General features: G+C 37.7%; 1 protein-coding gene across 6 annotated transcripts; it reads right to left on the bottom strand.

Annotated features, from left to right (window-relative positions):
- Positions 1 to 25,445: 25,445 nt before the first annotated feature.
- Positions 25,446 to 36,541, bottom strand: LOC114381491 (serine carboxypeptidase II-3-like). Of its 6 annotated transcripts, none has more exons than XR_003660060.1 (11): positions 32,283 to 32,433; positions 31,134 to 31,449; positions 30,987 to 31,045; positions 30,860 to 30,896; positions 30,360 to 30,758; positions 29,634 to 29,778; positions 29,382 to 29,498; positions 28,954 to 29,106; positions 28,142 to 28,255; positions 27,000 to 27,125; positions 26,382 to 26,862 (listed from the first exon to the last, which is right to left on the bottom strand). XR_003660060.1 is itself a non-coding variant. In XM_028340761.1 (8 exons), the coding sequence occupies exons 1-8, from the start codon at positions 36,539 to 36,541 to the stop codon at positions 25,913 to 25,915; spliced, it is 1,470 nt and encodes a 489-aa protein (XP_028196562.1). In that variant the 3' UTR covers positions 25,446 to 25,912. The 6 variants fall into 6 exon arrangements, 1 of the variants encoding a protein (XP_028196562.1); XR_003660062.1 differs by lacking the exon at positions 32,283 to 32,433 and having other exon boundaries at positions 30,360 to 30,511; positions 30,687 to 30,758; positions 31,134 to 31,517; XR_003660061.1 differs by lacking the exon at positions 32,283 to 32,433 and having other exon boundaries at positions 30,360 to 30,518; positions 30,687 to 30,758; positions 31,134 to 31,517.
- Positions 36,542 to 72,089: the final 35,548 nt, after the last annotated feature.

Below are 72,089 nucleotides of genomic sequence, written 5' to 3' on the forward strand. Positions count from 1 at the left end.
CAAAAAGCGGATTCAACATCGGTGTGTTAACATCGGTTGTTAAAAAAATCGATGTTAACATATGCGCGGTGGCATAATTGTAAATACCGTGTATACGTTAACATCGGTTTTGTGAAAAACCGATGTTAACAAAGTTCATTGACATCGGTTATTGGAGAACCGATGTTAACATTTATTATTTAACATCGGTTTTTAAATAACCGATGTTAACATATGTTTATTAACATCGGGTTTTTAGAAAATCGATGTTAACGTTTGATATGTTAACATCGGTTTTCTCTAGAAAACCGATGTTAACCTTAACATCGTTTTGTTAATATCGGTTTTTTTAAAAAACCGATGTTGAAGTTATATTTTAAAAAATATGGTGAGCCTTAAGAAACTAGCGCTCTGTCTTCTTCTCCATCTAAGCTTTCGCGCTCTCTTCTTCTTCTAATCTCCGTCTAGCGAAACCGTCCCTGTCTGCATCTGAGCATCGTGTTCGTCGCACTCGAGCATCATCACAAGTCTCTGCTTCTTCTCCTTCGCCACCATACCTAGGTATGTTTCGTCTCCTTCGCGTTGTCTTCTCCTTCTCTCTGTCTTCTTCTCCATCCATGCTTTCTTGCTCTCTTTGTTCTCCATCTACCTTGAAGCTGTATGTTCTCCATCTAACCATCATTTTGTCTAAGGTCGAGCATCGTGTTCGTCGCACTCTAGCATCGTCAGAAGTCTGTGCTTCTTCTCCTTCGCCACCTCACGTAGGTATGTTTGGTCTAATCCTGTATAAATATTTGATTGCATTCATGTATTGCACACTTAGTGAACTAAACATGGCTAGGGTATCTCATATTTAACTCGAGCATCGTGACAACTTTGTGCTTCTTCTCCTTAGTGAAGTTTCCCTTACCCTTATTGTGTTCTTCTAACAGTTTAAGAGTTAACGCCTATTATTGGAGTTTAACAGTTTCCCTTACCCTTATTGTGTTCTCGTAACAGTTTAAGAGTTAACGCCTATTATTGGAGTTTAACAGTTTCCCTTACCCTTATTGTGTTCTTGTAACAGTTTAAGAGTTAATGCCTCCTAGTTCCTAAAACCTTCCTTAAGATTAGAGGATCATTGGTTAAAATGAAGAGTAAAATCCTTGTCCATTGCTTTGATCCACGACCATAGTAGGAATAGGGCATCTTCTAACAGTTTGGTTCCATGAAAAGTTGTATCTTGGAACACCACCTTATTTCTATAGTGCCATATTGTCCAAGTTAAAGCAATCCACCAGCATTTCTAGGTTTTGGACCTGACTCCATCTGCTACCTCTATTCCATGTTGCAGAAAATGGTCCCTATGATTTTGTGGCATTATAGTGATAAGATTAACCCAGAACATTGATTCCCACCATAAAGGGAGGGTTTTGCTACAATTGAAGAACAAGTGTTCATCCCCCTCCTCCTTATTTCTGCATAAAGGACATAACATATCATCTATCGGTATTTGTCTCCTTCTAAGGTTTTGCTTTGTTGGTAATCTATCCCGAAGTAGCCTCCAAGTGAACACTGTTGTTTTTGTGGGTATTTTGAGTTTCCATATTGCCCCATAATCCTATTCCTGTCTTACCTCCATCAGCTCTCCCCATATCAAATCATATCCACTTTTTGTTGAGTAGTCTCCTGCAGCTTCAGGTTTCCAAATCCAAGTGTCCTACCTTAGGGGATGAAGTTGCTGCTGTGATATGTCCCCAAGAAAACTATCCGCCATTGCTATTTCAGAATCGAAAGTGCTAGGTGTCTTCTCCAATTAAGCTGCCATTCCCAGTTTGAGTGCTATTTCAAGAAAACTACCCATGCAATCATTATTTGGTTTGAGTGTCGTTTCATTTGTTTTGCTTATGCTCTTCTTTCCCAGTTTAGTTAGGATTCTTTTATCAGCTTGTTCTTTTAATCCAACACAATGTCAGTATTTTGGTCTAAAAGTTAAGATAGTTCCAATGATTGCTTTTTATGCATATTTTTGTTTGTGAAGTGATCCTAAGAATTTTTGTATGTAGCTTGTGTAGAAAATTGAAACAGGTAATTTGAAAATAGGATGCTTAAACTGGTTTAGGCTATAAGAAGCAAGTTTTAACCACTATGCTACACAAGCCAGTAGCATAGTTATGAAACCAGTAATTTGAGAACAAGATGCTAAACTGGTTTAGGCTACAACAAGCAAGTTTTAACCACTATGCAACATTTGCTTTTAACCAATGTAGTGTATATGGTCCTTAAGCACACGGGTTAGTAGATCAATGTTTAGGTCAATGTATATGAAATAACATCTTTTCTCTTTTTTGCTTGATCATTATTAATTCTGATGGCAATATCAATAGATACAAAGCCACAACTGATATAGAAGTGGCCCCTGCAGCAAAATATAGAAGTTTAGTTGCTGCCACAGCTGATATTCTCTGGATTCAAACTCTTCTCTTGGAACTTTCAGTCCCTCATTGTAGACCTAGGTAGGTTAATTATTCACCATGAAGTAAAAAGAGAGTATCATTTGTATATGAAGATAGATATATAACATAACAAGGCAGCTAGAGAGAGAGAAAAAATAGAGAAAAAGAATGATAGCAAGGGAGAAGTTCATTTATGTTCCAAATTTCAGTGACATGATTGATTCATTGATTAAATTCCAAGCAGCATGGCTAAAAGCTTTTGAGTTCTGCCCTTAATTGCTTTTTTATTCTTCTGTATTTTATACTTGTTTTTTCTATAGTTCATTTCATCATCATTGTAACTATAGCTACCCATTATAAAATAGCTTAGACAATCTAGGTCTGCTACTTCTGAACCTTTTATTTATCCTTAAAGTAGTTTAATTTTTTTTTATTTGTGTTCAACTAGTGAAGAGTGAAGACTGAAGTTGTTCTGTCAGACTCATTGATTTTCCTTTCATTTCGACGGAAGCCTAAGCAATACACTGCCACTGAATTGCCAGTAAGAAAAATTGGTCATGAAACACACACACACACACACACACACAAACCCTAATGACACACACACACACACACGTATGATAGAAACACACAGTCACACACTGATGACACACACACACACACACACACACACTCATCATACAAAGACACACACAAGTTTGATAACAAATTTGTTGAATTATACATGCAGAAATTTGTTCAGTTTTGACTTGTTAGCTGTGACAAGGTAGCTGGCCTCTTCATAAGGTACTTATCTAAGTTTAACTTAAATTCTACTGCAGTGGTGATGACCTACTAATATTAGTGAAAACAAATTTGCCTACTGTACCTTAGTTAATTTGTTCACAGTTGTAAAAAATGAATTGATTTTAACTTGAGTTATTTGTATTTTAAGTTTTCAAATATGCTTGCATGATTGTTTTTTTTTTTGCACTGCTAAAATCTGAAGATGGAAGTCTGTCTCCATTCCATTTAACCAACACCAAGTGTGGAATAGATACTACCTTATGCACCACTTTTTTAGGAATTTTGAAGAATGACAGTAGGTAGATAGGAAGGGCTGTTAGGAATATCCTGCCTCCCATAGAGAGACATCTCTGCTTCCATTTGGCTACCTTAGATTCAAACTTGCTGATGAGAGGCTGCCAAACATCCCAGCTTTTAGAGGTGGACCCTACTGGAATTCCAAGGTAAGAAAAAGGAAATTCCAGCTGGCCACAATTAAGGTAGCTAGCTGCTTCCCTGCACCAGTCCAAAGATTTACCCAAGCACCCAAATTGGCTTTTAGCATAGTTAATCTTGAGTCCTGAAACCAACTCGAAAATTCTGAGGATAGATTTCATGACTCTAACATTAGCTGTAGTTGTAGTTCCAAAAAATAGTGTATCATCTGCATACTGCAAGATGTTAATCTCCTTCTTTTGCCTCCCCACTTTATAGCTACTGAAAAGGTTTTTGGAGACAGTTGTCCTCATCAAACCAGTGAGTCCCTCAGCTGCTATATTAAATAGGAAAGGTGCAAGGGGATCTCCTTGCCTCAGTCCCCTCTCAGGCACAAATTCTCTAGTAGTGATGCCATTGATCAAAATTGATATATTTGCACTAGAAAGGCATCCATGGATCCATTTTCTCCATCTTTCACAAAATCCCATCCTCATCATCATATTGTTTAGGAATCCCCAAGAAACTGAGTCATAAGCTTTTTCAAAGTCAAGTTTCAAAATCATGCAGGGGTTATTTTTGAATTTAGCTTCAGCTAAGACCTCATTAGCTATCATTACACCATGGAGGATATGTCTGCCTTTGAGGAAAGCAATTTTCCTTTCATCAATTAAGTGAGGCAGCACAAGAGCCAGCCTATTAGCCAGGACTGATGGAAGCTTGCTTGTGGGGCTTCTATGGAGGCTGGATCTTTGAGCTTCAATGAGGTCCTTTAATGGTGATTTTCCACCATGGAGATGCAGCGGAAGACAAAGGAGAAGAGGTGAGAGGAGGCGCCATCCACTAGGGAATAATTCATGGAAGAAGGAGCTTCACCACCAAGATGAGCCTTGGATAAGAAGCTTAGAGAGGATGCTTCAATGGAGGAAAAGAAAGAGGGAGAGAAAGAGAGAGGGGGGAGCACGAAATTGAAGGAAGAAAAAGGGAGAGAAGTTGAACTTTGAGTTGTGTCTCACAAAACTCTCATTCATCAAAGTTACAACAAGTGTTACACATGCTTCTATTTATAGACTAGGTAGCTTCCTTGAGAAGCTTTCTTGAGAAAACTTCCTTGAGAAGCTTCTTTGAGAAAACTTCCTTGAGAAGCTAGAGCTTAGCTACACACACCCCTCTCATAACTAAGCTCACCTCCTTGAGAAGCTTCCTTCAGAAGATTCTTAAAGATGCTTGAGCTTAGCTACACATACCTCTCTAATAGCTAAGCTCACCTCCTTGAGATGAGAAGCTAGAGCTTAGCTACACACCCCCTATAATAGCTAAGCTCACCCCTATGACAAAAACATGAAAATACAAAAAAAAGTCCTTACTACAAAGACTACTCAAAATGCCCTGAAATACAAGGCTAAAACCCTATACTACTAGAATGGCCAAAATACAAGGCCCAGACGAAGGAAATACCTATTCTAATATTTACAAAGATAAGCGGGCTCATACTTAGCCCATGGGCTCGAAATCTACCCTAACGCTTACGAGAACCCTAGGGCCTTCCCTTGGATCTCTAGCCCAATCTACTTGGAGTTATCTACCCAATGCCCTTGCGGGGTAGGATTGCATCATTCCCTCCACCTTGGAAAGGATTTGACCTCAAATCCTGAGGTTCTTCATACTCTGGGCTCCTTCCCTCAACACCTGTAAAAAGAACAAAAACATATGTATTAGTGGTGTTTGGTATGTTGAAGTAAGGTAAGGTCTGAAAACCCATTTCCTGGGCATCTTCCCATGAAAGAACATGGTTTCTCACCAACTCAATGAGTGGTGCTACAAGTATAGAAAAATATGGGACAAACCTTTTGTAAAAGTTTGATAAGTCATGGAAACCCCAAATTTATCTTATACTTGGTGGAGTGGGCCACTCAGGAATGACCTTTATTCTCTTAGGGTTCATGGGAACCCCTTGATCACTATTTGAAAAATTAAGAAAAGTAACGCAATAAAACATACCTTTTTCTGTATTTTCATATTGATTATTCCTACCAAAAAGTATGACAAACCTAAGGTGTCCCATATGAGTACCTAAGTTTGTATTGAAACTAAAAATAAGAACAAACCTACCTAATGGGTCCCTATGTACACAAATCATGAAGATGTTGGGTGCATGAGTGATTTTACAAAAGAGTGTTGCACCACTCAAAACATTCATCAAACCACCTATTTTAAGGACTTGGTGCCTAATAATACCTATTTTGGGCACCAACAAAGCACAAGGATTTAAGCTCTTGTGAACCAAACCCTCATCCAACAACTTCTTTACTTGAGGAATAAACTCAAGCCCAAGAGGTGTGGCAATGCTAGCAAGTGCCTTTTTACAAAAGAGAAAATGTGGAGGTTGTCTAAGAGGGAAAGTTTCTTTAATGTTTGTCTTTATTGTAAAATGAGTTTCCTTCTTAGCTAAACTCTTGGAGGAGACACTTACCTCCTTACACTTCTCTTTAACCACTAATGGTTGTCCTTCTTCTTGGGGGTAGATTTCTTCACTAGATTCTTCCCCTTTTGCTTTTTCACTGTCACTAGAGGAAGGTGAAGTAGTAGCCTCATCTTGGCTTCTATAAATGTCTTGGCCCCTCATAATCATGGTTTTTGTGGTGGGGCATTGAGAAGTAATGTGTCCTCTTCCAAGACATTTAAAGCACTTTATAGAGCTAGGTTTCTCTTGCATACTAGCCTTAGGGGCTTGCTTTTCTATTGTCTTCCCCTTATCATCTTTGGGCTTAGAAGGTGTCACCCCTAAGATTCCTTGACCTTGTTCTTTCTTTGGATAAGAGTGAGAGCTATAAGATTTTGAAGTAGACTTGTTTTTAAGTTGTTGCTCTACCCTTATTTCCCAATCAAAGTTAGCCTCTGCATTGTCCTTCCCATGGAAGTATGAGAGGTTAATGTTAGCCTCTTGAGGCTTTCTTTCCTTTTCTCTTCTATGGGAGTGAGGTCTAAGATGTGACCTATGCCTTCCTTCATAATAGTCACGAAGTTCTTCACTTAGGCTCTTGCAAGAGTTATGACTACTATAGGAGGCATGTTTTTCTCTTTTCATTTCTTTTATTATTTTTCTTCTTTCTTCCTCTCTTATTTTCTTTCTTTCATCTTGACTTATTTCTTCCACTCTTTTTTTTCCTTTTTCTTTTCTCTCTTGTTTTTCTTTCCATAGCTTAAGGGAACTCAACTCATCTAAGATTCTAGATAAAGGGTCTTTATGACTAGTACCCTCGTCATTAACACTAGATGAATGATGACTCATGTTGGTTCCTAAGTTGTGGTTCTTTCTTGTTGGAGGTTTGAAAACAAAAAGGTAAAAGAAACTATGGTTGAAACTAGCCAAAATAAACACTAAAAGAGGTGTGAAAGATAAGGTAAAAAAAAAAAACTAATTGGTAAAAGGAAAGCTATCTAGGTGGTTTGACAATGGAAGGTAAAGGATATAAGCTATGAAAGTAAGCAAGAAATGTAAACTAGGCGAATCCTAAGAGTGTTTGGATGACCACATTCAAGGTTCCCAACAAAACACTCACTATCCTAAGGAAAAATTGCCTAAAATTATTACACACAAATGGAAGTTTGGTAACCTATTGGAGGCTCCCAACACACTTCCAATGAAAGGCCTTTTTGTTACAAAAGTTGAAAGCAATGAAGGTAAGTAAATTTCAAATTACAAAATTACAAAACGGTCCTCAATTTTGGTGGTTGTTCTCTCTTTGGTGATTCACTCAATTTGGAGTGCTTCTTAGTCCAATAGCTCTTAAGGTGGTGGGCACCTTTCTTCTTGACTCGAATTCTTCAAGGGATGGCACCAATCCTCCTTCCAATTCCCTATATGGCAACCCACAAACAAGGAAACAAAGAGACAAGCAATAACCAAAGACCAAAAAAAAATGAAATGAAAGCTAAACCAATGGATTTTTAACAAGACAATTTTTCAAGGATTATTCAACAATTAAAGCAATGAAAAGGACATAGAAGCAAGCTAGGACTGAAAGAGAAACTTAGAATGGCTCTAGAGTAGAGTAAAAAAAACTAAAAAAAAAAGACTCAAAAATCCTCTAGCTTTGGCACTTGTCTTCACACTAATTTTCAATTGAAATTTTGGAACTAAGATTGGTATAACATAGGCACCAATTATAGAATAAATTTTGAGCCAAAACAACAACCACACTTCCCTTTCATTTTTTTTCCTGGATACTGATTTTCCTGCCAACTTATGTGATTTTTCGTATTTTTTTCCTTTTATCCAAATCACTTGGTTCTTTTTTTATAACTTTTTTCCAGATGTTTAGCAAATTCAGTAAAAATTTCAGCTCAAAATTGGAATAACCAATTCTCAGTAATTTTTACAAGTTTGTATGTCCAAGCTGCCAGCACCAGCGATTTTATTTTAAGCATGGTATATTGATTGCCTTGGGCTTACTTTCAACCTTCATATGTATGTTGAACTCACTAGGATTGTTTAACACAGTTTTAGGAGTTCAATATTCACTTTGGATCAACATTTCAGCCAGCAATTCAATCACCAAAACTCAAATTCACAATAGACACAATCATAAGGAAACCTAAAAGTTCAAGAAAAGGTTCACAATCAAAGACTCTCTAAGAATTTTGCATGAACATGTTAAGGACTAATTAACATGAAAGATTTGACTCAAATCAAATAATAGGCTAAAATAATTTCATACACTCATGAACAAATGAGTTAGACAAAGAAACAAGAAAATAAAATTCAGCACAACATAAGAAATCTTATGTGACAAGTTTCATGACTAGACATGACTTCTATGACAAAACTACAATAGGTGAACAAGTCACTCTAGATTTTTGAGGTTTTCTTCTACTTTAATATTTTTGTAAGAATTTTATGGTTTAGGTTTCAGCCACAAAAAATAACAAGACAAAACTCAAAGGGACCTAAACTCAACACAATTCATGGTTCAAGAACAAGAACAAGAAATTTGAACCATAGAAAATCAAATCTAGCTTCTATAGCAAGTTTAATCGGTGGAAAATCTAAAGAATCATGTTTAAAACATTTATCACAAGACATGTGAGGAGATACATGGAGAAAAAAAATGAAGAAACAACAATGAAAGAGAAGGTAAAGCAAAAAAATTAATGGAGGTTTAAGGAGCACCTACTTGAAGCTCTTGTGCTCTGATTACCACTTGATGGAAGCTTGCTTGTAGGGCTTCTATGGAGGCTGGATCTTTGAGCTTCAATGAGGTCCTTTAATGGTGATTTTCCACCATGGAGATGCAGCGGAAGACAAAGGAGAAGAGGTGAGAGGAGGTGCCATCCACTAGGGAATAAGCCATGGAAGAAGGAGCTTCACCACCAAGATGAGCCTTAGATAAGAAGCTTAGAGAGGATGCTTCAATGGAGGAAAAGAAAGAGGGAGAGAAAGAGAGAGGGGGGAGCACGAAATTGAAGGAAGAAAAAGGGAGAGAAGTTGAACTTTGAGTTGTGTCTCACAAGACTCTCATTCATCAAAGTTACAACAAGTGTTACACATGCTTCTATTTATAGACTAGGTAACTTCCTTGAGAAGCTTTCTTGAGAAAACTTCCTTGAGAAGCTTCTTTGAGAAAACTTCCTTGAGAAGCTAGAGCTTAGCTACACACACCCCTCTCATAACTAAGCTCACCTCCTTGAGAAGCTTCCTTCAGAAGATTCTTAAAGATGCTTGAGCTTAGCTACACATACCTCTCTAATAGCTAAGCTCACCTCCTTGAGATGAGAAGCTAGAGCTTAGCTACACACCCCCTATAATAGCTAAGCTCACCCCTATGACAAAAAACATGAAAATACAAAAAAAAAGTCCTTACTACAAAGACTACTCAAAATGCCCCGAAATACAAGGCTAAAACCCTATACTACTAGAATGGCCAAAATACAAGGCCCAGACGAAGGAAATACCTATTCTAATATTTACAAAGATAAGCGGGCTCATACTTAGCCCATGGGCTCGAAATCTACCCTAAGGCTTATAAGAACCCTAGGGCCTTCCCTTGGATCTCTAGCCCAATCTACTTGGAGTTTTCTACCCAATGCCCTTGCGGGGTAGGATTGCATCAAGGACTTTGGACATTATTTTGTAGACACACCCTATGAGAGAGATGGGTCTATAGTCATTAAGAGATTGGGGGCTATTGGTTTTGGGGATGAGGGCTATGAAGGATGCATTACTTCCTTTGGGGAATCTGCCATTAATGAAGAATTCATCAAAGAATATGATAAAATCAGGTTTTAGAGTTTCCCAAAACTGTTTGATGAAATTGAAATTCAAACCATCCAGGCTAGAACTTTTTTCTCCCCCGCAAGCCCAAACTGCAGACTTGATTTCCAGCTCAGTGAGTCTATCAACAAGGCTTTCCTTCTGCCTTTGATCAAGGGAAGAGAACTGGATCCCTTCCAAGGTTGGTCTGCAAGGATTCTGCTCTGAGAATCTTTCTTTAAAGTGCTGAAGAACTGCAATATTGACACTGATGATTCTGTGGAAATTTCTGCATTAATGCAACTCCTTCACCATTCCAGCAATCGGGAGTGATTATAAAATAGAAAAACTAAGATGAATTTAATTTAAATTATTGCTTTGTTATCATTCTTAATGGATGTTCTAGCATTCATGAGTATTGACTTTGGTTTAATGGCTTCCATTTCTTACTATATTATTAAATCCTGCTCTGATATTGGATGACCATTGGTTGAAATGAATACCAAAATCTTCTCCAAATGTGTCAGCCATGTCCATGACCATTGGTTTTTTTTCAGGTTATCATAGACTACTTTTAATTGACATTGATGTTGAAGGTCGTTCGGGTTATAGCAACTCCGGGTACGTACGTAGGAACTAGCATGTATATACTGCTGTTTCATTTAAAATATTATATAGTGGTGTTTGCTTTAAAATGTTATATACTGGTGTTTGATGTAAAATGTTGCATACTGGTTTCAATGAATGAGGAATTGAGTCCCTTAGGAAATGAATTGATGTAAAAAAGCAGAAAACCTTCTGTAGTGCTTATTTTTCCACCCACATTTTTTTTATCAGCCAAGATAAATTATATTTATATATATTGTGAGTACCAGAGGTATAAAACAGTACATGAATTAGATTGAGTTGCCAGCAACATGGTTTCAAGCTCAGACTGAGATCAGTCTCGCAAGGAACCAAAGCTATGTTTTTTTTGGAAGGCAAATTGTATAATATATTATTGAGATAAGAAAAAACAGTACAAGTAGTACTGAATGAAAAGATAATACAAAGCACCTCTGGTGCTGCCTCCCAAAGATAAAACCCAAGCTAACCCATCAAAAAGTTCATATCCACATAGATTAAACAAAGTGATCCTTTATATTAGAGGACCAGTGATTAAAGCTAGTGTTGAATCCTTTCTCCCTAGTTTTTAGCCAAGACCAAGCTGAAAACATAGCCTCTTCCATGACTTTCGAAGAGTCGAATTGGTTTCCTTGAAAAATGAGGTTATTCCTGTGTTGCCAAATAGTATTAGTTAGAACCACCCATACCATCTGCTATGATTTACATTAACTCTGAATCCTTCACAAAATTGTGCTAAATGACTTGCTGGGACAAGTGGGAGTGGTCCTACAACCTGTAACCATGTCATGGATTCCTACCATAGGGGCAGTGTCCTTTGGCAATTAAAGAATAGGTGACCCACTTCCTCCTGTACTTGACCACATAAAGGGCAATCAGCATCTTGGGTAATGACATTTCTTCTTAGAAGGTTACCCTTAGTAGGTAATCTGTCCTTGAGGAGCCTCCAAGTGAAGGTTGCTGCCCTTGGGGGGATGTTCATCTTCCATATTAGTTTGAAAATTCTGACATCTGAGGTTGAGGCATTGATATTCAACATCATTCTATAAGCTGATCTGGTGGAATATACTCCTGTAGATTCAGCTTTCCACACCATAGTATCCTTCACATTTCTCTGAATAGAAATAGAAGTAATATCTTCCATAAAATTCACTGCCAAAACACTTTCGTGGTCAAAAAGATTCCTCCTCCAATTGAGATCCCATCTCCAACCATCTTCAGAAAAATTCCCCATCTGTGATATGATGTTGTGTTGTTGCCTGCTGATCAAAAATAGAGAATTATATTTCTGCTTTAGGGTGCAGTCTTCCCCTAACCATCTATCTGTCCAGAAATGAATTCTATCCCCCCCACCAGGCTTCTAAACCAAGTTTTGTTGAAAGAGGCTCTGACCAGAGTTATGATAAATCTTCCTCAAGTCCTTCCACCAGTGTGAGCAGCCCCTTCTATCTCTGCCCAACTGAAGCTCTTCCCAACCACCATATTTAGATTTAATGATCCTAGCCCATAACTGCTGCTGGTCAGAAGCTAAATCCCATATCCATTTACCCAACAAAGCTTCATTAAATTTAGATATTTCTTTAATCCCCAAACCACCTTCCTCCTTAGGTAAACATATAGTTTCCCATTTTACCCAGGGGATTTTCTTGTAATCCTTGTCTCCCCCCCACAGAAAATTTCTTTGCAGTGTTACCAATCTATGAGCTACCTTTTGAGGGATCTTGAAAAAGGAAAGCAAATATATTGGTAAAGCATTGAGCACCGAATTGATTAAAGTCACCTTCCCTGCCATGGAAATATTTTTTTGTGCCCACTTAGATAACTTGGATTCATATTTACTAATCAAAGGCTCCCACACCATGTTGCTTGAAGGTTTAGCCCCAATCGGAATTCCCAAATAACAGAAAGGGGTTTGCAGCTGCCTACATTTCATAATTTGTGCAGCATGATTTACCCAATTGACTCTACCTCCTATAATCCCAAACTGGCTTTTTGCATAATTAATCTTCAGACCTGAGGCCAATTCAAATCCCCTGAGCATAGCCTTCAAAACAATAACATTCTCCCACTCAGCCTCACCCACAAAAACTGTGTCATCCGCATACTGCAAAATATTAATGGGTTCCTTTTTCTTTCCAGCCATATAGCTTCTATATAAGTTCTTCTGAACTGCTTCCCTCATCAATCCTGTGATGCCTTCTCCAACTATATTAAAGAGTAAGGGGGCTAAAGGATCCCCTTGCCTCAAACCTCTAGTAGGAGCAAATTCCTTTGTAGGACTGTCATTGATAAGAATAGAAATGCTTGCTGACTTGAGACAGGCAGACATCCAGTGTCTCCATTTGTGGCAAAAACCCATTCTTTGCAGCATATAATCCAAAAAAACCCATGAGACTGAGTCATAGGCCTTTTCAAAATCCACCTTGAACACCATAGTTGGCCTTTTGCTTCTACAAGCTTCCTTAATCACCTCATTAAGGACTAGAACACCATGTAGGATGTGTCTGTTTTTTATGAAAGCTGTCTGCCTCTCATCAATAAGACCAGATATCACTTGTCTCAATCTATTTGCTAATAACTTAGCTATCACCTTGTACATACATCCAATCAAGGAGATGGGTCCGTAGTCATCAAATGACTGGGGATGTTTAGTTTTGGGAATGAGAGCTATGAAGGAAGCATTACTGCCTCTAGGGAAACTGCCATGTACATGGAATTCATCAACAAATCTTCTGAAGTCAGCTTTCAGCATATCCCAAAATTCTTTAATGAATTTGAAGTTGAAACCATCAGGTCCAGGACATTTGTCCCCATCACAACTCCATACTGCTTCTTTGATCTCCAAATCTGAAAAAGGAACAACCAAAGACTCCCTCTGCTCCTGGTTTAGTGAAGAGAAATGCACTCCATCAAGAGTGGGTCTACAAAGCTGCTGCTAAGAAAATCTGTTAAGGAAAAAATTCACAACTTCCTTCTTAACTTCATTGGGGTTCTGGATCCATTCACCCTGAATGAGAATTCCATGAAGACCATTATAATGTCTTCTGAAATTGATGACTTTATGGAAATAAGCCGAATTTCGGTCCCCTTCCTTTAGCCATTTAGCTCTAGATTTTTGCCTTAATAAAGATTCATAAGTTGTTGAAACCTCCCACAATTCTTGTTGTAATTCTCTCTTAGCTTTTATCTCATCCTCGGATAGATTTCTAGTAGATGCTAAATCCTCCACTTCATTGAGCTCCTTCTGAATTTTGTGGATCCCCTTATCATTTATGAACCCATAGTCTTTACTCCACTGCCTGATGGCCCCTTTCAAATATTTGAGCTTATTTTTTAGCACAACTCCCCCCCATCCCCCCTGCTGGGCAGTGTTCCAAGCCTCCCTCACTGCTCTGTATTACAAAGACCTACAACACCCACTGTCTATGGTTTCTACCCCCCTGAAAAGACAGATCCCGATGCTATGTTAGACGACCAATAGCTGTAGGTGAAGGCAAAGTCCTTGTCAAAGTTCTTCAGCCATGTCCATAGTGTAAAAATAGCATCCTCCATTAACTTGTTACCATCAAAAGTTTGATTAGAGAAGATGATTTTATTCCGGTGCTGCCACACTGTCCATGTGAGGGCCAGCCACCAACTTCTCCATCGGTTAAGACGAATTCTACTAGGCAAACAGAACGCGTGCTAGGAAAAGTGCTGCCATGGTTTCTGCGGAAAAGCTCCATGAATGTTGACCCATGTCATAGATTCCCATAATAATGGAAGTATTCTATCACATGTCAAAAATACCGAATATTGTCAAGTAGGGTCTATTTTCCGGATCCAGTCATCTTTTTCGTGAATCTGAATACAGCTGCCAGCAACATCATTACGGAAACAATCTGCCATCTCAAGCTCTCTGTCAAACAAGTGTCTTCTCCATTTAAATTTCCACTCCCACCCTTTTTCCACCCACATACTACAGATGCTGCAGAATTTGTGCCTTAAATAAGCTGCAGTGCTTATTTTTGTAAAAGCTACAGTGCTCGTACATAACTTCAATTAATTTGAATCTGCTTTGCAAATGCTGCAGAATTTCAGGCTTAACCAAATTAGGATTTTCCACTCAGAAACCATCAATTTGCAGCATGAAGACACCACTCCTTAGATTGACCAAAAGCTTGTAAAGCATTGATTTGATACTGCTTCCCTCATCATGTGGCTCATGATGTTTACAATTTAATGATCCTTTGCTACCCTGCAATGAGACACACACAGATACACAAACACACACACATAGAGACAAACACACGCAGACACAAACACAAACACACACACACACATAAAGATACACACACACACAGAGAGAGAGTCACGCACACATAAAGACACAGACAAAGACACAAACACACTGAGCCACAGACACACACAGAGACCCACACACAAAGACACACACACTGAGTGATAAACACACACATACACAAACACACTCACACACATGGACAGACACACACACACATAAAGTGACAAACACACACACACACAGATAAAGAGACAACCACAAACACACACACCCACACACACACAGATAAAGAGACAAACACACACACACACAGTCACACACACACAAAGAGACAGACAAGCACACAAACACACTGAGCCACAGACACACACACAAAGACACACACACTGAGTCACAGACACACACATACACAAACACACTCACACACATAGACAGACACACACACACACACACATAAAGAGACAAACACAAAACACACACACACACAACTGTTGATGTCCTTGTATGTTCTTGTACGTCATGAATGTTCTTGTATGTCATGAATGTTGTTATACGTGCTGAATGTAATTTGCTATATAAATAATTGTTGTTCATGCTGAGTGAACCGTAGATTCCCGTTTGAGACTGAATGCAATGAGTCTTGTAGGACGAGGGGGTTGTAGTGTTTGATGCGTTTCGCAAGGAGACGTTTGAAATGCGTGCAACACTTTTTTGTCCCATTAATGACTTCCCAGCATATGGGAATCTCAGCGGTTACAGTGTTAAGGGTCATCATGCATGCCCCATCTGTGAAGAAAATACAAGTTACACACAACTGAAACATGGGAGAAAAACAGTCTACAGTAGGCATCACCGCTTTCTAACACCCAATCATCCTTACAGACGACTGAGAAAAGCTTTTAATGGAAGTCAAGAGCATGATATTGCGCCGATACCATTCACTGGTGAGCAGGTATATCAGCGGGTTCAACACCTGAACACTGTATTTGGGAAGACCCAAAAGAAGGATAAAAGTCAGAGTTGCATATGGAAGAAGAGGTCCATTTTCTTTGATCTTCCGTACTGGTGTGATCTTGACGTTAGACATTGTATTGATGTTATGCATGTGGAGAAAAATGTTTGTGACAGTGTGATTGGGACGCTCCTTAACATTCAAGGCAAGACGAAGGATGGCTTAAATACCCATCAAGATCTAGCTGATATGGGTATAAGATCACAGTTGCATCCAAGGTCTGATGGGAAGAAAATTTACTTGCCCCCAGCCTGCCATACTTCGTCCAAGAAAGAGAAGATAAGTTTTTGTTAGTGTCTTCGTCGGGTGAAGGTTCCACAAGGATACTCTTTAAATATTAAGAGCCTTGTGCAGTTGAAGGAGCTTAAGCTTGTAGGGTTAAAGTCTCACGATTGTCACGTGCTCATGCAACAATTGTTAGCCGTGGCTATACGAGACATCTTGCCAAACAAAGTCAGGTTCACGATAACTCGCCTGTGCTTTTTCTTCCATGCTATATGTAGCAAAGTGATTGATCCAGTAATGTTTGATGAGTTGGAAAATGAGGCCGCAATTATACTGTGCCAGTTGGAGATGTATTTTCCCCCTGCTTTCTTTGACATCATGATTCACTTGATTGTGCATCTGGTCAAAGAAATCAAATGTTGTGGTCCTGTTTATCTACGGTGGATGTACCCGGTTGAGCGATACATGAAGATCTTAAAAGGGTATACGAAGAATCTATATCATTTGGAAGCATCTATTGTTGAGAGGTACATTGCAGAAGAAGCCATTGAATTTTGTTCAGAACACTTAGAGAAGACTAAAGCTGTTGGGCTTCCTGAGTGTTGGCATGATGACATAGTGGGTGGTAAGGGTTCAAGAGGACTGCATGTGATCACTCCAAGTGTAGAAGATTTGTTACAAGCTCACTTGTATGTCTTGAACAACAGTAATGAAGTTTTGCCATACATAGTTAAGCATGAAGCTTTAGTCAAACAGAATAATCCGAAAATGTCAAAGAATTGGGCGTTGAAAAAGCATAACAAAACTTTATGTGATTGGTTTAAAGATACAATCTTTGCAGATGAGAATGCTTCAGAAACATTAAGAAAACTAGCAGATGGGCCTAAAAGAAATGTTATAACCTGGCAAGGATACGACATAAACAGGTATTCATTTTACACAAAAGCACAAGATGACAAAAGTACAATGCAGAACAGCGGGGTCACCCTAAGGGCTGAATCTCAACACTTTGCAAGTGTCAATGACGCCAATCCCTGTGTAGCTTCCATCCCTTACTTTGGGTTCATTGATGAAATTTGGGAGCTTAATTATGTGAAATTTATAGTATGTGTTTTCAAATGTAAATGGGTTGACAGCAACACCGGTGTGCGCACCGATGATATAGGATTTACCCTGGTAGATCTAAAGAAACTTGGTTACCACAATGACCCTTTCATCATGGCAGAACAAGCTAGACAAGTATTTTACGTGCAAGACCCTTGTGATGAAAGGTGGTGCGTGGTTTTGCAGGGCAAAACAGTTGGTGTTAATGTAGAAGATGATGATTCATACATGGACACCTATGTTAGTCCTTTGACCGCTCAAATCACTGGTAAGTTGTTGGAGAAGAAGAAGCTGACGACGTTCATGCAAATCGAAATGATCATGATGAAGGAGAATTGATTAACATTGGCTAATGTAATTTTCTGCAGAGACAGAGGTCACCAAACCTAGTAAGTGACAACTACATTTTTCTCTTATTGAGGCATCGGTTTTTTGTTTCAATTTGCCTCCTTAGGACTTCATCCAACTCATGTTTTTCGCCAGTTTCATCATCCACCACCCTTTTCTTCTCTGGCTTCTCACGTTCATTGTTGTTAAACCCATATTTATGCTCTCTTCCCTTCATGTCTTGTTTTATCACAACTCTAGCTGAATCTCCCATCTTCAGCATAGTTGAAACTCCTGTCTAATTGTCCAATGCCACACTTTGATGGCCTATATCTCTTTTCTTCGTATGTTCTAGTGCTTCAGCTTCAGAATGCGTAAAGCAATCAGAATTTTCGAGTGATCACCAAAGGCTTCTGCATCATCATTGACACTCTCCACTCTCTTTGGTTTATGCTTCTGTGTTTTCTTCCATGCCTCCTCGTTATAAATCTCAGCTTTATTCGAGGTTGCACTAGAACGATCACCACCAATCTGTGCTTCTTCCTCGTCTATCAGGTCAATATCTTTCCTTTCAACTTTTGTTTTGTAAATTACAGTGTAGTTTTCAAAAGCAAAGGTGAAATGAAAGATATTGAGCTGGTAGAGGAGGAACAGGCATGGATTGGTGTTGATCCTTCTAGTGGGACCTCCAATAAATCTGAGAATTATAAGGAGGAAGCATGGAAGAAAACACAGAAGCATAAACCAAAGAGGGTGGAGAGTGTCAACGCTGATGCAGAAGCCTTTGGTGATGACTGGAAAATTCTTATTGCTCTATGCATTGTGAAGCTGAAGCAGTAGAACATACGAACAAAAGAGATACAAGCCATCAAAATGTGACATTGGACAATAAGACAGGAGATTCAACTATGCTGAAGATGGGAGATTCATCTAAAGTTGTGATCAAACAAGACATGAAAGGGAAGAAGGCATAAATATGGGTTTAACAACAATGAACGTGAGAAGGCACAGAAGAAAAGGGTGGTGGATGATGAAACTGCCGACAAACATCAGCTGGATGAAGTCCTATGAAGATCCTCCTCATTCTCAAAGAGTGGAACGAGCAACAATTTGAAGGTTGTATATTCAGGAACTAAAGAATTCAAAATAGCTAGTAATAAGAGGGATTTGTTTTTGGGATTTTCTGAGCACCAAGAGCGGCTACGCAAGAAGTTTGCACTTGAGGAGGGAAGGATATTTATAGCTAATGAACAAGTTTCTTAACTATTTGTCCTTAAGATTTTACTGTTTCTTTTTGCTAATATGTAAATATAAATGGTATAAGGGTATGGCATGAAAACATGGTCTATATTTACTTCTAAGATTGTCAAGGGTAAAAATGACCATGTCCCTATGGCATAACCTTATATTATTTATATTTACATATAAGAAAAAAAAACAGTAAAATCTGAAGGACAAATAGTTAAGAAAGTTGTTCATTAGCTGCAAATATCCTTCCCTCCTGAAGTGCAAGCTTCTTGCGTAGCAACTCTTGGTGCTCAGAAAATCCCAAAAACAAATCCCTCTTATTACTAGCTATTTTGAATTCTTTAGTTCCTGAATGTACAACCTTCAAATTGTTGCTCGTTCCCCTCTTTCTTTTCTGCAAAAAAGAAAATCAAATGCTGTCAAAACATGGATGAAGTCCTAAGAAAATCAATATCAAAGAAAACATGGATGAAATCACAATTAAAAAGCACAACTACCTATCTTTCAGAGTCCTTTGGTTAATTTGTCTTGTCTCCTTATGTGGTGGGGTTTTGTTTAATAATCTTATACTTTTGCCTTCCAAAAAAAACTTATCACTAATCCTCTTTTCATTAATCCAATTTTGTATGTTATTGTATAAAAGATCATGGGTTCTCCACCTGCCTCCACTACTCCTCCTCCTCCTCCTCCTCCTCCTTCTCCTCCTTCTCCTCCTCCTCCTACTTCGAACGCATCGGCTTCGACGTCTGCCGTGAAGCGGACACGCAAAGCCTCACGCCTACGATCGTTGTCCACTAGACCACCTGGTGTTGAGAGACCAGTGGTGCATGTTGATCCTGCTATAGGGAAGGCCGACGGTCCCCACAAGAAGAAATTAAGAACATATTTGGGGATTGTGGCACGTCATAAGGTGGACATCACCTACGAGAACTGGAAGGAGGTCCCTACTGCTCAGAAGGACCTGATTTGGGAGGATATTCAGGTATTTCTCTTTTCTTATTTGATTGTGTGTAATTAATAGCCAAAAAATTTCATTATTGTAACAAATAAACTTTGTTTCATGTTGTCAAGCAGAATTTGATATCCCAGAGGCTTCTGACAGTAGGACGAAAAGGAAGTTACTACAGACCGTGGGGGAGAGATGGAGGCAGTTTAAATCAGACCTCACGAGGAAATGGGCCCTTGCAGCCGATCAGGACAGTGTCGAGGACACTATCTGTGACAAATACGGCATCAACAAGGAAAAGTGGGCCCAGTTTTGCCAGACTCGCAGAGACCCTTCTTGGGAGGTATGTTCCTTTGCCATTTAAGTTGTTTTTCATAATAAACATGAAGTTGTTATACTTCATTCTACTCATTTCAAACATTATTGTTTAATTTTTTCAGGATGTGCGCATGAAGGCACAGGCCATCCAGAAGCAGAATACTGCCCCCCACGTTTTGTCTCGTGGGGGTTATGATTATTTGGAGCAGAAGCTCCTGGCTGAGAAGACCAAGAAGAAGATGCAGGAAGCTGCACAGTCAGGAAGCGTTGATGGCGTCATCGACCCTCCATCCCCGGTCAGACGCCACGTGAAGTGGAAGATGGCCCACACGAAGAAGACAAGGGAGATGATGACTGAGGCCGCAAAGGAAATCGCTGAGAAGATTGTAAGTCATGTTCAACTAACCATTACAATTATGTTTGAATATTTTGAGAATGCCATGTACCACTGTGTGTTTTCTGTGCAGGATTCGTTTGAGGAGCAAGCCACACAGGGATCGTTCATCCCCCATGGACATCAGGATGTTCTGGCCGCTGCTATTGGACATCCAGAGCACCCTGGACGTGTCCGTGGTATTGGAGCCGGTGTCACCATCAAGCAATACTTTGGATCGGCTCCACGGACGTCCCGTAGCGCTTCCTCCCTGCCTCCTGACGAATTACACCAGCTGACTCAGCAGATCAGGGACCAGCTAGAGGAGTCCATCACAGAGAAAGTGATGAGGCAGGTCATGGCATCCTTCAGCCACCTTCAGTCGCAGATGCAATCTCAGGGACTTGCAGTGCCTCCTGAGCCTCTGGTTGGTCCTGGTCCCTCCGGTCCTCGAGTGAGCACAAAGGGGAGTTGTGTTGATCCCTCAGGAAACGATCCTGAGACCGGTGACTCTAACAGGTGCGGCTTGTACATAGAAGTAGATCCTGCCCGCCTGGTTGCCATCGGGAGAGTTTATGAGGGATCCACTGTTGTTCATAACACTCCTTTGTTGCTTGGCCAAGTAAAGGTGAGTGTGGAGGAGGTTAGAGATGCAGATGCTCCAGTTCCTGTACCCACTGATGAGGTTTCCTTAGTCCAACACATCTGGTCAAGTCTTTATCACAGCAGGTACTTATTGTCCTTACTATATGTTTCTTCTTTTCAAATTAGGCTATTTAACTTTGTTTCATGAACAGGTAGCTGTGTCTCCGCCAAAACCACCTCCGAAGCCCGATCCGGAGGTCGATGATCCGCTTTATCTGATGACATTGACCATCCCAGAACTTTTCTTGAGGCCTTATCAGGTTAGATGGGATGCCACCGTGTTCAGGGTCGTTAATCCAGATTTCCCCCTGTACATAAAGCACGAAGACCTCTCCGAAATGGCACACGGTGGTCAATGTCTCAGCATATCAGTGTTACAGTTGTGGATTTTGTAAGTCTTTATATAAAAGGCTTTTATTTACCTAAGTTATGGCTTTCAATTCATAAATATTTAACTTTGACATAACATAAACAGGCATCTCACTGAAACATGTATGCGAGCGGGGAATTCTGATATCTATGGATTCCTCGAGCCTCAGTCCATTCAGAGGTCTGGGCAATCGCAGTTTGAATCTGAAAGTTACATAAAGAGTTGGATGCAGAGTTCACAACGCGATGTGTATCTTGGAGCCTACCTAAATGGGTAAGTCACAAAATAACAAAATTTAATTAATGTTTACTAATGTACTAACCCATTTTAGGTTCCACTGCAGCGGACATTGGTAGATGGTGGTCATCCTGCCCAAGGAACACTTAGTTGTCTGGTTTTGTTCATTGCATAACAGGCTAGACAACTACCTTAAGGGGATTATTAATAGGTTAGTGTTCTTTTCAATACATTTGCATGGTAATACCTCAACGTACAACACCAGTTTTTAATTGTTACTCATACGGAACAGTGCTATCAAGGGTCTTGATGATGCTCCACAGCCTAAATCAAAGGCTCCTGCTAGGTGGATTGTCGTCAAGGTACGTCATTTACATAAAACTTCCACTTATATATATTTCTTTATGTGTCTGTACACTAGTTGTTTAATTAATATCCAAATTTCATAATGTATTTAGTGTAATAGACAAAAAGGAACTACTGAGTGCGGCTACTATGTCATGCACTGGATGTCCACCATCATTTTAGGAAGTTTTAGAAATAATTGGGAAGCAGTAAGTTTATTTCAAAGAAAATCGATTTATTTATAATTTGTATTACATTATTAACTTAATATGATTTATTTAATCATGCAGTATTTTAACGACCCTAGACCATTGGAGCCCGAGAGATTAAAAGCATTGCGGATTCAGTGGGCACAGTTTTATCTCCGAGTTAGAGATCAGGCCTAGGATTTAGGGACATTTTTTTAACATTTTTTACATTTTCTATGTAACACGAACATTGAATTCATTTGTTGATTGTTCTTTATAATATATAAATCAATTATTTGATGTTTATTATCATTAAAACTGCTTGAAAGCAGAATAAAATGTTTATTTGCTGTGAATTGGGCCTCCTGAAATTGCATTTGACAGGTACAATTTTGGGTTTACTGTAAAAACAGAAAGTATATATAAAAAAAATATTTGAAAACAACATCGGTTATTAACAAAAATCGATGTTAATATCATAAACAACATTGGTTATAATAGAAAACCGATGTTAACGTTTGTATATTAACATCGATTTTTTGTGTATAACCGATGTCAGCATTTGTATTTTAACATCGGTTATCTGTGGATAACCGATGTCAACTATTGTACATTAACATCGGTTAATTATAAATAACCGATGTGAATATTTGAATAGTAACATCGGTTATTTATAATTAACCGATGTTATACACAAAGAACTACACCAAATAAGTGTAAGCATCATCAACGTTGACATCGGTTTTCTAGAAAAATGGATGTTAAGGGCATACATTAACATCGGTTATTCTAGAAAACCGATGTTAAACTAACATATTAACATCGGTTTTACTGGAAAACCGATGTCAACGTTCATCATGCCTACACTTTTTTTGCTGTTGTTCATTGTGTTTAACATCGGGTATTTGGAGAACCGATGTTGTCATATGTATGTTAACATCGGTTCTCCAAAACCGATGTTAACATTCATACATTCAACATCGTCACTTTCAACATCGGTTTTAGAACCGATGTAGAATGTTTTAAATAACCGATGTTGAAAGTGTATTTTCTAGTAGTGTGATTTTCTACTGTACATTCACCATACTTCAGTTATCCTTCAGTTACAGTATTTCTGCTGTATTTTGGATTGCATTCTCTGATTGTAGTATCACATTGACATTTGATATATTATTTATTTTCATATACTTCAGTTATCCTTTGACTTTTTTAAATTTCCCTTTTGAAATATTATTTTTTACATCTAGACTACTTAGTATCATTCTGTCACTGTATTTTTCGGGTGGTACTTTATATCATTTTCCTTTGCTTCCTTTAACTTTTTTTATTTCTCTTTTGACATATTATTTCTTTTCCTACAATTTCTTCCTCTTTATATCCACACTTTCATAGAAATACCCCCATTCTACCATGAACAATGGGCGCCAAATTACCCAGAAGCGGTCTAGTTGAGATACAATGGAGCAACCTACCCAATACAACTCCAACAACACTGAGGCAGATATTTTCTGGCAGATGGACTCGCAGACTTCAGAGCAGATTTAAAAATCTACGAGTCTATCATCATCAACTTCTTTGCCTACAATGATAACTCCATTTTTTGATATACACTTTACACCTCCACTGGATCAACAAACATGTGGCAGACCAATACTTCATTCCTGTCAACACATCTGGACAACAGAAATAACACAATGTATACTAGGTGCTCCTCAGCCGCTGGTAAGTTCCAATTACATCAACTTGCATTGTTATGACAATTTCAATCACATTATTAATTTGTATAAATAATATGCAGGAAATCCCATTGCATGCAAGAAAATATCTGAAAGAATGTGGCAATCACTTGACAATTTTAAGGAAGCATGGACCTCCTCTACAATTGGACGTGCCTTAAAGATAAAAGTGTTGTCCGGCCATGGTATAAGTTCCTCAAGGAAAATGACTTCCACCATGCAGATGAAGTATCATTCTACTACCGACCACACGAAAAAATTTGGGAAATAGTCATTAGAAAAGAGAGGAAGTGACAATAATTTTCATTTTACATGTAATTATATTTTGTTAATTTGCTCTGAACAATCTCTTTTTTGCCAGCATTATAAATATATATCTATCTAATCTTCAATCATACTGCTGTGATTGCAATTTTACTAATCAAGCGACTCGTGCGTACGCACGGGTTACATACTAGTTTTAAATAAAACCAACTACTATTTCCATTTTGTTATTAATGAGTTGATTTAGTAAACTCTTTTTCTTTGACTATAATTGGCATGGGTTAACTGTATATTATTTTGTTGACTTCATTTATTTTAATTAGAAAATGAGTCATTTTCATAATTTTACTACTTATCTTATGCATTTCTAGCTCACTAAATCTTTATTGAATTAATTTATTCTTTTCTCCATATTATTATTATTATTATTATTATTAAGAAGGTTAACTAAGTTTTTAATCTTTAAATGAGGTTTTAAATTTTTTATCCCTAAACTATTTTTAAAAAAAAATTGATCTCTAAACAATTTTTTGTTATTACAAATAGTTTACTATTAATAATCCATGTTAAGTACTGAACTATTTACTTAAATGATCATGATTATTACTATAGATAGGAGGATGAATTGTTGTTCCGCATCATAGATCTCCTCATGGGTGGTTAGTGTACTTTCATGGATGGTTGGAGTATTAGAGTTCAACAATAACTATTCGTTTTCCCTTTTTGTATTTTAATAGCATAATATTCTAATTATTTATCTAAATATAATAAAACTTATATGACATGTATATGACATCCACGTAACATTTAATCTGTTTTATTTTATGAGACTTCATGGATCACTTAATAAAGAATATTAACAACATACACTAATTTTAATAATGGCAAATTCTGAAGGGACCAAATTTTTTTTAAACATAGTTTAGGAACCAAAAATTTAAAACCCCATAGTTGTTTGAGGAGTAAAAACTTAATTAATCTATTATTATTGAATTTCTAATGTTTGAAATTTTGGAATGTTACATTATTCGGTTGAGGGTCTTCTTATTACAATGGAGTCCCTTGTATCACGGGTTCCGGCATCTGTAGTCATTTACAAGGGTCTCCGACAGTAGTGTCGCTCCTAATCTCTACCATATTGCTCTAATAAATCATGGTCCAAGAGATAATTTCTCCTCCTAGCACGACGGCAGTGGGTATTGCAAAGACACGTAGATGCTCTCGTTAGAGGCATAGATGTGGGATGCATATGTATAAAAATAGTAGGTTAGAATTCAGATGGATTAATTGATACCATTGAGATATAAGTGCCAATGATGATGAAAAAGATCATGGAGTTAAAGATGAAGATCTTTATCTTTTCTTTTCCTATCTTATTTATCTTTAATGCCCAAAAGAGATACACTTTTGCACTTTAATTTTGTAATTTACGACGACTGAGTTCTCACTCCTGTCTCGCGTACTTGATCGGCATCCTCCTTGCAAGTGACATGTGGAGTCCGAGTAGTACATTTATAGTCAAAATCTTTATGTTTCTACATCAACACATCTTCTAAGAACTCTTTTGAGTAGCATGGTAACCTATTTTCAAAGGACAATTTTTCCTCCTTAGCTCAAATAACGAGCAAGAGCATTTTTTTGCCACGCACACGAGGAAGTTATTACATGGCATGGCAACCAACTGATACATAATAAAACTTTTATTCGAATCTGAAAACATCATTATAATCTAATAACTAATAGAGATTGCGAAAAGTGAATCTCAACTCAGTGATTTTTAAAGTTCAACATATGGATCTGCCTAGAAACCCTTCCATGGTGATGCAGGAGGCAGGCTTCCATAGAGGAATGAGAAGATCAAAGTCAGAGCCCGTGATGGTTGCCAGCTTGGAACTAGATGTCCTGCTCCTCTTACTGTAACAAATGTCACTCCTTTGTACTTAACCACATATCCTCCAACCTGTGATGATGAGAAGTTGGTCTTTTTTAAAAATAAAAATAAAAATTAATTAATTGGTGTTGAAGAAAACGATTGTAGAAAAAACTTTTTGGTCATAATGTTTGGTCACGATTGTAGATGCTTTTTCGACGCAGTCCTTGATATTGCAATAATTATGGACACATGTGGTTGATCATGCCATAATTATGGTCGCATGCCATTGCTTTTGATATTTAGAATCTATATATGTAGCAGTTGACACAAACACATTTATCTTAATAACTTTTTACTGTGGGTAACCCTGATAAACCAAACTGTTTTGCAATCACAATGAATTCTGTAAAAGACTTGAGATTCTAACCATGAACAGTGAACTTTCTTTTATTGTGACCGGGAAAGGTTGAGTTGGAGGCAATACTCAAATCTTTTTAACTATCACTACAAGAAAAATGACCTATACCTATAGACAAAAACTGTCACTGTAAATAAAAAATCTGTAGGTAAATGTACGATAGACTTTGTCCTACAGACGTTTCTTCTGTCAACTTTGAGGGGGCGTATAGTGACAGCTAATTGTCTGTCACTATAGGTTTTACCTACTATGTATAGTGTGTAGGTAAAAGTCATTAACTTCTACTTACATTTCCTAACTGTAGGTAAAAGTCTTTAATATGTACCTATTATCTTCAACTGTAGGTAAAAGTCATTAACTTCTACTTACATTTCCTAATTATAGGTAAAAGTCTTTAATATGAACATCACTTGAGATCGCAAGAACCTTCTTTCCCATTAGCCGATGCCACAAAACTGCACTGTTTAGAAACAAGGCCAGAACCTAGGATTAGATATGTTCAAACATGATGTAATAATCACCAGAAATCTTCAAGTAACCTTCAAGGAAAAAAAAGTATTTTCTTTTCGTTTGTTGCAATTTTCAATTAGTACTTACCTGTAGTAGTCAAGATTGGGAGCAAAGGTGGTGGTATTGAGAAGGCCATAGTTCCCTCCAATTAAAGTCTGCCTGCAATAGACTTTAGTGCTGTAGCAGGATGCTATTCCAAGTTGATCTAAGTACCTGAGCCATTTAAATTTCAAAACTTACAATAAATCACAACCAATTTAAAAGAGAACCAATTTTATATTTAGCAACATGTTTTGCTAAATATAACAGAAAAAACATCATAATCCATCCTTTAGAAATTAAAAAAGAACAAAAAATGATGGAAGGATTGGACAACCAATTTTACCCACCAAAAGCTGTTTAGAAATCTGTTAGATACATGATTGCCACCATTGTTCAAATGTACTGTTTTGCTAGTGGCAGGTCCTTCTTAGTAAATATAAAAATCTTTCTACTATCAATTAATTAGAGATACTGTAGATAGTATGGCTTTTAAAGTAATTACTTTTAAAGTAACTAAACTTATCATATATGTATGGTAATTAGTAATTAGATGATAGAGTAAAACTCTTTAAACCATACACTATTTACTCATTTTAAAGAGGGAAACAATTTTTTTTTAATAAGTAAAATTTTAAATACAAAATCAACTATTACAAGTAACTTGATACTATTTTTCTAATCTTTTTATAAAAAAAATAAACAATTTTTTTAGACAATTCAAACAAAATATATCTTATAATCACTTTTCAGCTAACGTGATACGTTCATTCCTATACTCAATTACAGCAATAATTGATTATATCTATTATCAATTATTGAATATTTTTTTTCACCGTAGTGATTTGGTGAACTTATTGTTGTTTCCTCTGCTCAAGTGCTTATATAAATAACTCACTGATGCAACTACAGAGGTTATTATTATATTATATCAGCAATGGAAGTATATAAACTGCACATCATTAGAATAAGCAATTAAGTTGAAAGAGTAATTCCAAATTGAGGTCGAGGAAATAACTCAAACTGCAAGTACTGGCCATCATGCACCAATGAAGGGATGTCCTGTAGCATGTATTCTCAAATAAAACATTTAAATAGAAACAGGTACTTCCTTCAGCAGCTATCAGAATTAAAAATGTGACTCGAGCAAATGAAAGTTATTACTTTTTTATAGTACCCAAATTAAATACCTCATTTTATTTTTCATACTTTTGCTTTGGCTCAAAGGAAGAGGGGATGAGAGAGGTGGTGAACAATGAATAAAATTACTTGATTGCCTTGGCAAGGAAAGGATGAGACAAGTCCTGAAAAATCAATCCACATTAAAGTGAACAATGAATAAAATTACTTGATTGCTTGCCAAGGTTCTAAATAGGGGATTGGGAGTGGAAGGGAAACATAAATTTGAAAAAGTGTTCATTTCAATTTCTATACAAATGCATTCCATAACACTCATAACTATTTACAAAAATAATAATACTCATAACTATTTACAAAAATTAGACTATCATAAATTCGAATATTATGATAGTCTAATTTTCCCGAAATGGAAAATAATAATACTCATAACTATTTACAAAAAGATAAAATGAAATGAATATTATGATCCCTCATATTAATAATTTCAAAACATAAGTTAGCACTAGTTAGTTGATGGTAACAGTGAAGAGTAACATTTGTGTCCCTATCATGATCAATAGTGTCCAAAACAACTTTATTATACCAAAAGGCAACAACAAAAATTGAGAACTGCTTCTCAAGATTTTGAGCATTGCAAAAGCACTTTCAAAGTCAGAATTCTTATTATTATGTTCACAATAACTTTTATATAAAAGTTTCAAATTGAGAAGTTATTATGACCACCAAACTTTAATTGATAAATTGGAACCTCCATCAACCTACCACAAACCAGTAAGAATCCAATCAAAATCAGTACCACAACAAGAAAACTCAACCAAACTATTCACGAAATCAAAAGCTATGTATTAAGCTATTCATTAACCTGCGGTATAGCTAAAGTAAATACATTCGGGATGAGAAACCCTTCGTTTTGAGGTGGCGCAGAATTTTGGTTCCCATTCTCATCTTCCATGACAACCAGTTGAGTAGAATATGATTTTCTAGAAACGTTGACCTCAACACCTAGAATTGAACCCTGTGAAATTAAATTTGCAACACACGAGCAGCAAAATGATCAGGATAGCGTAATACCCTCACATTCTCATGAATTTTTAACAGTCTTCTCATATTGTACAAGCTGTTGATTTTTAAAGCTAGAGAAACCTCCTTGTAGAGAAGCACATAGATCTGTTGGATCATTTAATGGCATAAGCATTATTCTCTTTATTGTAAATCAATCTTATAAAGAATTAAATCTTCTAAGATGAACACAAACAAGCTTGAATGTATTGATGAGAATAGTAGGCATACTTGAACCCCTTGGTTAGCCTTTTCTTCTAGTAACGAATCTAACCGAGAGGTATAAAAGCTATCAAAAGGCCGTCTCAGATATAGCTCTGGGCACAACCACCAACCCGTAATGAAGATCTGCAGCCGATTTGCATTCTCTTATTATTAAAATTGAATTAGGAAACCAATATATATATATATATGTGTGTGTGTGTGTGTGTGTGTGTGTGTGTGTGTGTGTGTGTGTGTGTAAATTATTGGTGAACAACTGACTTTGCATCTTGAATTGAAGTCGCAATTGCTTCAAATGTTGCCTGTCCATCTACAAACCATTGGGCTTGGCTCCCATCTTCAGTCAAACCTCTTATGGGAGCAAAGGAACCAAAGCATTCCATGTAATGGACATTTACAGCCAATTCTTCATAAATGAAAAGGGTAAGATCAGCAATGGAAACTAAAGGTTCTCTGCTGATAAACCTGACCATCTATAAAATTCTATAAAGAATAATGAACAGGGGAAATTAGTAATAGGGATTAAGTGATACTTAAGTTCCATAAAGTTTATAAATCATTGAGAAGTCTGTGGTCGGAGTGTCAGACTAAAAATGTACATTAATTTCAGAAGAACAAAAGCAATCAATACAAATAGCTATTTTCCCTGAACAAGACATCAAATGATTTCTTTTTTTTGGGATGAGAAACTTTTGTTAACTTAAATATTATATTTCTTTTATTATATATATTTAATACAAAAAGTTAAACAACGTATAAATAATAATTGTTTATATAAATAATTCTTTTTAATTCTAAAGAATTCAAAATCACATAAGATACATCAAAATAATATTTTTTTAAAGAAGTCATTAATTAACTTCTATTATAGATTCCGAAGGAACTAAAATGACTAATTATGGACTGTTTATTTATTTATTTTCTTTAGCAGGATCATTGACTGTTTTTTAATGGAAAAAAAAGAAGGAAAGTAGAATTAATGCAAACCGTCAAAAATCGCTTTCGTCCTTTAGCTTCTTCCCATTATTCGGAGTCGGAGAGACACCTTATCTTTCTTCATCCCTCAGCCATAACACCAACACACCACACAAGAAACCCAGCTCCAGCTAACTCCAACCCAACACACCAATTACTCTGCCCTATGATCTTATACATTACTACTATTTTTTAGTTCAAAAATATACATATGCATATATGCAAGTGTAACATTAGTTAATGAATTCATTAATTCGATCCAATTATCTATCCATTACAAGCTTTGTATTGATTTCATGAAGTTGAACAATTGACTCCAAGCAATATATAGGAACTTACTTAGGGACAAATAGAAATGCAGCACAAAGTAACAAGGTGCCTGTAACAAGAATCCATCCAATAACCACCAAGCTGCAGCCACGATAAAAAGAAAAAAGAACATCTTTTACCGATAGAAACTTAACGGGAGACAAATCTATCAGAGTGAAGGAAATGAAATGAATTCAACTTACGAGTATACAGGACACGACAAAGCAAGTAAAGAAAATACTGCAAAAATTAAATCAAGTTCATATGATTTGGTTAACATTTAGTATAGAGTAAGAAAAATAAAAAAGACAAAACCAAAATCAAACATACACAATCCGAGAAATGCAACAAAGATCATAACAACAGCAACAGTAACAAGAGCCAGTCTCCTGCAGATGATCACAACAAGCAATGTTAATTAATCAGCAAAAAAATATATTCATAAACCAAATGAAACATCTAAATTCGTGTACTTACACTCCATCTATGACTTTGTGTATCATCCTTGAATTTTCTTTAGCCTTCTTGGAGAGAGAATCAGCAGCCGTGGTGACTTTCACTTTTACATCATCAATGTTGGATCCAAGATCTAGTGGCAGGGGAATCCCATTCACAAGCTGCTTAGCTGAATCAAAATAGCTTGTCACGTTCCTGAGGTGCAACCATAGTTATGTGTGTGGCAGAATTTATGTAATGCGTACCTTGACTCCAAAGAGCTAACGTGGTGCAACCATAGTTAATCCTATTTTACCCTAAAATGACCTCCATAAAATTATAATTCTGCTAGCAATGCCTAGTGTCAACAAGTAACAACAAAGACTCAAATCCATGTTAAATACCAGGATATTTGGGAGTCAACGTTTTCAAAGCAGGTCAATTTTCTAAAATAGAAATAAAACACTATTGACAATAAAGTATAAAAGCACAGAAAAGACAAAATGTATCCTCAAAACAGAAGAGAAAACATAAAAATCTCCAAAACCAAAAGGAAAAACTGACAATACCAAATAGCTGATGAAAAAAGGTTGTGTAGAGTAACAACACCAAAAACAAGCCAGACTAAAATCTTCCACAAAACCAGATTTAGCAAGCTTCCTCAAAATCAGTATCACCAGAAAACTAACAAAATAAAGAGAAAATTCAAAATGCAGTTGAAACATTTCCAAACTAACAGGATAAACAGCAAATTGAAATCGTTGCAAGCTAAACACAACTGATTAGCAAGGAAGATCCACATCTTCCAAGAAGAACTTCTCACAATCACATCGTATTCAGCAATTGACTACGTGCTTCACAAATCACAAGATTCAAATCATCCTCCAGATAAAACATAAAACCTTCACCCTCACCACCTCAAAACAATTTAAAAAAAATAAATGGAACACCAATTCAAATTTACTAGAGAAAAAAGTCTCAGAATCACCCAACAGGCACCAAACAGCTTGTCTTTCGGAAAAAGAAAAACAATGAAAACAAGAACATTATTAAGAAAAACGACAAAGATTGAAGCAGAAAAGGACAAGTTCGTTCTAATTAACAAAAAGAAGAGACAAATTAGTGTTTTCCTCTTCGAATTCAAACCCTAGATTACAGACCCGAAAGTGAAACTGGTTCCGTGGCACTAACCGGTCGAAGAGCTAAGCCGATTTCCGCCGAAGCACGAGAAGAAGAGAAAAAACGGAGTGGCAGGGTTTAAACGGAGATTGAAGTGGATTTGACTAAAATACCCGGCCCGGTCCATAATCCAAAGGCTTGTGGTCATTTTGGAGTTTGATTTCAAGATAAAATGAATATGATTGCTGAAACTAACAAGAAATTGCCATAAAAAATAATGTTAATCTAAATTAATCCATAAAAATAATGTTAATCTAAATTAAAATTTAATATTACTAATTAATATATTTTATCTTTAAAATTTTAAACAATTATTAACTAAAAATTAATTTAAATTGAATGGTTATTTTGTGATATTGAGTATTTACTAAAAAAAACAAGAGACTAGTATTCAAATTTAAACCGTCTTAAAGAGTTTTACCTACACCAACAATTATATGTATAAGACTTTTGAGGTTATACCTACATCAACCAATTATAGGCACATGTTTTATGAAGTTTTATCTACATCACATAATTGTAGGTATAAGTTTTTTAGAATTTTGCCTACACTGTGCTTTTGTAGGTAGTAATCTTTTTGAGTTTTACCTACACTAATCAACCATAGGCACAAGTTTTTTGGAGTTTTACCTACACAATGTAATTGTAGGTAGAAGTCTTTTTTCAATTTTAATGAATTTACTTACACCAAATAATGGTTGGTACAAATGGTTGAGTTTTACCTACATTAGTCACTTGTAGGTAGAAGTATTTTTGAGATTTACCTACACTAATTAATATCTATAGGAAAAAGGCGTCTGTAAGCATAGGTCATTTTTCTTGTAGTGAAAATATAATAAATTCTATGAAGTACATTGTCCATTCCAAAATAACTAGCACTTTAAAAACATAAACTACCTAAAAGAATGATATAGATTAATGCTTATAATTTTCAATGAGATATCAAAATTTTAATTTCAAATTAGCCCTTGATAAATTACATGAATATAATGATTGTCATATCAATTTTGCAACTACCACCATTAATCACTTCATAAATTAAAGTAATGATTGTTGTATCAAATCCACAAACCCCATATTCATTTTGTTATTCTTTGTCAATGAATGACAATGTTTAATGGAGTGAAGTTATATACTATATAAAATATTAAAAGATTAAATTTCAGTACCTCATTTCCAGAATACCATGGACGCCAAGGAACCTGGATAGGGAGCTTGAGGGTGTTGATTGAATATCTGGAAGATGTGACTGGAACCACTGAATCAGTATCACCACTGTAGAAGAACATATCATCTAAATTTAGTACTTGGGATATATAAAACAAAGTTCAAACCACATTATTCTACAAGATTGAAAGAATTAGTTAAATTCAAAAACATGGTTATGGGTAGGGTAGTGGAGCTTTGTCATTGCAAAAGGATTTCCCAAGGAAATCAGAATATATAGGTAAGAAATCCTACACGCTAATTCAAAAAAAAAAAAAAAGGAGTACATTTTATGTTGTATAGTGGCTTCAACTTTTCATGGCATTGTTTGATTAAACTTTACAGAAATTGAACTTGCCTGTATATCCACAATCCAATGTCACTGTCAATGAGATACTTGATGACCGGCAAGATGGTAGCTGGGCTGTCCTTCCAGTTTATTAAATCACTGTAAATTTTGCAAAATATGATATACATGCTTGGTTAGCTAATAACAAATATATAGTAGTGGTTCATTTGACAAGATGAATTTTCTTTTCATTTCTTTTTTGGATAAATAATTACAAAAATCTTGCATTTTATATTTACTATACTTCTTGTTTTTAAATATTTATATAGTAAATTGCTCATATGAGATTGAGTTGTTTTCATTATTTTCTGTGTAATTATTTGAAAACGGGAAATAGAGTAAAAATAAGGTGATATTATTATAATTAAAAAAAAAAAAAAGAACATTCTTTCAAACCAAAAGTAGGTCTGTAATGTTTGGTGATATCCTAAGTTATTGTAAATTACCTGCAATGTGCCCAGTTTGTGGGTTTTGCATGAAGAGCTAGTTGCACCTCTGGTCTATTTAGATAGGCTTCCCCGTAGTAATCAGAACACGGGTCAAAATCATAGACCTGAAATTAAGTGTCAGAGGCCATTGAAAATTACTTGGAAAATTCATAACTGAGGTTGAATTGGATCCTTAAACATTGTTATCATACTTGTTGAAATTAATGAGCTGATTTGGTTAGGAGATCTTCTTGGTAATTTCTATGGTGTTGCATTGTTTCTGTTTTACACGTACATTGTAAATTTTTTACATAGCATGATCTAATGAGAATTCGAGATGACTGCTAATATGTTACACCAGTTTGATCCAGAAAATAAGGTGTAAGCAGCGTTATAACTCAAGGAGAAAAGAAACAGATGGAGATGGACAAGAGAGTCAAATGACAGAGAACATGACGTGATTTTTATAATCCGCTCATTTGGTTGAAAGCAGGTGTTACCATTAAAACAAATGAAATTCATATGTTTGTACAATTTTGAATTATCTTTTCCATTATGCAAGAATGTTTCACACCAGGATATAGGAGTATAACTTACAGAGCCAGCAGATCCATTTTTGAGAGAAGAATCGTGACACAGTGGTGCATAGATGTTATAATCGTCAATGTTTCCGATCTCAATAGCAGCCGTTCTTGTTGCATTGACACACATAGCTGAAACGTTTTCAGAAGTGACATCGCAGTACTTCTCAATCAGCTCATGTGTTTGATCTGAGCTCAAAGCATGAGTCCATATGTAATCATATATCCCCTTTATACTTGCAACATCATCAATCCAAGCATTCCCTATCTGAAAATTTTCATCAGTACAAATCAAGAAGTTAGAAAGATGAGATGGTAAGTGGTATCGTATCACATAGGCATAATTTTCAGTAAGAGTCTTAGAACATACAGCAATGCCTTTGAGTTTAATCTTTTGTTGACTGAATTTATTGTTCACCAGAATAGTGTATGCAAGCTGAGGCACATAATGTCCAGCATAGCTCTCTCCAGTTATGTAAAAATCGCGGGTTTTGTACTCTGGAAATCTCTCTAGCCAATTGATCAGGAAAACATATGCATCTTTTGCAGTAGACTTATCTCCTGAATGACCATAGTCAGAAGTAGTGTTGGAGTAGGAAAAGCCCACTCCAGCAGGGGATTCCAAGAACAGCACATTTGCCACTGCATAATGAATCCACAATTGTATGTTAATTTTTCCATCTCTGACAAGGTTGGAATATAGAAAAACAATTATTTTGGTGACTGTCTCACCTTCATTCCAAGCATATTTGTTACGATAGAGTGTTTCACCATCAGAGTTTATTCTGAAAGGTCCCAATTCCTCAAAGGCACCGTACCCCAATGAGGAACAACCAGGTCCTGTGAATTTCAAAATCTATGTTGTCAGAAAATCTCATGTGGTAATCCTACGTGACCTGTGACTCAAGATGTTGTAGTTTACACAGAGATGTAGAGTTCAAAGGATGATGCTTAATATCAACTGATATTTTTGTTTCAATACTATGAAAATTGAAAATATACCAACTGAATCAAAACAAGCACCTTGATATCGAGCACATTGATGACACACCTAATGCACTTTATTAAATGCTTCTAAAGGAAATTTTATATTTTAATATAATAAATATTTTCTTTTTCGTCAACTATTTTCTACTTTTTGTTTTAGAAACATACCATAAAGTGACTGTTGACAGTCTCCTAATGTAAACGATTCATCACCTCTTATTATCTTGTGTTTTTTGCTAAATAAATGATTAGATATATTCATAAAAAATGACAAAATATACCTAGGAAAGAGACACGAAAAGAACGTAAGTTATCAGCAAGAAGCAATTTCAGTTACTTTTTACCTCCATTTAGCCACAATACTAAAGGTTTTGTTGAAGGGTTATATGGAGACTCCACAAAATAATAGAAAAGTGCTCTTCCAGCCTTTGGATCAACAGTGACATAGCCTGAATATTGGTCAAAATTCACACCATAGGGCTGGCCAGGCAGTGCCACAATTCTGTCAGCTTCCTTTTGACCCTCTTGGGGTGCAACATAAGCAGGAGAAGGAGTTTTCACTGCGTCTTCCTCTGCCCATGAAAGGGTCACTGGAGGCTTCTGTGAGCTCTTAGACAGAATCAACTCCTGAAGTTTATCAGCCTGACTGGCTTTGCTATAGGGAAGAAGAATCAAGATACTCAAATTGAGCATACAAGCATAAAGAGAAAACTTCTTCATCTTGTTCACAACTTGGTTACTTGGTTTCTGTATACTAAGAATTTATGCATTTATAGACTATAAAGAGTGACCAACAATGCAGAGCTGTTTTCTTGTGGCTGGAGGTCTGTGAAAGAAACAATAGAAAGATAGCCGGCTCGTTTAATTAGTTTCTCATCCAAAGTAACTGCGTGACCCTTGTTTCCTTTTTTCTAGAATCATGAAGTTTATTAATTAGTTTAACACTTCGTGATAAACTATGAAAATTTCTGTGATAATTGTTTCTCCAACTTTTTCGTATGATTGATGTAATTGTACTTTATCTTCAACCAAGTTCATCCTTAGTAGATATGACAATGGGATGGGATAGGGATGGGTAGGTGGTTTTCCATTCCATTCTAGCTTCCCCAAACACATCCCCATCCCCATATCACAAGGGTATAGATTTTTTTTTTCATCTGATTTTTGTTGGGGATCGGATATACCCGTCTCCCTCCAATAATTAAAAAAGTTACAAAAAAAACATAAAAAATAATTTTAATTTTTTTTAAACAAAGTTGAATATAATATTTATGCAAGGAGTCAAGCTTAGATGACCAGCATGTCATAATCCAATATACAATTCTATCACAATAAAATTTTTCATATGAAAATCATATTCTTATCCGCTAAAAATTATCTCGAAACATGAGACTTGAGAGAGATTGTAATCCCTTATGACTTATGCTTGCCTTAGAGTTTTAGTTTCAGTCATCACTAAAATAGAAAAAATAGGCAATGATTAGTAAGTATAAAAGTTTAATAAAATTAATTATATAATATACATCATATAAATTAATGGTAATTTAATAATTATATTCTCTGGTACGGGTATAGTGTTTGATCAAGTGGCCTCGGAATAATTAAGAAGAGGGGGTTCAATTAATTATGAACGTGTCTTGACTAATTAAAAAACCTATCCTTCTTAATGTTACTAGATTCAATTAGGCTTTTACTACTAAGTTAAGAAAGTAAGAAACAGAACCAGAAACTTAACCAAAAGTAAAAGCGATAATTAAAAGTACACAGTGGAAATTAAAGAGTGTAGGGAAGAAGAAAACAAACACAAGATTTATACTGGTTCGACCATAAACCGTGCCTACATCCAGTCCCCAAGCAACCTGCGGTTCTTGAGAATTCTTTCAACCTTGTAAAATCCTTTACAAGCCAAAGATCCACAAGGGATGTACCATCCCTTGTTCTCTTTGAAAACCCAAGTGGATGTACCCTCCACTTGAACTGATCCACAAGAGATGTACCCTCTCTTGTTATCAGTATAACAATCCCCAAGTAGATGTACCCTCTACTTGTACCAAAAAGGATGTACCCTTCAATGTGTTGGGACAAAGAATTCTCAGGCGGTTAGTCCTTTGAATCTTTGTAACAGGAACAAAAGATATCTCAGGCGATTAGTCCTTTGAAATCTTTTGCTTAAGGGGAAGGGAAGAATCAAAAGAATTCTCAGACGGTTAGTCCTTTGAATCTTTTGTAAGGGAGAAGAGAGACACAAAAGAATTCAGGCGGTTAGTCCTTCGTTCTTTTGGCAAAGGGAGAAGAGAATGAAAAAGATAAATAACACAAGTTTTTGATCAAAGAACTTTTCTTGAAAGAGAAAGTTTTGAACAAAATCTTTTTAGAAAGATGAAGAGAAAATGAATCAAAAAATTCTGTAGAAGGAGTTGAAAAGATTGATTGAATAATGTTGAAAGAAGATTGAAAGATAGATGATAGATCATATATTTTATATTCTTTTTTGTTGTTCTCATGAGATTTTGTCATGAGACACAAGTTGGCTTGGTCTTCATCATGATCTTGGAATGACCTATACTTGAAATTACTTTTGAAAAACAGAGAATTTAAAGAGGTCATGAATCTTGAAGTTGTGAAACTTTCTACAAGATACCTGCTCTGATACCACTTGTTGGATCAAGTGGCCTTGGAATAATTAAGAAGAAGGGGTTGAATTAATTATAAACGTGTCTTGACTAATTAAAAAACCTATCCTTCTTAATGTTGCTAGATTCAATTAGGATTTTACTACTAAGTTAAGAAAGTTTGAAATAGAACCAAAAACTTAACCAAAAGTAAAAGCGATAATTAAAAGTACATAGTGGAAATTAAAGAGTGTAGGGAAGAAGACAAACACACGATTTATACTGGTTCGGCCACAAACCGTGCATACATCCAGTCCCCAAGCAACCTACGGTTCTTGAGATTTCTTTCAACCTTGTAAAATCCTTTACAAGCCAAAGATCCACAAGGGATGTACCCTCCCTTGTTCTCTTTGAAAACCCAAGTGGATGTACCCTCCACTTGAACTGATCCACAAGAGATGTACCCTCTCTTGTTCTCAGTATAACAATCCCCAAGTAGATGTACCTTCTACTTGTATCATAAAGGATGTACCCTCCAATGTGTTGGGACAAAGAATTCTCAGACGGTTAGTCCTTTGAATCTTTGTAAGGGGAAACAAAAGATATCTCAGGTGGTTAGTCCTTTGAAATCTTTTGCTTAAGGGGAAGAGAAACACAAAATAATTTAGGCGGTTAGTCCTTCGTTCTTTTGGCAAAGGGAGAAGAGAATGAAAAAGATGAATAGCACAAGTTTTTTTATCAAAGAACTTTTCTTGAAAGAGAAAGTTTTGAACAAAAACTTTTTAGAAAGATGAAGAGAAAATGAAGAATGTTGAAAGAAGATTGAAAGATAGATGATAGATCATATATTTTAGATTCATGCCATGGTCACATATTTATAATCTCTTGATAACTCAAGTCAAAGTTTGTGACTCTTGGCAATTTCTTTTAAAAACTAGTTACGTAGAAAAGTTATGACTTTTGAAAGAATCTTCAGAAATAATTCACTTGAAGAATTGTGACTTTTGGAAATGTATTTTCTGAAATCAGTCACTGGTAATCGATTACCATTAAGCTGTAATCGATTACACATCAACAGATGTGACTCGTCATTTTGAATTTTGAAAATTAAAACGTTTAGAAACACTGGTAATCGATTACAAGTATTGTGTAATCGATTACACAAGTTTAAAATAATTTAAAACTGTTGAAATTTGAAATCTTAACGTTTTAAAACACTGGTAATCGATTACTACCTTCTGGTAATCGATTACTAGAGAGTAAAACTCTTTGGTAATTATTTTGTGAAAACTTCTTGTGCTACTCAATGTTTTAAAAAACTTTTTAGTACTTATCTTGATTGAGCCTTCCCTTGTTTCTTGAATCTTGAGTCTTGAATCTTGATTCTTGATGCTTGATTCTTGCATCTTGAATTGCTTGACTCTTGTTTCTTTGGCATCATCAAAATAACCTTGGAAGACATTGCTTCCACATACAGATGGGTAGGTATATACTCATGCTTATCCCATTCTCATTTAAAAAATTGGATATCAACCATATCTATACCTATGTTAGCCAAAACGGGAATTGCCATCAAAGTCAGGACAGGTGTGAAGCAGTATCCGTAGATATAAATTTATTTGTCATGTCTAATACTTACTGATCATATATGCCTCTATGATTTCAAGACTTCTTCCTTTGTTGTGCACATCAATGAAGCTTGACACGAACCTGATATGAGAATGTACACTTTAAAACATTTAATGTCCCAAATATAGCACATTAGGACACTAGATACATAAAATGAACCAATAATGATTTAACGACCCACCCCGTCGCTACAATATCACTAGCTCTAAAATGTGACATTTCAATTTTAAGTGAAAGCTCCATTATTTTGATTATGAAAATGAGGGTAAATTTTCCACGATATACATTCACTAAACAACGCACAAATACCTGAATAAATACACGCACACACATGTTGGATCGAGTGGCCTCAGAATAATTAAGAAGGGGGGGGGGGTTGAATTAATTATTCCTAAACCTTTACTAATTAAAAATTACTCTTCTAACGTTTTTACTAAATTGTTAAGACAATGAGGAGTAGGAGACAAACTTAACAGAAAGTAAAAGCAGAAATTAAATGCACAGCGGAAAGTGAAAGAGTAGGGAAGAAGGAAACAAACACACAAGAGTTTTTATACTGGTTCGGCAACAACCCGTGCCTACATCCAGTCCCCAAGCGACCTGCGGTCCTTGAGATTTCTTTCAACCTTGTAAAAATCCTTTTACAAGCAAAGATCCCCAAGGGATGTACCCTCCCTTGTTCTCTTTGAACCTAGTGGATGTACCCTCCACTAGAACTAATTCACAAGAGGTGTACCCTCTCTTGTTCTCAATCAAACCCAAGTAGATGTACCCTCTACTTGTACCACAAAGGATGTATCCTCCAATGTGTTGAGACAAAGATCTTAGGCTGTTAAACCTTTGATATTTTGTGAATGGGGATACAAAAGAATTTTCAGGCGGTTAGTCCTTTGAACACTTTTGTATTAGGGAATGGGAAGAATCAAAACAATTCTCAGACTGTGTCGTTTTGAATTCTTTGACAATGGAGAAGGGAGACACAAAAGAATTCAGGAGGTTAGTCCTTTGTTCTTTTTGAAAAGGGAGAAGAGAGACACAAAAAGAATTCAGGCGGTTAGTCCTTGGCGAATTCTTTTTGGCAAAGGGAGAAGAGAATGAAAAGATGAATAGCACAAGTTTTCAAGGTTTGGAAAACCAGAAAACTTCAGAAAGCTTTTGGTACAAAGAAGAAGAAGAAGAAGTTCAAAGAGATTCAAGGCTTGTAAAGGATTGTAATGAAATGATTGGAAAAGTATATTAGATGCTTGAAATGCAAAACAAAGCCTTGCTTTTATAGACTCTTCATGTCTGGTCAAGACAACCATTTAGAAGAGTTATAACTTTTAGAAAAACTTAAAACCAATTTAAAAAAGTCAAAAACCTTTTTGAAGAGTTACATCTTTTGATTTATTCATAAACAGTTACTGGTAATCAATTACCAAATTAGCATAATCGATTACACAAAGCTTTTAAGTAAAAGGATGTGACTCTTCACATTTGAATTTGAATTTCAACGTTCAAGGGCACTGGTAATCGATTACCAAACATTGTAATCGATTACAGCTTTTTGAAAATAATTGGAACGTTGTAAATTCAGTTTGAAAACTTTTTCAAACTCATTTTGCTACTGGTAATCGATTACAACAATCTGGTAATCGATTACCAGAGAGTAAAAACTCTTTGGTAAAGGGTTTTGTCAAAAACTCATGTGCTATTCAAAGTTTTGAAAAACTTTTTAATACTTATCTTGATTGAGTCTTCTCTTTATTCTTGAATCTTGAGTCTTGAATCTTGATCTTGATTCTTGAGATCTTGAACCTTGAATCTTGATTCTTGTCTCTAGACTTTCTTCTTGAGTCTTGAATTCTTCTTGATTCTTATCTTGAACTCTTGAATTGTTCTTGATTCACTTGAGTTGTTCTTTGATTGATCTTTGAGCTTTTTGTCATCACCTTTGTCATCATCATTGTTATCATCAAAACACCTTTGATTCACCATGAAGCTTTGCTTCTACGACACACACACATATTAAGCCACTATACATCATTCACATGTTAGAACATAATTCAATTTTTACATGTATCTAATCCTAGGATTTACATGCACAATCTAAAAAGAGTCAAGGAACCAACTAAGGAAGAGTTGATAATAAAACACAACTTGTTAGAGATAGGAGGGAGCAACATGACGAAGTTTGAAGAAGTTTTGTCTTTTAACATGCCCAACTCTTTGAGTGACATTTGTATAGTCTCTATCTTTTCATGTGTACATCATGCATCATCATGTAGAAGTAAGAAGATTATTTGTAAATTTAGAAACTTATTTAGTGCATAAAACTCTATTTTAATCAATTACAAGGCTGATCGTAATCAATTACACTAGTGTTTGTAGCATGCAAAGAGATTCTAGTTTTGATTTTATCGATTACCAGTTAATCATAATCGATTACACAATTCAATTAAGACAATGATCGGTTTATCATAAGTCTCTGCTTTAACTGATTACCAGGTGATCGTAATTGATTACTTCATTCTGGAAAGTGTTCCTAGAATTTATCAAGAATACTTTAATCGATTACATCAAGAATCTAATCAATTACTTTGTTCTTGAAAGTTTTCCAGATGTTGAGAAAAACACTTTAATCGATTGAAATGATAATATAATCGATTACATTAACTATTTAATCAATTACAGGTGGTTATAATTGTTTTCTCTATAAATAAACTCCTTGTGTTCTCACTTTAATGAAGAAGAAAAAGAGAAGATTAAGTGCATAGAAAAAGTGTGCGACTCACAACTTCTTACCTTCATTTTTGAAGCTCTCATGATTAAAAGTGAGTTGTGAATTTCTCTTCAGTTCAAGAAGACACTCATTCACTCAAGCATAGGTTGTTGCATGTCATTGATAAAGTTATATCTCTCCTTGACTTGGTATTTCATGTGTTTTACATGTTGTTAGCATATGCATGAATTTCTAAAGGCATGCTAGAATAGGTTTTTCTAGTTTGGACTAAGGGTAGGTTTCTCTTAGGCTCTTATTCATTGAAATATCAAAGGGAGTTTATACTCACTTTAGACTCAGGATTGTTTTTCAATAACATGGCTTTTATTTCTTAGATTGAACCAAGAAACATAGATGAAGCTTTGTATGATGAACATTGGTTGCTAACCATGCATGAAGAGTTAAATCAGTTTAAGAGGAATGAAGTGTGGGACTTAGTTCCTAAATCTGCCTCTCACAAGTCAATCGGAACCAAATAGGTGTTTCAAAACAAACTTGACAAATAAGGCATCATAGTAAGGTACAAGGCCAAATTGGTTGCAAAAGGATACAATCAAGAGGAAGGCATTGACAATGACGAAACCTATGCACCTGATGCAAGGTTAGAAGCCATTAGGTTGATGCTTGCTTTTGCATGTATTATTGATTTGAGTTTATTCCAAATGGATGTGAAAAGTGTTTTTCTCAATGCATAGATTGAAGAAAAGATATATATGTCATACCCTAATTTCATCCGGGGACTATTATTCGTTGGTCTTTTGATCCTTGCTAGTTGACTTACGGTGTTGAACACCAATTACAGTGCAAAGCAAGGAACCATTCAGTGTTTCGATCAGGAATGCAAAAAATACCAAAAAAGAGGGGCAAAAGGGTCTTTTCATTGAGTTTCCTAGACCCTATCTCGCTTAGACTAGCCTCTGACTCACCTGGGCCCCCAAATTACTTCAAGGTGAAGGAACCAGCTCGCCTGGGCGAGCCAATTACTTCAAGAGTAAGCATTAGCTTGCCTGGGTGAACTACCATTGCCCCTAGTGCCTATTTTCCTATAAATAGGCATTCTAGGTAGGCTTAAGAAAGGTTCCAGGTTCAGTGCTTCAGGGAATTGAGAGAATTAAGAGAGAAGAAGAAACAAGAGGAAACAAAGCCAAGGCATTGTCGAATCATGACTGTGATCAATCTCTACGTCATTTCTCGTTTGGTGTTCTTCGTATGATCGTCGATTAGTTTTGTTTTTTTTTTAAGATTTTGATGTGATCTATGCACCCATAGGGTCTCCCTTGTTGTTTTATGCATATTCATTTCCTCCATCTATCATCGACGATCTCGTTTTTTTTTTTTGTAAAGTTCAAACCGATCACTAATGTTGTAAAGTTGTCTTTAAAAAGATTGAAAGTTAATAAACAAAACCAAGATAAAACAAACTCATAACTAATTTCTTTTTATCAAATATCACTTGAGATCGTTTCAAGGTCCAACGCCTCAATGATTCTCTACGCTTTTCAAAATTTAAAACATCATTTCAAGGTCCAACGCCTTAAATGACTTTTTGCTCGCAATTAAAATGAATCTTTCAAAAACATAAAAAATCAATTTAAAACACAAACATTCATACATAAAGAACTATGTAGGTATGTGTCGCAACCTACCCTTCGGCAGGAGGGCGACGCGAGGTTCACGGGTGCGTCTTCTGATGCAATCCTATCCCGCAAGGGCATTGGGTAGAAGACTCCAAGTAGATTGGGCTAGAGATCCAAGGGAAGAGCCTAGGGTTCTCATGAGCCTTAGGGTAGATTTCGAGCCCATGGGCTAAGTATGAGCCCGCTTATCTTTGTAAATATTAGAATAGGTTTTTCCTTCGTTTGAGCCTTGTATTTTGGCCATTCTAGTAGTATAGGGTTTTAGCCTTGTATTTCGGGACATTTTGAGTAGTCTTTGTAGTAAGGACTTTTTTTTGTATTTTCATGTTTTTTGTCATGGGGGTGAGCTTAGCTATTATAGGGGGCGTGTAGCTGAGTTCTAGCTTCTCATCTCAAGGAGGTGAGCTAAGCTATTAGAGAGGTATGTGTAGCTAAGCTCTAGCTTCTTTAGGAATCTTCTTAAGGAAGCTTCTCAAGGAGGTGAGCTTAGTTATGAGAGGGGTGTGTGTAGCTAAGCTCTAGCTTCTCAAGGAAGTTTTCTCAAAGAAGCTTCTCAAGGAAGTTTTCTCAAGAAAGCTTCTCAAGGAAGCTACCTAGTCTATAAGTAGAAGCATGTGTAACACTTGTTGTAACTTTGATGAATGAGAGTCTTGTGAGACACAACTCAAAGTTCAACTTCTCTCCCTTTTTCTACCTTCAATTTTGTGCTCCCCCCTCTCTCTTTCTCTCCCTCTTTCTTTTCCTCCATTGAATCACCCTCTCCAAGCTTCTTATCCAAGGCTCATCTTGGTGGTGAAGCTCCTTCTTCCATGGCTTATTCCTTAGTGGATGGCGCCTCCTCTCACCTCTTCTCCTTTGTCTTCCGCTGCATCTACATGGTGGAAAATCACCATTAAAGGACCTCATTGAAGCTCAAAGATCCATCCTCCATAGAAGCCCCACAAGCAAGCTTTCATCAAGTGGTATCAGAGCACAAGAGCTTCAAGTAGGTGCTCCTTAAACCTCCATTAATTTTTTGCTTTACCTTCTCTTCCATTGTTGTTTCTTCATTTTTTCTCCATGTATCTCCACACATGTCTTGTGCTAAATGTTTTTAACATGATTCTTTAGAGTTTCCACCGATTAAACTTGCTATAGAAGCTAGATTTGATTTTCTATGGTTCAAATTTCTTGTTCTTGTTCTTGAACCATGAATTTTGTTGAGTTTAGGTTCCTTTGAGTTTTGTCTTGTTATTTTTTGTGGCTGAAAAATAAATCATAAAATTCTTACAAAAATATTAAAGTAGAAGAAAACCTCAAAAATCTAGAGTGACTTGTTCACCTATTGTAGTTTTGTCACAGAAATCATGTCTAGTCATGAAACTTGTCACATAAGATTTCTTATGTTATGCTGAATTTTATTTTCTTGTTTCTTTGTCTAACTCATTTGTTCATGAGTGTATGAAATTCTTTTGGCCTATTATTCGATTTGAGTCAAATCTTTCATGTTAATTAGTCCATAACATGTTCATGCAAAATTCTTAGAGAGTCTTTGATTGTGAACCTTTTCTTGAACTTTTAGGTTTCCTTATGATTGTGTCTATTGTGAATTTGAGTTTTGGTGATTGAATTGGTGGCTGAAATGTTGATCCTAAGTGAATATTGAACTTCTAAAACTGTGGTAAACAATCCTAGTGAGTTCAACATACATAAGAGGGTTGAAAGTAAGCCCAAGGCAATCAATATACCATGCTTAAAAAAAATCGCTGGTGCTGGCAGCTTGGACATACAAACTTGTAAAAATTATTGAGAATTGGTTAGTTCGAATTTTGAGCTGAAATTTTTACTGAATTTTCTAGACATCTGGAAAAAAGTTTAAAAAAAGAAACAATTGACTTGGATAAAAGTAAAAAAATACAAAAAATCACACAAGTTGGCAGAAAAATACAGTATCCAGAAAAAAAAGGTGAAAGGGAAGTGTGCTTGTTGTTTTGGCTCAAAATTTATTCTATAATTGGTGCCTGTTTTATGCCAATCTTAGTTCCTAAATTTCAATTGAAAATTAGTGTGAAAACAAGTGCCAAAGCTAGAGGTTTGTTGAGTCTTTTTTTCAGTTTTTTTACTCTACTCTAGAGCCATTCTAAGTTTCTTTTTGAGTCCTAGCTTGCTTCTATGTCCTTTTCATTGCTTTAATTGTTGAATAATCCTTGAAAAATTGTCTTGTTAAAACTCCATTGGTTTAGCTTTTATTTCATTTTTTTTGGTCTTTGGTTATTGCTTGTCTCTTTGTTTCCTTGTTTGTGGGTTGCCATATAGGGAATTGGAAGGAGGATTGGTGCCATCCCTTGAAGAATTTGAGTCCAGAAGCAAAGGGCCAACCACCTTAAGAGCTATTGGCCTAAGAAGCACTCCAAATTGAGTGAATCACCAAAGAAAGAACAACCACCAAAATTGAGAACCGTTTTGTAATTTTGTAATTTGCAATTTACTTACCTTCATTGCTTTCAAGTTTTGTAACAAAAAGGCTTTTCATTGGAAGTGTGTTGGGAGCCTCCAATAGGTTACCAAACTTTCATTTGTGTGTAATAATTTTAGGCAATTTTTTTTAGGATAGTGAGTGTTTTGTTGGGAACCTTGAATGTGGTCATCCAAACACTCTTAGGATTCGCCTAGTTTACATTTCTTGCTTACTTTCATAGCTTATTTCCTTTACCTTCCATTGTCAAACCGCCTAGATAGCTTTCCTTTTACCAATTAGTTTTTTACCTTATCTTTCACACCTCTTTTAGTGTTTATTTGGCTAGTTTCAACCATAGTTTCTTTTACCTTTTGTTTTCAAACCTCCAACAAGAAAGAACCACAACTTAGGAACCAACATGAGTCATCATTCATCTAGTGTTAATGGCAAGGGTACTAGTCATAAAGAACCTTTATCTAGAATCTTAGATGAGTTGAGTTCCCTCAAGTTATGGAAAGAAAAAAAAGAGAGAAAAGAAAAAGGAAAAAAAAGAGTGGAAGAAATAAGTCAAGATGAAAGAAAGAAAATAAGAGAGGAAGAAAGAAGAAAAATAATGAAAGAAATGAAAAGAGAAAAACATGCCTCCTATAGTTGTCATAACTCTTGCAAAAGCCTAAGTGAAGAACTTCGTGACTATTACGAAGGAATGCATAGGTCACATCTTAGACCTCACTCCCATAGAAGAGAAAAGGAAAGAAAGCCTCAAGAGGCTAACATTAAACTCTCATACTTCCATGGTAAGGAAAATGTAGAGGCTAACTTAGATTGGGAAATAAGGGTAGAGCAACAACTTAAAAAGAAGTCTACTTCAAATTCTTATGGCTCTCACTCTTATCCAAAGAAAGACCAAGGTCAAGGCTTCTTAGGGGTGACACCTTCTAAGCCCAAAGATGATATGGGGAAGACAATAGAAAAGCAAGCCCCTAAGGCTAGTATGCAAGAGAAAACAAGCTTTATAAAGTGCTTTAAATGTCTTGGAAGAGGACACATTACTTCTCAATGCCCCACCACAAAAACCATGATTATGAGGGGCCAAGACATTTATAGTAGCCAAGATGAGGCTACTACTTCACCTTCCTTTAGTGAAAGTGAAAAAGCAAAAGGGGAAGAATCTAGTGAAGAAATCTACCCCCAAGAAGAAGGACAACCATTAGTGGTTAAAGAGAAGTGTAAGGAGGTAAGTGTCTCCTCCAAGAGTTTAGCTAAGAAGGAAACTCATTTTACAATAAAGACAAACATTAAAGAAACTTTCCCTCTTAGACAACCTCCACATTTTCTCTTTTGTAAAAAGGCACTTGCTAGCATTGCCACACCTCTTGGGCTTGAGTTTATTCCTCAAGTAAAGAAGTTGTTGGATGAGGGTTTGGTTCGCAAGAGCTTAAATGCTTGTGCTTTGTTGGTGCCCAAAATAGGTATTATTAGGCACCAAGTCCCTAAAATAGGTGGTATGATGAATGTTTTGAGTGGTGCAACCCTCTTTTGTAAAATCACTCGTACACCTAACATCTTCATGGTGTGTGTACATAGGGACCCATTAGGTAGGTTTGTTCTTATTTTTAGTTTCAATACAAACTTAGGTACTCATATGGGACACCTTAGGTTTGTCATACTTTTTGGTAGGAATAATCAATATGAAAATACAGAAAAATGTATGTTTTATTACATTACTTTTCTTAATTTTTCAAATAGTGATCAAGGGGTTCCCATGAACCCTAAGAGAATAAAGGTCATTCCTGAGTGGCCCACTCCACCAAGTATAAGAAAAATTTGGGGCTTCCATGACTTAACAAACTTTTACAAAAGGTTTGTCGCATTTTTTTCTATACTTGTAGCACCACTCATTGAGTTGGTGAGAAACTATGTTCCTTCGTGGGAAGATGCCCAGGAAATGGGTTTTCAGACCTTACCTTACTTCAACATACCAAACACCACTAATACATATGTTTTTGTTCTTTTTACAGGTGTTGAAGGAAGGAGCCCAGAGTATGAAGAACCTTGGGATTTGAGGTCAAATCCTTTCCAAGGTAGAGGGAATGATGCAATCCTATCCCGCAAGGGCATTGGGTAGAAGACTCCAAGTAGATTGGGCTAGAGATCCAAGGGAAGAGCCTAGGGTTCTCATGAGCCTTAGGGTAGATTTCGAGCCCATGGGCTAAGTATGAGCCTGCTTATCTTTGTAAATATTAGAATAGGTTTTTCCTTCGTTTGAGCCTTGTATTTTGACCATTCTAGTAGTATAGGGTTTTAGCCTTGTATTTTGGGGCATTTTGAGTAGTCTTTGTAGTAAGGACTTTTTTTGTATTTTCATGTTTTTTGTCATGGGGGTGAGCTTAGCTATTATAGGGGGCGTGTAGCTAAGTTCTAGCTTCTCATCTCAAGGAGGTGAGCTAAGCTATTAGAGAGGTATGTGTAGCTAAGCTCTAGCTTCTTTAGGAATCTTCTTAAGGAAGCTTCTCAAGGAGGTGAGCTTAGTTATGAGAGGGGTGTGTGTAGCTAAGCTCTAGCTTCTCAAGGAAGTTTTCTCAAAGAAGCTTCTCAAGGAAGTTTTCTCAAGAAAGCTTCTCAAGGAAGCTACCTAGTCTATAAGTAGAAGCATGTGTAACACTTGTTGTAACTTTGATGAATGAGAGTCTTGTGAGACACAACTCAAAGTTCAACTTCTCTCCCTTTTTCTACCTTCAATTTTGTGCTCCCCCCTCTCTCTTTCTCTCCCTCTTTCTTTTCCTCCATTGAATCACCCTCTCCAAACTTCTTATCCAAGGCTCTTCTTGGTGGTGAAGCTCCTTCTTCCATGGCTTATTCCCTAGTGGATGGCGCCTCCTCTCACCTCTTCTCCTTTGTCTTCCACTGCATCTCCATGGTGGAAAATCACCATTAAAGGACCTCATTGAAGCTCAAAGATCTAGCCTCCGTAGAAGCCCCACAAGCAAGCTTCCATCATCTTCCAAGGGAGGAAGGCGCGCAGAGTCGCCACCAACGTTTATTCGAGGAAAACGTCGGAAAAATCGGAAAGGTGTGGTCTACGAACCTTAAGTGTGAAAGGTTCGGGAGTTGTTTTTACACACGGGGAAGGTATTAGCACCCCATGCGTCCATCACAAAGGACGGCAACCTTCAATCAAGTGTGCAAATATGACTTCAAAATTATGTATTTTCCCTTTTATATGTTTTTATGTCTTTTATACCTTTTTGTATTTTTTATCTTTTTGTGGTCGACAAGAGTGTTTCCCTCGCTCCTACGTATCCTCAATTGTGATGAGGAAATCAGACTTATGTAGTTCTTTTAGAACTAAACATTGGTTAAGTTGTTTTGATCTTTTTCCGCAAGATCGATTTTAGCCACACAAAAGTTGTTTAAGGAGTTGGGCCATTAAACGATCTTTTGATTCTTTTGAAAGGAGAGAAACGTTAAGGCGTTGGACCATTACTAATCTCTTGTTTTTGAAAGGAGAGAAACGTTAAGGCGTTGGACCATTAACGATCTCTTGGTTTTTGAAAGGAGAGAAACGTTAAGGTGTTGGACCACTAACGATATCTTAGGGTGGTCGACAAAAGCAATGATTTTGCTCCTATGTATCCCAAATTGCGATGAGGAAATCAGACCTACGTAGTTCTTGCAAAATCGATAAAGTTACAAGTTGATTTTATGCTTTTGAAAGGTTCATGTTAACCGATAAAAGCAAAGAGCACCGTTTAAGGCGTTGGACCTTAAAACGGTTTTTAGTGATTTTTGCAGACAAAGCTTGATTTGTGAGTTGATTTTAGCCTTAGTTTCACTTTGGTTATTAGTCAATTCATTCAAGGAAACTTCCAAAGAAAAACGTCCGATTGATTTTTTTGATTATTTTATTCAATGATATTTTGATTATTTATTTTTTTTTTTCAAGATATTTTGATTATTTTATTATTATTTTTCCTTTTTTTGGTTTAACCGTGGTTACAGTGTGAACGATCGGTTAGATTTTGCTTTAACAGTGATTAAACGAGATTACAACGCAAATGATCGGTTGAAATTCATTTTATCATTTATTAGGCGGGATAACGACTTAAACAATCGGTTAAAGCTCGTTAAAAATGGAAGAAAAGAAAACCGAAAGTGAACGAAATAAAGATGAAAGCCAACAAAACAAGAAATGAATTGAAAGTCTGAGATTCGAAAACTTACTGGTTGAAGAATGAAGAACGCATGAAGAACGGATGAAGAACGGTGAAGAACGACGAAAAATCTTCACGAAATTGCTCCCGGAAACATCTCAGAAGCATTACGGAAGCACCTCGGCTTGGATTTTCTTCACGGAAACAATTTTTTTCACCCAAAACAGCTGAAATGCATAGCCAAGGGACCCTTTGGAACAACCTCCCTTCGCCTATTTATAGGAAAAGGGAGGAGGAGGTTATCGCCCAGCTTCCTCCTTAAGTAACCCAGCTTCCAAAATGTTCTGTAAGAGCCCATATTCAAAAATTTGAAAATTGCTATTTGCACCCCATCTTGATAAGTTCACCCCCTTTTTCGTAATTTACGGAAAAGTTACGGAAGCCTTACAGAAGCATATAGGACTTGATTTTCTTCTTTTTCCGCTTCCCTTTAACCAATATCAAGTGAAATATGCTGACCCAAGGTTTTCGGAAATATTAAGGAAGCGTTACGGAAGCCCCGAAAGCCATTTTTTCAACAAAAAGAGGGAGGTGCTTGCCGCCCAGCTCGCCTGGGCGAGCTGCTTGCTTAGACAGAAAGAAAGAAAAGGTCCAGAATCCTCTAGATGGCCCAGATTTGAAATTTTCTATTTACACCCCAGCTTGATAAGTTCACCCCCCCCCATTTTTTGTGTTTTTTGGCTATTTTCCTTCTAAAACCTCATGGAACTTTACGGATTCCTCAGCAATGGGTGTTAAGCCTTTTGAAGTGATCAACAATGGTCCCCAGATGAAATTAGGGTATAACAGTCTATTTACACCCCCTACTTTGCTAAATACACTCCCATTTTCGTGTTCTTGGCCGATTTCTCTCTGAAACATCCCGAAACTTTACGAATTCCATGTCGATGGGTGTTAAACATTTTGAATTGGTCAAACGAAAGTCGCATGCCAACAAATAATGGTCCCCAGACGAAATTAGGATATGACAGTCGCCCCTCTTTACTTATCTTTTATTGGAGATAAAAGGGAAGTAAAGATAAGACACTAATTTTTTTCAAGCTGAATCTTTACCCGACCGACCACTAGCGCAAATCCAAGCAGTAAAACCCGTGAAGGCATGAAGATATTGAAATTCCCTTTATTTATAAAACGTACAAACAAAGGACATCGAGTCCTACGAAGCACAGGGGAAAAGGATTTTGAAGTTTTTGAGGTGAAGACATTGTCATCTTCGAAATGCAAATGAAGACATTGTCGCCTTTTGAAGGCATGCAATGACTGAAGACATTTTTGTCTTCGAAATGTGTGTGGATTACCGTATAGGGCGTCTCTGCATGCTACCTGACTTCTCACAGGCCGGGGTAGCAGAACTGTGTGAGTACGGATAACCACTTGGGGTATCTCTGCCTGCCACCTGACTTCACGGGTCATGATTAATAGATTTGTGTGTGTGTGTTCAGATAACTCTTAGGTATCTCTGCATGTCATCGAACTCGCCGTCTCTGAATGACAAAGGTGCAGATGATGACGTTAGTCTCTGCGTGTAAATGGGCTCGCTTGCCTCTGGCTGACAAAAGGTGCGGATAACCATAAGGTATCTCCACATGTCATCGGACTCGCCATCTCTGGATGACAAAGGTGCAGATGACGACATTAGTCTCCGCGTGTCAATGGGCTCGGTTGCCTCTGGCTGACAAAAGGCGCGAATTACCATAAGGTATCTCCGCATGTCATCAGACTCGCCATCTTTGCATGACAAAGGTGCAGATGACGATGTTAGTCTCTACGTGTCAACGGGCTCGCTTGCCTCTGGTTGACAAAAGGTGCGGATAACCATAAGGTATCTTTGCATGTCATCAGACTCGCGGTCTCTGGATGACAAAGGTGCGAGACTAAAAATAGTCTTGGCGTGTCAACGGGCTCGCTTGCCTCTGGTTGACAAAAGGCACGGATAACCATAAGGTATCTCTGCATGTCATCGGACTCGCCATCTCTGGATGACAAAGGTGCAGATGACGATGTTAGTCTCTACGTGTCAACGGGCTCGCTTGCCTCTGGTTGACAAAAGGTGTCGATAATCATAATGTATCTTCGCATGTCATTGGACTCGCCGTCTTTGGATGACAAAGGTGTGAGACTAAAAATAGTCTTGGCGTGTCAACGGGCTCGCTTGCCTCTAGTTGACAAAAGGCGCGGATAACCATAACGTATCTCCGCATGTCATCGGACTCGCCGTCTCTGGATGACAAAGGTGCGAGACTAAAAATAGTTTCTGCGTGTCAACGGTATCGCTTGCCTCTAGTTGACAAAAGGCACAGATAACCATAAGGTATCTCCGCAAGTCATCGGACTCGCCATCTCTGGATGACAAAGGTGCAGATGACGACGTTAGTCTCTGCGTGTCAACGGGCTCGCTTGCTTCTGGTTGACAAAAGGTGCGGATAACCATAAGGTATCTCCGCATGTCATCGGACTCGCCGTCTCTGGATGACAAAGGTGCGAGACTAAAAATAGTCTCGACGTGTCAACGGGCTCGCTTGCCTCTGGTTGACAAAAGGTGCGGATAACCACAAGGTATCTCTGCATGTCATTGGACTCTCCGTCTCTGGATGACAAAGGTGCGAGACTAAAAATAGTCTCGGCATGTCAACGGGCTCGCTTGCCTTTGGTTGACAAAAGGTGCAAATGACAATGTTAGTCACTGCATGCTACCGGACCCTCGAGTCACGATGGCAAGAGGTGGGGTGGTCGACAAAAGTGGGGCTTTTGCTCCTACGTATCCTCAATTTGTGATGAGGAACTCAGACCTACATAGTTCTTGATTTTGTGATGTGTGAGACTAAAATAGTCTCAGTGTTCTTTCACTAAAATGTGAACATGCTTTAGTAAAGAAACAAAACCTCCAATTGATTAGAGCAACATATAATTTTTGGTGAAAAACAATGTGTCTATTGGGGAAGGAGAGTATACTGACGAAATTTTCTCATAACCATAAATGAGATTTTAGATGTTAGCGCTTCGTTTCTAAACAACCACTTAGAGGAAACACTGGGTCCAACAAAATAGAAGAAAATCACTCAAAGTGTATCAATCTCACACGGGTAAGTGTTTTATCCTAATTCCAAACCATAGATATGTCATGACTTGATTTTGCAAATCATTTCCTATCAAATCAAAGATTACATGCGTGATCACTGATCAATAGGACTTTTTCGGGAATGGTTTTTTTTTTTGTGGGAAATTTGGCTTTGAGTGTTATGGCCTTTTCCTTTTCTATTTTTGTTTAGTGCGGGGCGAAAAAGTCACCGACGCACAAGATTTTGGTTGGCAATCAAAGGGAGAAGACCACTTCAAGTCGTGGTTTCCTTTATTTTCTTATTTGCTTGTGACAATTCAAATATTGCCTGGTCTGAAGACCTTTCTGTATATTTCTTTTGTTTTCTTTCGATCTTTGATCGGAAACTTTTCTTTTTCTTTTGTTTTCTTCCGAACTTTGATCGGGAATTTCTCTTTTCCTTTTGTTTTCTTCCGATCTTTGATCAAGAACTTTCTTTGTTATGGAAGCATGTTAGCAGCTCAATAGTGAATGACTTTTTTTCTTGGGAGACCCCATTGTTCCTTCTTCCGAGGACATGGATGAAAATTCTCATCCCGGGTCAAGGTTTATGGTGGTTTGAGGTCTTTGGTCAAAAGGCTTGTAGAACGGCCAGACATGATGTATGTCAGGGTGTTGGTTTGGCCAGTGGTTCAAGGATAAAGGGGATGTCCCACATTTATTTCCATGACACACATACAACAATGATGATTTGGAAATTTTATGCAAAACTAGTCATGCATGCACCCATGAGGACACTCAAGCATCAAGTTTTTATGGTCATGTGACACTAAGGCTCAGAATTCATTTTTCCCATTTAAGTCAACCCATTGCTTCCAAAACATGTTTTTTCATCAATTCATGCATTCATCCGAGTCCATTTTGGGTGTTCGGGAAAATTTTCACAGCATTCACCCTACAAGTGCATACACATTTTTCTTCAAAAACCTTGTGTTTTTTTTTCAAAAGCATGTTGGCTTTTTAGCTAACCAATTTTATTTTTATTTTACTTTTTCTGTTTTTATTTCATGATGTATTTTGCTACCTAAACAAATGTATATTTTTGTGAGGTATTTTTTCTATATACATGCGTATCCAAGGTATCTTGCTACCTAAACATACACATATATATTTTGTGAGGTATTTTTGCTATATACATGCATATCCAAGGTATCTTGATTCCTAAACATATATATATATATATATATATATGTGTGTGTGTGTGTGTGTGTGTGTGTGTGTGTGTGTGTGTGTGTGTGTGTCTTAACCTACCCTTTTGCGGGCGAGCGAGGCGAGGCTCACGGGTGCGTCTTCCATAGGAGGAAAATGCGCGGAGTCGCCACCAACGTTTATTGAAAGGAAAACATTAGAAAAACCAAAGGAAACTGGTCATGAAGAATATTCCAGATTTGGGAGTTATCTTTACGTTTGAGGAAGGTATTAGCACCTCTCATGTTTGTCCCAAAGGAGAACAGCCTTAGATTAGAATTGTGTGAAATTATGTATCTAAACTTTTATTTCTTTTTTATTTTTGAGGTCGACAAAAGTGGGGCTCTTGCTCCTACGTACCCTCCATCGAAGAGGAAATCAGACCTACGTAGTTCTTTCAAAAGGGACGAATCAAGTGATTCTTTTTACTTGGAAGGTGGTCATTTAAGGCGTTGGACCTTAAAATGATCCATTTTACTTGGTGAGAAGGCTAAGGCGGTTGACCTCTAACCATTTCACGAGGTCGACAAAAGCGGGGCTCTTGCTCTTACGTACCCTCCATTGAAGAGGAAATCAGACCTACGTAGTTCTCGCAAAAGGCAGTAAAGTGATGTGTTGATTTTTTATGCTTTTGAACGATTCATGTTAACTGATAAAAGCAAAGAGAACTGTTTAAGGCGTTGGACCTTAAAACGGTTTTCAGTGATTTTTGCGGAGATTAGAGCGTGAACGATTGGTTAGATTTTGTTTTAATAGTGATTAAACGAGATTACAACGCAAATGATTGGTTGAAATTCATTTTATCATTTATTAGGTGAGAAAACGAATTAAATAAACAGTTAAAGCACGTTAAAAACGGAAGAAAAGAAACCGAAAGTGAACGAAATAAAGATGAAAGCCATAAAAAAACAAGAAACGAATTGAAAGTCTTGGATTCGAAAACTTGCTCGTTGAAGAACGAAGAATGGATGAAGAACAGTGAAGAACGACGGAAAACCTTCACGCATTCGCTCACGGAAACATCTCGAAAGCGTTACGGAAGTACCTCGGCTTGGATTTTCTTCACGGAAACAATTTTTTCCACTCAAAACAACTGAAATACATAGCCAGGGGGGCTGAGGGATCCTTAGAACAACCCCCTTTTGCCTTTTTATAGGAAAAAGGGGGATGAGGTTGCTGCCCAGCTCGCCCAGGCGAGTTGGGTTGCTTCCTCCAGAAGCAATCCAGCTTCGAAAAACATTCTGGAAGGCCCAATTCAAAATTGCTATTTGCACCCCCCATTTTGATAAGTTCACCCCCTTCTTTTGTAATTTACAGAAAAGTTACGGGAGCCTATAGGACTTGATTTTCTTCTTTTTTCTATTCCTTCTCACACATATTAAGTGAAATATTCTTATTTAGAGTTATGGGAATTTTACGGAAGCATTACGGGTGTCTCGGAAGCCTCGGAAACCCATTTTTTAACAAAACGGGGGAGGTGGGTGCCACCTAGCTCGCCCAGGCGAGCTAGGTTGCTTCCACCTTAAGCAAGAAAATGCCCAGAAACCTTAGAAGGGCCCAGATTTGAAAATTACTATTTGCACCCCCCATTTTACTAAATACACCCCCATGGTGGAGGATGCATGAATGACAATCAATTCATGGGGCTCCGAATAAGATTTGATGGTGGAGGATGCACGGACAGCGCTAGGCAAACTATTCGTGGGGCTCCGGACTCAATGGTGGAGGATGCATGAATGACAATCAATTCATGGGGCTTCGAATAAGATTTAATGGTGGAGGATGCACGAACAGCACTAGGCAATCAATTCGTGGGGCTCCGAAATCGATGGTGGAGGATGCATGAATGGCAATCAATTCGTGGGGCTCCGAATAAGATTTGATGGTGGAGGATGCACGAACAGCGCTAGACAATCAATTCGTGGGGCTTCGGACTCGATGGTGGAGGATGCATGAATGGCAATCAATTCATAGGGCTCCGAATAAGATTTGATGGTGGAGGATGAACGAACAGCGCTAGGCAATCAATTTGTGGGGCTCCGGACTCGATGGTGGAGGATGCATGAATGACAATCAATTCATGGGGCTCCGAATAAGATTTGATGGTGGAGGATGCATGAACAGCGCTAGGCTAGGCAATCAATTCGTGGGGCTCCGTACCCGATGGTGGAGGATGCATGAATGACAATCAATTCATGGGGCTCCGAATAAGACTTGATGGTGGAGGATGCACGAACAGCTCTAGGCAATCAATTCGTGGGGCTCCGGACTCGATGGTGGAAGATGCATGAATGGCAATCAATTCATGGGGCTCCGAATAAGATTTGATTTTAGGACCGAATGGTCCACCGGGTTCTTTCACCTAAAAGGCGAACATGCTTTAGCAAGGAAAAATAAATCATTCACGAGAGCACCATATTTGTAGAGAAACAATATGCTTATGCAAAAATAGTTTTCCTTGTAAACGAAAATGAAGGGTAGGATGTCAACGTTTAGCCTTTAAATGAACTTTCAAGGGAAACATCGGGTCAAACTGAAACTAGGAATAAAATCACTCATGGTGTATAAAAACTCACACAGGTAAGTGTTTTACCCTAATTCCAAACCATAGCTGTACCATGACTTTATTTTGCACATGATTTCTTATCGAACCAAAAGATTACATGCGCGATCACGGATCAATAGGATTTACTCGAGGGTAGTGTTTTTGGAGAGGGAGTTGGGTGTTTCGGTCTTTTCCTCTTTGTTTATATGGGGAGAGATATCGTCAGTCGGGAGTGTCATACCCTAATTTCGTCCGGGGACCTTTGCTTGATGACATGCGACTTTTCTTTGGTCCTTGCGAGGTGCTTGGCACCCATCATTAGGCAATTTGTGAAATTCCAGGACATGCCGGAAAACCAAAAAAAATATTGATGCACAATCCGTAAGTTTCCGTGATACACCGGAAATCAAATGGAAGCATCGTTGCATAATTAAGTGAGGTTCCGTAACATTTCGTGAGTCAAAAAGGGGATGATTATGTAATCCACAAGGTTTCGTAACATTACGGAAAGAAAACAAGTATCGTTACGAAATTCGTAAGTTTCCGTAACTTTACGAAAAAAGAATCACCAAAAAAGGCAGAGGGGGGTGTACTTAGTAAAAATGGGGGTGCAAATAGCACCCAGGCCCACTTGGGCCCTCCGGAATATTCCTCCAGAAGGCTGTTGCTTCTGGAGGAAGCATCTTGGCTCGCCTGGGCGAGCTGGGCGGCAAGCACCTCACCTATTTTGCTATAAATAGGGGAGGAAGTGAAGAAGAAAAGGGTTCAGCCCCTTAGGCACTTCTCTCTCTTTCGAATTTGCTTGGAAAAATTGTTTCCGTGAAGAAAATCTAAGCCGAGGCGCTTCCGAAACGTTTCTGTAACGTTTTCCGTGAGGAATTTCGCGAAGGTTTTCGACCGTTCTTCGACGTTCTTCATTCGTTCTTCATCGTTCTTCGATCTTCAACGGGTAAGTACCTCGAACCAAGCTTTTCGATTCATTCTATGTACCCGTAGTGGTCCACATTGTGTTTCGTGCATTTTTATTCTTGTTTTGTTTACTTTTTATACCCCCTTTTGACGTGCTTAAGCCATTTTACTTAAGTCATTTCTCGCTTAACTTAAAAATAAAATAAATTTCCACCGAACGTTTGAATTGTATTATCCGTTAACTTCGGTTAAAATAAATTCCGACTGTTTGGTCGTGCCGTAATCACATTGGAAATCAAAAAAGAGGTAAAAAATAATATAATAATAAAAAAAACATCTTTTAGCAAAATAAAGCGGAAAATCAATCGGACGTTTTCTCTTTGGGATTTCTCATTCTTAATCGAATTGATTAATAACTAAAGTGAAACTAAGGCTAAAATCAACTCGCCTAGTCAAGCTCGTCCATAAAAATAGGCTTTTGAAGTTTGTCATTTCAATTTCTCACTAAGTAAAATGGATCATTTTTCAAGGTCCAACGCCTTAAAATGATCACCTCTTAAGTAAAAAAGAATCACTTGATAAGAAAGAACTACGTAGGTCTGATTTCCTCATCGCAAATTGAGGAATACGTAGGAGCAAAGGGAAACACCCTTGTCGACCACAAAAAAGGAAAAATATAAAAAGGATATAAGGACATAAAAGGGAACGTAAAAATCAAAGTCATGTTTGCACATTCGATTAAAGGCTGCCGTCCATTGGGACGGACGTGTGGGGTGCTAATACCTTCCCCGTGCGTAAATACAACTCCCGAACCTTTCACTTAAAAGTTCGTAGATCGCGTCTTTTCCGGTTTTTCCGACGTTTTCCTCAAATAAACGTTGGTGGCGACTCCGCGCGTATTCCTTTCGTGGAACACGCATCCCGCGAGTCTTGCGTCGCCCTCCCGCCGAAGGGTAGGTTGCGACAGGGAGCGACCTTGAATGGCAATCCCAAAGGAAGAACCACATCAAAATGGGTTTTCCCGTTGCCGGCGGTCATTTAACTCGCCGAAAATTTATTTGGTCCGAAGAACTTCTGTTCTCTTTCTTGATTTCCTTTATTGATCGGGAATTTATTCTGTTTTCCTCCGATATTTTCCTTTTTACTTTCTTCCGATCTTCGATCGGGAATCCTTCTTTTCTTTCCTTTCTTTTCATTTCTTCCTTTTCATTTCTTTCTCTCCTTTTTCTTTTTTTTTCGATATTTGATTGGGAATTCAGGTTTTAGCATTCGTTATTCGCTCTCCCTTGAGGAGATTCTGTTGTCCTCTTCTTTGGGGGGAAGGGTGAGGATTCTCTTCATGGGCCAAGGTTCAAAGTAGCTTAAGGTTGTGTCTCAACATGGTCTTTTCATTGTGCGTGCCCGATTTTGATATTTGGGGCAAAACAAATTCATGTGTCAGGGTGTCGGTTTCGGGTTAAACTTCCATATTATTTCCACGAGGCACACGTAACAATGATGATTTGGAAACAATGTGCAAAATTAGTCATGCATACAGCTAGGTGGGTACTCAAGCATCCAGCTTATGGCATTATGATACTAAGGCTTGGGATTTACACAAGTAGACCCAACGTTTCCAAATTATGTTCTTTCATTGGTTCAACGAATCCATCCATTCTTTTCTTAGTTATTTTGGAAAATAAACTCTTAGCGTCAATTTCTTGTTTCCAAAAGATATGTTTGCTCTCTACGAATGATTTGTGCTTCCTATGACCATAACATACCGACCTTCGAGGTCTTTCTTTCTCTTTTCTTTTTGTTTCATTTTTTCTTATGCATGCTTGCAAAAAACTATACATCCATCGCTATCTATGAGAAAAGCTTTTTTTTTGTACACCTACGTTCCTATACACGAAAGAAACTTTTTTCTCTATATACACACGCATTGAAAAACTCTTTCTCTCTATACCGACATGGTCTATATAAAATCTCTATTCCTTTTCAAAGATCTCTTTTCCCATTTTCAATATACACTAATTGTTTCATATAAAAATTTCCTTTATATGAGCTCATTGCTCATCTACAAGAATTTCTTTTCACACATTGTTTATATACAAAAATTTATTTTCACACATTTTTATATAAAAAAAATTTCTTTTCTTTTCTTTATATACATATATGACATTTTGTTCACAACGCCTCTTTCTTTTTCTATTCTTGGCGTTATTACGACGTTTGTTCGTTTTATTTTAGGATGACGTTCCTAAATGAAAACTCTACACGGTTCTGGAATTTCAACAAATATTATCGACAATAACGAAATAAGCACTAACGCAACAATCCAAACAAAATGTATGCACAAAACAAATGACAATCGAAACAACAAAAACAAACGTTAGTCCCTCAAGTCATAGAAATAAGATAACATACAAATGATAAATGATGAAACATGAAAAGAATACGAATCTGTGGATCCCATAGTCATGTGGCTCTGTACGCCACCGGACTCTTGGGTCACGATAACAAAAGGTGGGGTGGTCGACAAAAGCAGGGTTTTTGCTCCTATGTATCCTCAATTTGTGATGAGGAACTCAGACCTACGTAGTTCTTGATAACTGTGAGACTAAAATAGTCTCGGTGTTTTTTCACTAAAACGCGAACATGCTTTAGTAAAGAAACAAAACCTCCAACTGATCAAAGCAACATATGATTTTTTGATGAAAAACAATATGTCTATTGGGGAAGGAGAGTATGCTGATGAAATTTTCTCATAACCATAAATGAGATTTTGGATGTTAGCATTTCGTTTCTAAGCGACCATTTAGAGGAAACACTGGGTCCAACAAAAATAGGAGAAAATAACTGAAAGTGTATCAATCTCACATAGGTAAGTGTTTTATCCTAATTCCGAACCATAGATATGGCATGACTTGATTTTGCAAATCATTTCCTATCAAATCAAAGATTACATGCGTGATCATGGATCAATAGGACTTTTTCTTGGAAATGGTTTTTTTGGTGGGGAATTTGGCTTTGAGTGTTTTTGCCTTTTCCTTTTCTATTTTTGTTTAGTGCGGGGCGAGAAAGTTACTAGCGCACTGGATTTTGGTTGGCAATCAAAGGGAGAGGACCACTTTAGGTCGTGGTTTTCTTTCTTTTTCTTGTTTACTTGGTGGCAATTCTGTATTGTTCAGATATTGTCTGGTTTAAAGACCTTTTTGCATATTTCGTCTGTTTTCTTCCGATCTTTGATCGGGAACTTTCTTTCTTTTTTTGCTTTCTCCCACTCTTTGATTGGGAATTTTCCTTTTCTTTTTTTTTTGTTTTCTTCCGAGGGCAAGGATTGACATTCTCACCCTGGGTCAAGGTTTATGATAAGTTGGGATTTTGGCTCAAGGCTTGTAGAACGGCTGGTCATGATATATGTCAGGGTTTGGCTAGCGGTTCGGGGATAAAGGGGATGTCCCACATTATTTCCATGATACACATGCAACAATGATGATTAGGAAATTTTATGCAAAACTGGTCATGCATGCACCCATGTGGACACTCAAGCATCAAGTTTTTATGGTCATGTGACACTAGGGCTCAAGATTCATTTTCCCTATTTAATTCAACCCAGTTTTTCCAAAATATGCTCCTTTATCAATTTATGCATTCATCCGAGTCCATTTTGGGCGTTCGGGAAAATTTTCACAGCATTCACTCTTCAGGTGTATTACACACATTTTCTTTCAAAAATTGGTTATGATCAGTGAATTTTTCAAAGAAAAGCTGGAAGTTATCTCTTTTCAAAAGCATGTTGGTTTTTTTCAGCTGGACAACTTATTTTTCTGTTTTCTATTTTTTTTTCATGAGGTATTTTGCTACCTAAACATATGTATATTTTTGTGGTATTTTTGCTATATAGATGCATATTCCAAGTATCTTGCTACCTAAACATACATATATATATTTTGTGAGGTATTTTTGCTATATACATGCATATCTAAGGTATCTTGCTACCTTAACATGCACATATATATTTTGTGGGGTATAACTACCTTCCGAGCTTGTGCTTGATTTATTTAAATTCCTAAGATCATGAGCAACTAGGTCTGTCCTACTATGACTTGAGAAACAAAGGGTGATCAAATAACAAGCAGAAATTTAAAGGGTACTAGGTTGCCTCCTAGTAGCGCTTCTTTAACATCTTGAGCTGGATGCGTGATGACTTGTCGGCCACGGACCTAGTACTTTGCTGACCTTTGGCTTTGGACTTGGTCGTCTATTGGTCGGCCATGTGTCGTAGGCAACGCTCTAACCTTTTTGTGGAAGAGCTGAGGTGAACTCTAGTGGTGGTGGCGGCGTGCCTGTTGCCCGCTGTCAGCCATCCCCAGGCTGTTGTGGTGTCTCGCCCTGCGCCTACCTAGGGGCGCAGTACTTCTTGATGAAAGCCCGATTAGTAGGGGGCCTGATGACCTTACTGGGGGCGATAGGCACTCCGTAGAACTGACAGAGGCCCGTAATCAGAGCTGGCAACTCCAAGAACTTATTGGACTTCTTCGGGTCCACTGCGTGTCTTGCGGGCGTGATCCCAGCAAACAATAGATGACATCAAAAATTAGTTGAGTGATGTGCATACTTACCTATGTCATGATGGCGTGACCTTGTTGGGGGGAACGGGCACCCTGTAGGACTGACAGAGGCCCGTAACCAGAGCTGGAAACCCCAGGGCCCTGTTGGGCTCCTCTGGGTCCACTGGGTGTCTTGTGGGCGCGATCCCTACAAATAATAGATGGCATCAAAAATAAGTTGAGAGAAGTGCATACTTACCTATGTCAGAATGGCACAGATCAACTGATATTTCTGCAGGGGGAGATCGACATTGTGGTCGCTGGGCAGAATGTTGCTAAGTAGCAACGTCATCTATATTTGCGTAAGAGTGGTCATGTTGGTGCGCATGATCCGAACTCATCTCCTTGCAGCGGCACGGGTGAAATCTTGCCCCGGTATGCATAGTAGCTACATGATAGCCTCCCTCTCTGGTTTGTGCTCGCACAGTTGGTCACCCTCCAATATCAGGGGGTGGCCCAGGAGCTGATAAACAGAAACCACTACCCCCTTAACCGAGAGCGCAAGTCTCAGTTAAGCATTAAGGGCAGAGAACCTTAATTCTCTTAAGGTGTGGATATGGAGCCCACTAAAAACGAGGACACATAGCCTTCTAAAGGCGAGGGTGTGCAGCCCTCTGAAGTTGAGGACGTGTCGCCTTTTGAAGGCGAGGGCGTGCAGCCCTCTGAAGGTGAGGATGTGCAGTCCTCTGAAGGTGAAGGCGTGCAACCCTCTGAAGGTGAGGACGTGTAGTCCTCTGAAGGCTTGGACGTGTAGTCCTCTGATGGTGAGGACGTGTAGTCCTCTGAAGGTGAAGGCGTGCAGCCCTCTGATGGTGAGGACATGTAGTCCTCTAATGGCGAGGACGTGTAGCCCTCTAAAGGTGATAGGTACTAGTACCCAAAGGTCCACCCTTATGAGAAAGCAAGAGATCGACTCATCGAGAGGGCCGGCCATCCCAAATTCAAAAGATTGGACATTAGATGTAGGAAATCTATGCAGTTAACATGATTTTTAGGGATGCAGAAGCATGCAACCTTTGTCGTGAAATTTGGTAAATGCGAACTTCATATGCAACAATGCAATGTAATGGAAAGTTTATACAATGTTCATGACATTGTTTCCCTATTTTGTGATTTTGATTTTGATTTAATTTTTTGGAAAACAAAGATTGACTGTCATTTTGAAAGAGGTGATAATTCATGCAATCTTATCCTATCTTTTGCAAATCTCTCCAGGAACTCCCTCAGAGTGTATGTTCTGTTTGATTTGTCACTTGACCATTTTGAAGAGACGACAATGGAGCTGTTTGAAGTTTAATCAATCCATTGAAATCCCTGGGTTTGTCCCCCTTTTTTTTGTTTAAAAAACATCGACGGGTGAGAACTTTTGATTTGCCCCTAGGTTCGCTTAAGGCTTATGCATGATGCCCCTCATTGCCCTAGTGTAAGGCTTTGAGGTACCAATCGTTGTCTTGTGTCATGACCTTGTAGTAGGGAACCTATTGGGTGAGAACTTCTAATCTGCCCCTAGGTTCGCTTGAGGTTTAAGCATGGTGCCTTTCATTGCCCCAGTGTAAGGCTCTGAGGTATCCATCGTTGTTTTGTTTTCACAACCTTGTAGCAAGGAAGAATGAAAGAGGCGGTTGATTCTCGCAAAAAGAATTTTTCAAGGACGAGAAACAGTTGAAGGATTTTTTTAGTAGACAGATTAAGTCAAATAATTCCTACTCTTGATAACTCACATTCTCTCTCAAAAAAGACAAACTTTCAGGAATGATAAAATGAGGTCACGTGAATGTCTGTACTTTATTTGAGACACGGCCAATCAAATGTTATTTTTCTTTTATTTTGAAACTTATTGTTTTGAACTTTACTCGTCGTTTTACAACACCCCCACCAACGTGCAAGACGAGTAATCTCTGATTGAACGGTCTTGGAAGCCAAAAACTTAGGAGCACAGGTCGCTTGAGCCAACAAACCAATGGCTTACACTCACATTTCGTTGGAATTTGAATAAGAAAAGATGTAATTGTGAAAGGATGAGAGAGACAAGGATGTCAAATTTATCCATATTATTTATCATTGTAACTGTAGTTTACAATAATGGCATAAACTTGAAAGTCCTAATGAGTCATTAGAGAAATCTAGCAACAACCTTCAAATTGCCCCATGTGTGGCAACTCTTGTGAATGTCAGGATTCACAAGTGATTCTCCTCAAATTTAAGCCAGCCTGCATCAATTAGACCTTTCACCTTATGCTTCAGGGTCCTACAATGCTCAATGGAATGCCCCGGGGCCTCTCCATGATAAGCACGTGTTGCGTTTGAGTCGTATCCTCAGAAAAATGGAGGTTGAGGAAACCTAGCAGGGGTTATGGCTACCATTGCATTATCAAGTAGATATGGGAGCAAGTTAGCATATGACACCAAAATTTGGGGTGAATCCTACAGACCTTTTCGCTGCAAAATTTATTTCTTGGTTAGTGTTTTGGTTTGTTCTAAAGGTGGTGTTTAGCATTGGTTGTGTGGTAGGTTTTGTGGTTGATTTAGGGATGGCCTTTGTGGATAACTGGGTGGTGGGTAAGGAGAAGGGTTGTTATTGGCGGAGTAATGACATTGTTGGTTTGGTGGGAAACTTGGCAGTATAGGAATGGCAGTCACATCATGGGTTTCTCTCTCATTCTCACCTTCTTCATTTGCCCTAGTTTTTTGCATTTATCAAAGCAGGATTATCAGATTTGACATCCTCACCGGGAGTGTACACCACATTGGGTGGTGTATAGTTAGGAGGCAAGCCATATGGCGGGAAGGCGTGCTCGTTTTAAATTTGCACATCATGCGGTCGCCTGTACTTCCCGAATTTTTGCCTACCATATCTGAGGTTGGATGATTCATTTGGTTGAGGCCAGATGGGGGCGTCGGGTTCACTTTAGCCACAGTGCTGGTAGCAACAACTGCAACCGCATTGGCTTCCATTATCATCTTCATGCTCATCATGACCTCCATCATTGTGGCCATTTGCTCTTTCATGGCCTCCATGTCGGCCTTCATTTGCTCTTGCACCTCCTATACTTTACCCATTACTCTAGTTTTATCACAGGTTCGGTAAGGGCGCCATAAAGCTTGTTCTTTTCTTTTTTATAACAAAGATTAAGTTCGTTTTTTTCCAAGGAAAGAATGCAATGAGCAATGCAACCAATGAAAAGCATGGATGTATGCGAATGATACACAGTTGAAGTATTGCGAATTTTTACGTAGGACATGGGGTTGAATCAATTTAGATTTTCAACATGGTCCATGACATCTTTGTCAAGGTGAAACTAGAAGTAACAAGGACATCAACAGTCCTAAATGTGTTTGGCAGTAGACGAAGCAGTGATGTAACTCTATCTATCTTTTGCCCCAATTTTTTGTAAGATGGTTACTTCCATACTACAACTTGACTTGATGAACTTTTTTGTAAGAGCATGAGCTTGGTTCAACCGCATAACCCAAGGAATGGCAATTTTGATCGCCGATACTTCAACAACATTTCATAGAGATGAAAGACCCGGGAATATGTATGCTATGCATGGAAAATGTAATTATGAGATATAGATGCCCGAAGAAACATCATTTCCTAGATAACCACACATTTGGTACCATGCTCAATCATTTTGTTTTGTTGTTTTTTTTTTTGGAAATAAGTTCATGATCCCAACATGGTTGGCTCATGGTACCTAACACATGCAACTAAGAATGCAGTGTGAATTTTCATGCTTCCTTTTTTTATTTTTGTTTTGCAGAGGAAAATGCAAGGATCATGCATGAGTAAACATGAAAATAAATGGTATGCAAAAAACATGTTAGATGCAGATGCATGGTGATGAAATGACTTATGCAAATGCAATGCATGAATATGGTAAGTGACAAATGCAGGAATGATATGTCCATTACGATGCCATGAAGAGATGCTTATGCGGTGCCTGATATGAATTCATTTACGGACACGAGAGCCCGAAAAGTCATCTCTTCTTACTTGCGCATTTGGGGGTGCAGTGCCCCATGTGTGCAATTAAGAAGGTGATATGGACCTTCCGACTTCTCGTGACAAAAGACAAGACCAACATACAACGCGAGCGTGACGACATGATGCAGATGCACAAAAGCGCAATAGGGGGATGTACACAACATGGCAATATCAATAAAATAATCATACAACAAAGGTGTACATGACATTTAGGTTATATGCATTGCAGTGTTTAAAAGGCACGTAGCGTGTTTGCTTCGTGCCCTTATTTTAAGGGCCTAAATGGGAGGAACTAAAAGGCTTTTAGTGATAATTCCCAAGGTGGTCATATCTCTCTTGATGGTTTCTAGAGGTATCATCCCTTTTGCCAAACATATTGCAGCAGTAGGGACTACCAACAACAATATGTTATCAAAGACAAAAACTCTAGATGAGGGTTCACTGTTATCAAGCAAGTCGAAGACCTAGCATGACCAAAGATTCACCTCCACTCCTTATGTTCCCATGGACCCAAGTATAGGGCCCCTTTTCAACTCACCGTGGTGTGCAAAAAGGTGTTGGTGCTTTTGTGCATCAAATGAATACATATTTATCCCATGCAGAAAGTAAAACACACTTACAACATCAAAGAAGTTTATACAAGAAGATAAAGGAAAAGGGAAACCGATGAAAGGGAAAACACAAATTTTGCACAAAAGATTAATAGGCCTAACTCTCTAAAAACAATCCCCAGTGGAGCCGCCAACTATCGCAACCTACCCTTCGGCGGGAGGGCGACGTAAGGCTCACGGGTACGTCTTCCAAGGGAGGAAGGCGTGTGAAGTCGCCACCAACGTTTATTCGAGGAAAACGTCAAAAAAACCGGAAAGGTGTGGTCTACGAACTTTAAGTGTGAAAGGTTTGAGAGTTGTTTTTACGCACGGGGAAGGTATTAGCACCCCACGCGTCCGTCACAAGGGACGGAAGCCTTCAATCAAGTGTGCAAATATGACTTCAAAATTATGTATTTTCCCTTTTTTATGTTTTTATGTCTTTTTGTGGTCGACAAGGGTGTTTCCCTCGCTCCTATGTATCCTCAATTGTGATGAGGAAATCAGACATACATAGTTTTTTTAGAACTAAACGTTAGTTAAGTTGTTTTGATCTTTTTCCGCAAGATCGATTTTAACCACACAAAAGTCATTTAAGGCGTTGGATCATTAAACAATCTTTTGATTCTTTTGAAAGGAGAGAAACATTAAGGTGTTGGACCATTAACGATCTCTTGGTTTTTGAAAGGAGAGAAACGTTAAGGCGTTGGACCATTAACGATCTCTTGGGGTGGTCGACAAAGGCGGTGCTTTTGCTTCTACGTATCCTTAATTGCGATGAGGAAATCAGACCTACGTAGTTCTTGCAAAAGCGGTAAAGTTACATGTTCATTTTATGCTTTTGAAAGGTCCATGTTAACCGATAAAAGCAAAGAGGACCGTTTCAGGAGTTGGACCTTAAAATGGTTTTTAGTGACTTTTGCGAACAAAGCATGATTTGTCAGTTGATTTTAGCCTTAGTTTCACTTTGATTATTAGTCAATTCATTCAAGGAAACTTCCAAAGAAAAACGTCCGATTGATTTTTTTGATTATTTTATTCAAAGATATTTTGACTATTTTATTATTATTTTTTCAAGATATTTTGAGTATTTTATTATTATTTTGTCTTTTTTTGGTTTAACCGTGGTTACAGTGTGAACGATCGGTTAGATTTTGCTTTAATAGTGATTAAACGAGATTACAACGCAAATGATCGGTTGAAATTCATTTTATCATTTATTAGGCGAGATAACGGCTTAAACGATCGGTTAAAGCTCGTTAAAAATGGAAGAAAAGAAAACCAAAAGTGAATGAAATAAAGATGAAAGACAACAAAACAAGAAATGAATTGAAAGTCTCGGATTCGAAAACTTACTGGTTGAAGAACGAAGAACGCACGAAGAACGGTGAAGAACGACGGAAAATCTTCACAAAATTGCTCACGAAAACGTCTCGGAAGCGTTATGGAAGCACCTCGGCTTGAATTTTCTTCACGGAAGCAATTTTTTTCACCCAAAACAGCTGAAATGCATAGCCAAGGGGGTTAGGGACCCTTTGGAACAGCCTCTCGTCGCCTATTTATAGGAAAAGGGGGGAGGAGGTTGCCGCCCAGCTTGCCCAGGTGAGCTAGGTTGCATCCTCCTTAAGTAAACCAGCTTCCAAAATGTTCTGGAAGAGCCCATTTGAAAATTTGAAAATTGATATTTGTGCCCCATCTTGATAAGTTCACCCCCCCCTTTTTCGTAATTTACGAAAAAGTTACGGAAGCATATAGGACTTGATTTTCTTCTTTTTCCTCTTCCCTTTCACCAATATAAAGTGAAATATGCTCACCCAAAGTTTTCGGAAATTTTACGGAAGCCTTGGAAGCCATTTTTTCAACAAAAGGAGGGAGGTTGTCATACCCTAATTTCGTCCGGGGACCTTTGCTTGGTGGCATGAAACTTTTTTTTGGTCCTTGTTAGGTGCTTGGCACCCATCATTAGGCAATTTGTGAAGTTCCGGGACATGCCAGAAGTCAAAAGCAGGTATTGATGCATAATCCGTAAGGTTCCGTGACACACCGAAAATCAAAAGGAAGCATCGTTGCACAATTAGTGAGGTTCCGTAACATTCCGTAAGTCAAGAAAGGGGATGATTATGTAATCCGCAAGGTTCCGTAACATTACGGAAAGAAAACAAGTATCGTTGCGAAATCCGTAAGTTTCCGTAACTTTACGAAAAAAGAATCACTAAAAAAGAGCAAGGGGGTGTATTTAGTAATAATAGGGGTGCAAATAGCAACCAGGCCCACTTGGGCCCTCCAGAAGATTCCTCCAGAAGGCTGTTGCTTCTGGAGGAAGCAACCTTGCTCGCCTGGGCGAGCTGGGTGGCAAGCTTCTCCCCCAATTTTCTATAAATAGGGGGAGAAGTGAAGTAGAAAAGGGTTCAGCCCCTTAGGCACTTCTCTCTCTTTCGAATTTGCTTAGAAAAATTGTTTTCGTGAAGAAAATCCAAGCCGAGGCACTTCCGTAACGTTTCCGTGAGTGATTTCGCGAAGGTTTTCGACCGTTCTTCGACGTTCTTCATCGTTCTTCAGTCTTCAACGGGTAAGTACCTCAAACCAAGCTTTTTAATTCATTCTATGTACCCGTGGTGGTCCACATTTGGTTTCATGTATTTTTATTCTCGTTTTCATTTACTTTTTATACCCCCTTTTGACGTGCTTAAGCCATTTATTTAAGTCATTTCTCGCTTAATCTAAAAATAAAATAAATTTCCACCGATCGTTTGAATTGTATCATTTGTTAACTTTGGTTGAAATGAATTCCGACCGATCGGTCGTGCCGCAACCACGTTGGAAATAAAAAAAAAAAGAGGTAAATAATAATATAATAATAAAAAGTACCTTTTAGTAAAATAAAGCGAAAAATCAATCGGACGTTTTCTCTTTGGGATTTCTCATTCTTAATTGAATTGACTAAATAACTAAAGTGGAACTAAGGCTAAAATCGACTCGCCTAGTCAAGCTCGTCCACAAAAATAGGATTTTGAAAGTTTATCATTTTTGTTTCTTACTAAGTAAAATGGATCATTTTCAAGGTCCAACACCTTAAAATGATCACCTTTTAAGTAAAAAAGAATCACTTGATTCACGCATAAGCAAGAACTACGTAGGTCTGATTTCCCCATCATAATTGAGGAATACGTAGGAGCAAAGGGGAACACCCTTGTCGACCACAAAAAAAAGAAAAAAATATAAAGGGTATAAAAGACATAAAAGGGAACATAAAAAATCAAAGTCATGTTTGCACATTCGATTAAAGGCTGTTGTCCTTCGAGACAAACGTGAGAGGTGCTAATACCTTCCTCAAGCGTAAATACAACTCCCGAACTTAGAATTTTCTTTTTGACTGGTTTTCCTTCGTTTTTTCTGACGTTTTCCTCAAATAAACGTTGGTGGCGACTCCGCGCGTATTCCTTTCGTGGAACACGCATCCCGCGAGTCACGCGTCGCCCACCCGCAAAAGGGCACGTTGCGACAGTTGGCGACTCCACTGGGGACTGTTTTTAGAGAGTTAGACCATTTAATCTTGTGCAATGTTTTATCATGACTTTCTCCTTTGATTGGTTTCCCATTATTTGTCTTATGTTCTTGTGTATATAAACTCTTTGTTGCTTTTAGTGCATTTTTTAAATGTATGCATGAGGTAAATATTTATTCATTTGATGCACACGAACACCAAACACTATTTGCACACACTGTGAGTTGAAAAAGGGCCCTATACCCGGGTTCATGGGAACATAAGGAGTGGAGGTGAATCTGTGATCATGCTAGGTCCCCGACTTGCTTGATTACAGTGAACCCTCATCTAGATTTTTTCTCATTGAAAACATACTGTTGCTAGTAGTCCCTACTGCTGCTGTATGTTCTTCGAAGGGGATGATACCTCTAGAAACCATCAAGAGAGATATGACTACTTTGGGGGTTATCACTAAAAGCCTAGTTAGCTCTCTCCCTTATAGGTCCCTTAAATAGGGGCACGGAGCAAACACGCTACGTGCCATTTTTTCACTGCCATGCATAAGTATCATATACCCTTTTG

The sequence above is a fragment of the Glycine soja genome, chromosome 13 (genome assembly GCF_004193775.1).
Source record: "Glycine soja cultivar W05 chromosome 13, ASM419377v2, whole genome shotgun sequence".
Taxonomy (NCBI): domain Eukaryota; kingdom Viridiplantae; phylum Streptophyta; class Magnoliopsida; order Fabales; family Fabaceae; genus Glycine; species Glycine soja.

Excerpts from the sequence above, each read along its gene's own strand:
- LOC114381491 (XM_028340761.1), bottom strand. The coding sequence starts at position 36,541 with ATGAAGAAGTTTTCTCTTTATGCTTGTATGCTCAATTTGAGTATCTTG. Across the intron at positions 35,675-36,165 it reads AGTATTGTGGCTAAATGGAG|GACCTGGTTGTTCCTCATTG; the intron begins GTAAAAAGTAAC and ends TGAAATTCACAG. Across the intron at positions 33,925-34,271 it reads ACAAACTGGGCACATTGCAG|TGATTTAATAAACTGGAAGG; the intron begins GTAATTTACAAT and ends CAAAATTTACAG.